This window comes from Prionailurus viverrinus, unplaced genomic scaffold (assembly GCF_022837055.1).
Source record: "Prionailurus viverrinus isolate Anna unplaced genomic scaffold, UM_Priviv_1.0 scaffold_33, whole genome shotgun sequence".
NCBI lineage: Eukaryota > Metazoa > Chordata > Mammalia > Carnivora > Felidae > Prionailurus > Prionailurus viverrinus.
In genome coordinates this window covers 7,349,939-7,421,451 of record NW_025927604.1, presented here as the reverse complement: position 1 = coordinate 7,421,451, position 71,513 = coordinate 7,349,939, and the positions used below count along the sequence as shown (strand labels likewise).

General features: G+C 48.8%; 1 protein-coding gene across 5 annotated transcripts; it reads right to left on the bottom strand.

The window, feature by feature from the left end:
* Nucleotides 1-13,965: 13,965 nt before the first annotated feature.
* Nucleotides 13,966-70,811, bottom strand: GRHL1 (grainyhead like transcription factor 1). 5 transcript variants are annotated; one of them, XM_047845236.1, is made up of 16 exons: nucleotides 70,389-70,811; nucleotides 66,455-66,641; nucleotides 63,771-63,841; nucleotides 61,232-61,622; nucleotides 60,118-60,194; nucleotides 58,539-58,695; nucleotides 57,993-58,104; nucleotides 56,890-56,984; nucleotides 34,024-34,182; nucleotides 25,472-25,559; nucleotides 23,866-24,005; nucleotides 22,756-22,793; nucleotides 20,730-20,821; nucleotides 20,308-20,393; nucleotides 16,822-16,886; nucleotides 13,966-15,684 (listed from the first exon to the last, which is right to left on the bottom strand). In XM_047845236.1, the coding sequence occupies exons 2-16, from the start codon at nucleotides 66,518-66,520 to the stop codon at nucleotides 15,570-15,572; spliced, it is 1,752 nt and encodes a 583-aa protein (XP_047701192.1). In that variant the 5' UTR covers nucleotides 66,521-66,641; nucleotides 70,389-70,811; the 3' UTR covers nucleotides 13,966-15,569. The 5 variants fall into 5 exon arrangements, with proteins under 5 accessions (XP_047701192.1, XP_047701190.1, XP_047701191.1 ...); XM_047845234.1 differs by lacking the exon at nucleotides 70,389-70,811 and adding an exon at nucleotides 69,910-70,062; XM_047845235.1 differs by lacking the exon at nucleotides 70,389-70,811 and adding an exon at nucleotides 69,910-70,062 and having other exon boundaries at nucleotides 25,508-25,559.
* Between the last annotated feature and the right edge of the window lie 702 nt (nucleotides 70,812-71,513).

Below are 71,513 nucleotides of genomic sequence, written 5' to 3'. Positions count from 1 at the left end.
ACTCTGTGGGACCCTGAGGGCTGTGCGCGCGGGACCCCCGGAAACCCCGGCAGGTCCCGGAGTCCCACAAGCGGGGGAGGCAGCTCCCGAGCTCAGGTGCAGAAGGCCACCGAGTTTGCACCCCCAGGCTGGCGGGCCAGGCCCGGGCTGGGTGGTCCCAGATTGCTCTTGGGGTGCGCACCGTCCTACAGCCAGGCCTTAGAACATTCTGGACACCACCTCATGCGCTTTGCTGCGGAGACGTTTCAGCGCCGGGCTCGGAGACCATTTAAGTTCCCAGCTCTCGGGCTGCCCGGCTCCAGTTCACAAAGCTCTGGGTGGGGGAGGAAGGGAGGGGACAAGGGTGTCACAGGCCCAGCGCATTCTTCTGGGTGGGGGCTGGTCAGAGGGGTGCTGGAAGCTCCCTGACCCACAGGGTCCTACTGCGGGCTTTGTCTGGTACTTGGGGAGCAGGAAACTCCCCACCCTGGGAAAATTCCTCCCAGCACAGGGGTGGGCCTGGCCACCACTTCCTCTGCAGAGGGACATATCCACGCTGATGGCCTCAGCAGCCAGTGGGCAGGAGGCCGGGAGCGGTCATGGGGAAGCGGGCTCCTCTCTGCCCCAGACTCGGTTTCCCCTTCTGGCCATCAGAGGACGTTGTTAGTACGGTGGCAAAGGGCTAGCAGAAGGTTGGATCAAACAGCCCACGTGGGCTTCAACCAGCCCCTCTGGATTCCAGCACATGTCTGGGCTCCAGGATCTGGGAGTGGGGTCGGGGAGCATTTGTCCTCAAGATCGCCCCATCCGTGTGTGCCCCTGCTCTTGACTGAGAGGGCGTGAACAGGTTAAACGACCCCCACCCCCATCCATGAATTCATCTCAGCTGATGGCCTGAGACAGCGAGCTTTGAGTACACGCACAGTCTGGGGGTGGGGGACTGTGGGGGACACACAGGTGACCAGGCATCAGGGACGGGACCAGAGGAAGTAAGCGAGGTAGGAGGGACCGGAGGCAGACAGGCACTTCATCCTAGGCTCAGAACACCGCCTCCCGGCCATGTTTGAGCTGAGCTTCAAAGAGGAAGGGGAGGGGCCTCTGGGTGGCTCAGTGGGTTGAGCATCTGACTCTTGCTTTCGGCTCAGGTTCATGAGTTCAAGCCCCGTGTCGGGCTCTGTGCTGACAGCGCAGAACCTGCTGGGGATTCTCTCTCTACTCTCTGACCCTCTCTTGTTTGCTCTCTCTTTCTCTCTCTCAAAATAAGTAAACTTTTAAAAAGGGGGGAAGAAAAGTGTGTGTGTGTGTGTGTGTGTGTGTGCATGTAGGGGAGGTTTGGGGTCACAGAGCAGGCTACCCTGTCCCCAGGGCTTCACACAGATGCATGCACATCTGTGTGCACAGATGCACGCACAGCCCGGGACTCAGGGGAAGGACTTCTGATCAGGCCCAGGGGCAGAGCTAACAGTGGGTTCTCAGACCCCTCTTTGCTGACCAGCCCCGGCACCCGGGCCTGACGAGCAATGCCTCGGTCTGCCCAGATGCGGGGAAGAAGCTCCGGTTCTCAAGCCCAGGGCCCTGCCTCTGCTACTTGAAAGGAAGAGAGTAGGAGACGGGCTGTGGTGCTTGACCCCAGAGCGCTTTCCACCCTAACAGCTGCCCTGAAGATAAGGCTGAGCCCGGAACTCTGCGTCCCCACGAGAAAAAAAATGTTTCTACCACACACGGTGCCCGCCCGGGGCTCCCTCCCTTATCTGAGCCGCCGATCGCCAGTCTCTGCAGGTTGTCACATGCTGCAGCCAGCTCGCACCGGCCCATGGCACCCATGTCCTCATTTCCATTTGCAGTGATGCTATCTTCGTAGCTTGAAATCAGCCACGATGGGAATATTTACACCGCAGAAATCAGCAAACACTGCAGATGAGCTCCCCGTGCTGTGGTTTAGAACGCCCCTGGGCTGCCCCGCCGGCGGAAAGCGGGAGCCGTCCCCAAGTTTACCCTCTCGAGGAACCACAGCCCCCCGCCGTGCCTCCCAGCGTTTCATAGAACCTGCCCCAGTTTTTCCTTATTTACAGCCGCAAGCTGGGTCCGATATCTGTTGCCCTCCGATGGCTGCAGGTGGAGTCGCAGGGAGTCCTGTGTAAATTCAGACCGTGGGCTCCTGTGTTCTTTCTCACCAGTGTAGCTACGTATATCCTGTTGCTGCATTAAAGATCCCCAGAATGTCCCACGCTTGTGTGCCCCTCCCCCGTGCCCCCAGCCAGAACACCGACCACCCCCCACAGCGCACACGCTCCTACTCGCCCTGTAAAACCTGTGTGTCTCCCGTTTGAGGGTCCGACCCCTGAGAGGTCGGTGAGGGCAGGTTCCACCGCCTTGGTCCCTGCTACATCCCACGCCCACGCCCCGGGCCTGGATGTGTGTTGAACAAAGGATAAAGCAGCACACGCGTGTGCACACACACGCATGCACGTGATTCATGCAGGCTTCAGAGAGGGCTCCGCATGCTCACGGATCTCGGGTACGTGGCAGCGTTTCGTGGCCTCTGGCCGGGAATCCCTGTGGCAGGTGCCTCCCCTGGGAAAGGAGGCTGGCAGCCTGGCTCCTGGGTCTCTGTGCCCTCGGACCCCCGTGCTCCGCCCCCCTTCCCTCTGCCCTCAGCAGCTGCGGGGGAAGGAGGTGAGTCCTGGCCAGGGGGCTGCTGTGTACACAGCCTTATCTCCCAGAGCGGGGGCCCGGGCGCTGTCGGAAGTACAGAGAAATGCCGTGTGTTTGCTGTTTTAGTTCTTCCAGGAAACCAGAGCCACCTTTCCAGAAGGCCACCTGGCTCTGAGCCTGCTGCCCAGGCCCCTGCTCTGGGGGAGGAGATGGCCAGAGGCGGGACCTGGGCGATGCCAGGCCAGGCCAGAGGGACAGCAGGTGAGGTGGGACGGAAATCGCGCTGCCTTCCCTCCGCGGGAAGGTTCGTTCAGGGAAAGCTGAGACTCCCCCTTCCCTCCACATCCAAACAGCCACCAAGTAGGGTCAGTACTTCCCTTCACCCCTGCTCACGGAGCCCCCTCTGTCTGTCCCCTCCCCCTGCCCCACCTCTTTTGTGTCTGGATTTCTACCACGGCCTTCTCAGTAGTCCCCTGCCTTCTGCTGTCTCCCGTCCCTTGTCCGGCTCTAGCCAGACTCCTCGGGTCTAGAACTTGCCCCTCGGGGCAAGGCCCCTCAGTGGCTCCACCCACTCTCTGGGAGTGAGAAATTCAGAGTCCCAGGCCTGGGGCTGCACCCACAGCTGTGTCCTGGCTGGGTAAGGCAGGCGTCCAGGGAAGGACCGGGGAGGGCACCCCAGGTCAGCTGGGACAGGCAATGGGAGGGGATCCTGCCCCTTTCCGGGGAAGGAGATCCTTGAAGACCCTTGAAGGAAGGAGGCAGATGGCTCTGATAGGACACTCTGTCTCCAGCCCGAGTCCCCGCTTTTGGTCCCTGCAGCAAAGCCGGGCCTACTTTGAAGCAGGCTCCCAGGCTTTCCATGTGTCCAGGGGGCTCCTGCCAGCCATCCTGACCAGTCACCTCCTCCAGGAAGGCTTCCGAGACCACAACCCCTCAGGCCTCTCTGTGCAGCCCCTGACACTCTGGATGCTGCCCACCTTTCCGGTGGTCCTGAGACACTGGGATGTGAGCATACGCGGCCCCCGGGCCCTTCTTGTCTCTGGGAAACCTGGTTAGAAACTCTTAGACGGAGGCAGGCTTGTGTCCTTCTGCAGAAGCCCTGGGTTAATCTTCCTCACCCTTCTGGGACCTCAGCCAAGCCTCCACCCTCAGAGATACCTACAGGGGGCCCAGGAGGCCTGGTGGGGAGCCCTGCATCCACCAGCGACAGGGTGGATGGAGGACATATCCTGGGCAGCCATGGGTGTGGCCCATTTCTGGGGCACGGCCTTGGCCACGGTTCCTGCCTGTTTTCTCATGTTGGTTTCCCAGCTCTCTGCCTCAGAGAGTTTTCTCTGCAACCAGGAGCCCCGCGAGCCGGCAGAATCCCCCACACCCACGGCGCCCAGATTTGAGCCCGGGGAAGGTTAGCTTCTGCCCTTCCTGTTTGCCCTGGGAAGGCAGCCCTCCGTCTCCAGGCCGATGCCCCCACCTGATGGCACATTTCCCGGGGGCAGAAACAGAAGGGAGGAACAGCGTCCCAGGAAGCAGGCTGACTGTGTATAACTTCCCAAGGACTCGGGGCCAGCCTCACACAGCCCCCTCCCCGTAGCCCCCTTCCCAGAAGCCCAGGCCACTGGAAACCCGCCGGGCTGAGCCACCCCCCGCCCCCCACCCCATGCGCACACCTGCACGTGTGTGCACAGTGCACACGCACCTGTCGCTGCCCTTCCTTATCTGGGCAAGGCCTTGGCTGCCAGGTGACAGCCTGCACTCCCCAGTGTCCCCCTCGAGCACTGCGATCTCAGAGGTGCTCCCTCGCTTGAACACCCCCTTTCAGGGCTCTCCAACTACACCGGAGCCGGATTTGTTTCCTGTCTTCCTGCCCAGCCCCTTCGGCTGCTTGGGGTCAAACACCTCCCTGTTCTCCAGAGGTCTTCATTGAGTCACGGTTCTGCCCTCTCTCCCCCCCCTGCCACCCCACCCCCCACCCCAGGCCCACCCCCCGCTCTCAGGCCAGAGTCTGGCAACGTCCATGGACAGGCGCTCCCCACGGACCCCTCTCCAGTGCCCTGGGCATTGTCTACACAGCAGACCTTCACTACGCTGGTGAGATGAACAAGTACCCCGGATGGAGAAGGCCCTGACTTTGGACGATGTTTTAGGAAAACTATCGGGCCAGAGAATTGTCTGAGGTATCCCTGGGGGTGGGGGAGGGGCCCACTCGGGGCATCCATCTGGGTTCCCCGGACTCTACTTCATAGTTAGAATTAGGCAGGGCACCTTTGGCAGGAACACCTCCTAAGGGACTCCGTGTTCTTCTCGGTGCAACCGTCTCCGCGTCCTGTATCAGTTTCTCCTGTTACGAATATTGTTCATTTTGATCACTCGACTAAGGTGACGTCTGCCTGGCTTCCCGCTGTAGACGCGTTGCTCTTTTATTCCGTAATTCGTAAATATTCTGAGGGATGACACTCTGAAAGTACGTGAATACCTGACTCTTTATTAAAAATTTGGTGTATTCTGTCAGTTTACATCTGTGTGTACGTAAGATTATGATCTTCTATTTTGTTCTGTGACAGTCACTTCTTCTGAAGCCCGAGCTGTCCTAGATTTGGCCGGCGGAGCCCCGTTGAGCTGACACTGGGGTCCTTCCGCCGTGTCCCCATCCTTGAGCACGTTCTTGCTTTCTGAACAACGAGGTGCCCCGGGCTCATCTTGTGCTCTGCCCCGCCCCCGTCCCCGGGACTGGCCATTTCTCCAAGGAGCTCGGACTCCTTCTGGTGGAGAAGGGCTCTGGGATGCCCAGGTTTGGGCCTCAAGTGTGCCCACTGTTGTAAGGGGGTCCCAGCTCCCAGGCCCTCTCAGCTGCCCTGGGAGAGCAGCTACACACACATGCACACACACACACACACACACACACACACACATACACGCACACATGCACACGGACATGCACACACGGACATGCATACACATTCGTGCACGTACACACAGGTACATGCATGCACACACTCATACGCGCACGCACACGTGTGTACACACATGCACGTTGATACTTCTGAATCTGTAAATATTGGAAACTTGGGTTCCCGGAGGAAGTGTCTCCCGTTCCAACCAACAACGTAGGTCCGCTCCAGTTCCCTCCTTTTCCGTGTTCTTCTAACCCTTCTCTGGCAGGGAGAAAGCCGGCTTCCATCATGTATTCACCTCTCGGACCAGCCCCTGGGTGCAGCACCCAGGCATCTGGCTCCCTGGACGTTTCCAGATGTCTGGGACACATCTAGACATACAATTAGATTCCCCTTTTCACCTGCCCCAGGCCCCCAAGCTCTGGGCCCTCCTCACCAGGTATGATGTCCTTTCAAGCTCTGGATAAGGGCTGTAGTCATCCCCCGGCCCCCACCCCACACAGCCTGTGAGCCCCCGGGAACCGTCCCTGAGGGGACAGGAAGGCAGGGAGCCCACCCAGGAGCTGGGCAGGTGCAGGTTTCCCGGCACTTGCCCAGGGCTGGGAGCCAGAGGAGGCTGGCCTGGGAAGGGCACAGCCCCTGGAGATCTGGAAGGAAGCCCCAGGGCTCTGTGGGTGGCCTGGGACACCACTGCCTGGCCTGCTTGCTGCTAAGTCCCCACTGCTTCCCCCAGACCACTGTCTTGACTCTGGTGCCTCTGTCCTACAATCCCCAAGCAGTCGGGACAGTTCTGTTGCCGGCTCTGATAAGACAGCAGGCTGGAGGCGCTTTACGGGAGGTGGGGGGAGGGCATCTGATGTCTGCCGGCTTCCATCTAGATGGGGCTCCCTGAGACGCTGGGGGAGGGGTAGCCAAGGCGGCCTCCCTACATCCCCTCTCTGATCAGGGAGCTATGGAGGCAGGATCGGGGCCTGGCCCCGTGTCCCTCTGGGGAAGTGGCTTTTCCTGCCCCTCAGGCAGGGGTGAGGAGGCTGGGAGCCCCCAGCCCCCTGCATCCCTGCCTCCCCAAAGCCAGCTCTTTGCTCCGGGGTCTGGGCAGGGCCTGAGGTTGGGGCTGGGGGTCGCCAGGGCCCAGTCTGTCTGGCCTCCGCTCGCCTCTGTGCCTCAGTTTCTCCATCCAGGCCTTGGGCTCAGGAGTGGGAAGACCGGGCGTATCGAGGTCGAGGGAATTAGAAGCAGACAACAGAGGCGGGGGATGCGGGGAGGGTCCCATGATGATGACTGAGAGAAAGTGGGTCACTGAGGCCCCACCCTCAGGACTAACGCCGACCAGCGACATGCGGGGGGCTGGGAAGGTCGCGGAGGTTGGCAGGGCGGGCGCTGTGCTGATCCGGGGCAGGCGCTGGGGGCCTCGGTGCACAGAGGGTGGTGGCCCCCCGTCCCGCTCCAGCCTGGTCCCAGCCCTGCAGGCCTGCGACGGACCTCCTCAGGGGGCCCCGGTTCCCTTCCCTGTTTGCCACTGTGGCCTTCAGGCCCAAGCAAGGGCGGGGGTGCTGGGAATCGACCGAGAAGCCCTGCGCCGGCAACATGTGACTCCTGGAAACTTTAGGGGCCTGGAATCATCTGGAGGCCCGGGCTGGAAGTGGGGGAAAGGTCTCAGCGTCGCGCCAGCCGTGGGCTGTGCGCCAGGGCCGGCGGGAGAAAGGCAGCCGGCGGCCAGCTGGGCCAGACACCCACAGGCCGGCCCCTGCCTGGCCCTCAGCCACCCGGGAAGGCTGCACAAACCTCACACGGACCTGGCCAGCATCTGGCCTCCCAGGCGGGCGGGCCGGGCGCGAGGAGGCCGCGGAAGGAGGCCTCCCTGCAGCCGCCTCCCCGGCTGCCTCCGACCCGGGGGTCCCCAGGCCGGGGCCTGGCTTCCAAACGGGAGGGGTCCTGCAGCCGGGGCCGGGGCCGGGAGCGGAGAGCCAGGCAGAGGGGCCTGGGCGCAGGGCGTCGGCGGGTGCGAGCCTCCTGGGGGGGCTTTCCGCCAACTGTCCGTCTTCCCACAGCTGTGGGCAGAGGCTGTCAGAGGAGAGACAGGGACAGAATGGCGACGGGACCTGCGGCACTCACCGTTCCAGAGTTTCCTCCCTCAGCTAGGCCTGTCCGCTCTAGGCCACAGAGCCGACGGCTTTGAGAATGCCGCTTTGAGATGCCATGGGAACAAAAATGCAAAAGGGAGCCAGCTATTGGGAGGGCACTGCTGCCTTCGGAGTGCCGAGGCCACGTGGCTCTGGGGGAGGCTGAGAGCCGGCCGGCTCTGCCCACTGCTGTGTGACACGGGACGGGCCGCTGAGCCTCTCGGAGCCCGCGTGCTTCTTTGCAAAGTGGCGCCGATGATCTCTGCCCTCCCGCCTCACGGCGTGGCCTTGAGTCGAACCGACGGCACTACCGACATGGGAACCAAGAGCCGCTCCCTCCTCCCGCTTGGTTTCCCCCTGGGGCCCTTCTGGGGCGGGGCCGCCGTCCCCCGGGCACCTTTGCCCTCTGGAGCCACAGCTCCCTGAGCCTGACTGCGTGGCCTGCAGGATGTTTGTTCACTCTTATCACAGCCAGCAGGCAAACAGAGACGAAGCGCTCCGTGCTGGTCCCTGGCAACCGGGCCATCCGTGCCGGCCACCGGGCTCACCTCGGGCTCCCTCTGCAGCCACGGGACGAGATGTCCCCCGCTCCGTCTGGTCCAGCGGGACGCGGACGTGGGAGCATCCAACTTGCTGAGCGCCGGGGGACTGCAGCAGAGCTGGCTGGCCCCGGTCCCGGGGGCCGGGGGGCCGTGCCCGTCCACAACCCCCCTCCCTGCGCGGCTGAGCCTAAGATCGGGTCACACAGGCTACCCACAGTGCCCGCCTCGGGCACAGGGTCACCCCTAGACCCTGCCCAGGGATGAGGAGCCGCGACAGGTGGCCTGCACACCTCCCACGGGAGCGCTCTTTGACCTTGGGTTTAGACACACAAGTCAGAAACGGAGGGCTTGCGGGTTCCCGTAGGCCCTCAGACCTGAAAGGGGGCAAGTCTGTGCACTTGTGTGGGAACAAACAATTTGTTAGCAGGGCTTTATTTTTTTAGAGTAGTTTTCGGGGCGCCTGGGCGGCTCGGTCGGTTGAGCGTCCGACTTGGGCTCAGGTCACGATCTCACGGTTCGTGAGTTCGAGCCCCGCGTCGGGCTCTGTGCTGACGGCTCGGAGCCCGGAGCCTGCTTCGGGCTCTGTGCCTCCCTCTCTCTCTGACCCTCCCTCACTTGCACTCTGTGTGGGTCTCTCTCAAAAATAAATAAACATCAAAAAAAATTAGAGCGGTTTTAGGTTCACGGCAACATTGGGGAGGTACAGAGGTTTCCCCTTACCCTCTTCCCTGCACATGCACAGCCTCCTCCACTATGCACACCCCCCACCAGAGGATGTATTTGCCACAACTGTTCAACCCACACGATACACTGTTATCACCCAAAGTCCACAGTTCACATTAGGGCTCGGTCTTGGTGTTGTGCCTTCTACGCGTTTGGCCAATTGTGTAATGACGCATGGACACGTATCCATCATTTTAATATTTTCACTGCTCTACGGGCCCCTGGATGGCTCAGCTGGTTAAGCCTCCGACTTCAGCTCAGGCCAGGATCTCCCGTTTCGCGAGATCGAGCCCCTCCGCGAGCGCAGAGCCCACATCGGATCCTCTGTCTCTCGCTGCCTCTCCCCCGGCCCCCCCCCCCCCCCCGCCTCAAACATAAACATTAACACGCCCCCCTCCCCCAAAAGCCAGAATTAAAAAAAACGTTTCCACTGCTCTGAAAATCCTCTGTGTTCTACCTATCCATCCGTTCCCCATAAACCCTGGCAACCCCCGATCTTTTCACTGTCTGCATCACTTCCCTTTTTCCCGGAAGTCCTATGGTTGGAATCACGCCACGTGGTCTTTTCCGATTGGCTTCGTTCACCTAGACACATGCATTTAGGCTGCCTGCACGTCGTTTCATGACTTGCGTAGCTCATTGCTTTTGAGCACTGAAAATGTTCCATTGTCTCATGGACCACGGTTTCCTTATCCGCTCGCCTACCGAAGGACACCTGGGTTGCTCCCAAGTTTTGGCAATTAGGAATAAAGCCATCACGAACATTTGTGTGCAGGCTGTTGTGTGGACCTAAGGCTTCAGCTCGCTGGGGGCAAACACCCAGGAGCACGACGGCTGGGTCACAGGGTAACGGTCTGGTTTTGTAAGGGGCCACCCGGCTGTCTCCCAGAGTGGCCGCTCCCCTCTGCACTCCCACCAGTGAGCGTTCCTGCTTCTCCTGGCCCTGGCCCAGCGGGCGGTGTCCTCGGGGCTCCGGGGTTTGGTCCTTCTGGTCAGCGTGCAGTGGGGTAACAGTCCTTTGCTAGATGATTCTTGGCAACTATTCTCTCCCAGGCTGGGGCTCGTCTTCTCGTTCTCCCCACCTTGCCTTTCACAAAGGAGACGTTTGTGATTTTAGTCAAATCCGACTTGTCAATTATTTCTCTCGTGGATTGTGCTTTGGTGTTGTTTCTAAAAAGCCCTTGGCATACCCAAAGGGATCTAGGTTTTCTCTTGTGCTATCTGCCAGGAGTTTTATAGCTTTGCACTTTACATCTAGGCTCGTGATCCACTGTGAGTTAATTTTTTGTGACAGTTAAAAGGTCTGTGTCTAGATTCATTTGGGCAGAAAACTCTGTATCCATTCCAAAGGGTAATATGTGAACCGCACTGGCACTTTCCTTTCCCACCCTCCTTTATGGCGGCCTAGGCAGAGCAGGCCTGCGTGATCAACTCCCTGGTGAGTTTTAAACTTCTGAGACCAGAAGGAATCATGGCCCCCTCCTGCAGATGGTTGTTTACAGAGTGAGGCCTGTCCTCCAGATGAGATAACAGGCCAGCTGGAATCCTTAAACATTTTTGCATCCCGTAATTTCCCTGGTCAGTGGTTGAGGTCTTGACATATACCGAGACAGAAAGGGAGAAAAGGAAAAGAAAAAGAAAAGAAAAAAAAGAAAAAGAGACAGAAAGAGAGAGAAAAAAAGAGAGAAAAAAGAAAAAGAGAAAGAAAAAGAACAAGAAAGAGAGAAAGAGAAGGAAAAGAAAAAAAGGAAAGTCCTCAATGGAAATAGGAAGTAAAAAATTATCTTGCACTTTTTTAGTTTGTATCACTTAAGATTTTCCTGAAAATTAAGCAAATTGTGCTTTTTCTCAGCAGGGCAAAGAAACCAGGTCACGCGAGAAATGGAGAGCTAACCGTGATGTGACTGGGTGTCCTCACAAGGTCCCTGCGCTCAGGCTGGTGTGCGCTCGTGTGTGAGGCGGTGTCCCTGGGCTGCGGGCTTAATTTTCTGTAAAGAATGACAGGGAAATCATGCACTGAAGGGAGTAGAGGTCAGAAGACAAACTCCACTCCCGATCACTGAAACGACCCTCCTTCGAGCACACGAAGGGCGCTTACACCTGAGCTCGGGTGCGCGCCTGGGAATGGGAACGCTGGAGGGAAAGAAAGTCCCATCTTCGCTCCCAATCACCGAAAGAAACCCCGCCCACCAGATTCCCTCCCCTTCCTCAGAATTCTAGAACTTGGGAAAGAGAGCGGTAGAGCTCCTCTTTCGCAGCAACATACGAGAGAACATTCCAGAAAGAACAAGTGATCTTCCAGGGGCTGACACTGGACTGCTCGAGTCTGTGAAAATCTATTGGTCATCGTTATCAACTAGCCCCTCAATGGGAATCAGATGGCATGCTCAAAACATCATAATTCAAGGAGGGAGTATTTGAGGGTTTTTTTTCTTTTTTAATGTTTATTTATTTTGAGAGAGAGAGAGTGTCAGGTCATCGGTGAGCTGGGAAAGGGAGTTTGCGAGGGAAAGGGCATGTGACAGTGGAGGGAAACGGTGGACGTCTATCTCGTTAGTGTCGCCTCCTGAACCTTGCAGCTGGGAGGGGGGCTCTATGCTCCTTTCATTAGATCCGGTGGGGATTCAAGGACCTTGTCAAGGGTCTGGTACAGTCAGATGAAGCGTATGGCAGGGACGGATGGTGGGGTGCACTGAAGGGCACAGGACGCGAGAAAGTGGGACAACGGACAGAGTATTTCAAGGACGTACGTACACAGTTCGCCAGTACAAAGGGCCGCCGAACACGAAGTTATGTTCGACTTCAACTCCAACGCAAGAAGCACCAATCCAGACGGGAAGATGTCGGGAAAGACTCTCAGACTCGGTGGGTAGGAATGCAAATCGGTTTCACTGAGGAGGGCAACGTGGCAGTGCCCACAACGTGTTTACGGACCGTGTCTGGTGACCCAGCACTCGTGTGCCGGGGGGGCGCAAGGGCAGACGTGTCGGCCTGTCTCCTTCTGTGATGGCGGAACCTGGCCTGGGCGCCCTCCAGTGGGCTCGGATCAGGTGACGATCCTGGCGTCAGACAGGACCGTGCAGTCAGGAGCCAGAGCACATCCAAAGGATGGCGATAAATGAAAACGTTTGCAGAAAAAAAAAAAAGGGGGGGGCGCCTGGGTGGCTCAGTCGGTCGAGCGTCCGACTTCAGCTCACGTCATGATCTCACGGTTCGTGAGTTCGAGCCCCGCGTCGGGCTCTGTGCTGATGGCTCAGAGCGTGGAGCCTGCCCACTCATATTCTGTCTCTCTCTCAAAAATAAACAAACATTAAAAAAAAGTTTAAAAAAAAATAAAACTAAAAAAAAAAAAAAGAAAGAAAAGGAAGGAAAAACTAGTCCACTATTTGTAAAACCGTCTCAGGAGTAGCCTCCGTTGCCTGAGGGAGTCATGTGTGGCCGTGGAGAGACCACCCACGCTTCTCTCTGGGGAGCGAGATAAGGGAGAGGTAGGAAATCTCTGAGAGAAATCTTCCATTGGAGCTCAACATTCACTCTAATGGCTTATGTTTTTCTTTTTCTTTTTTTAATGTTTATTTTTGAGACAGAGACAGAGTATGAATGGGGGAGGGTCAGAGAGAGGGAGACACAGAATCTGAAACAGGCTCCAGACTCCGAGCTGTCATCACAGAGCCCCACGCGGGGCTCGAACTCACGGACTGTGAGAGATCGTGATCGGAGCCGAAGTCGGATGCTTCACCGACCGAGCCACCCAGACGCCCCTATGTTTTTCTTTTTCTTAGCCTGTGTCACATTCACAGTAAGAGGACTGAGACAGAATTTGGCTGAAAGATTTGAAGGGCTAAACTTCTTTGGCTAAAGAAGTTCAGGGCCAAGTGCGTGTGAGACCGAAGAGACGTGAATGGGGAGGAACCACCCGTGTGCCTGCTGTTACCCTACACCTGCTGGGCCAGCCCTCGGGCGTGGGTTTAAGGTCTGACTACATCTCGTGCTGACTGGGTGGCCTGGATCTGCCACACATCGGTGACCAAATTTGCAGGCGAGAGGCCAGTATCGCCAACACTGGATGACGCTGCTCACCGCTTCCCCCAGAGTAGCCGGAGGGACGGAAACCAGGTGCAGAGTGCTCTCTGCGGGGTCCCACCAAGACGCAGTCCCACATCTGCCTTCTCCTGGGACTTCCTCCCTGCCGACTCTTGTCCGCCTCACGGAACCCCCTTCTGGGCGCTCTCTCAGGGACTTCTGCTTCACTGACGGTCGCCTCGTTAAACAGACCACGCCGACTCCGTGGCCTGCTGCTCCGGGTCCAGCCCGGACTGCCTTGTGAGCTTCTGACTTATAAACAGCCTCTCTGCTAACTGACAAAGGGAGAAAGAGACGCAGCTGCGTGCGGGAAGGTCAGGGAGCAGAAGGGAACCCGGGGAGCTCCCTGGAGCCTTGGTAAACGTGGAGTCCGGCGAAAGGCTCGGAGTCCGGCTCTGGGGCCGCTGAGTGACAGGGGCGGAGTCTGCCCCTAGATTCTCCACTTGCGGCCCAAGGACTAACGTGAACAACGAATAGGTATCACGGGAGATCCAGCAGGCAGTTCGCGTCATTAATCCGATCATGTATTCGTTAGAAATGTATTTTAGTGTCCCTCACATTCAGGCCCTGGATTCCCTGAATAAACTCCTGACAGCTGTTTGATTCAGAGCGTCTGACGAACTGAAACATTATCGGCAGATTTTTTTAAACCAAACATGCTCTGTTAAGCTTTTAAAAAACTAAGAACCCTTGGGATTTTGGGTCTCGAAGCGTCTACCTTCGGCTTTAGTGGTTACGTTTTGGTAACAGTGGCAATCGTTCGGGGCTCCCTTATTTAACAGTTACTTGGGTCATTTCAGACACCTGTACGGAAAAATTAAGCCGAAGGGAAAAGAGGACTCTCCGTTTGAGAAACGAGGAGAGAAGGCTAGGGAGGTTCTTCTCAGCCCCACGAGGTTACGATCTCACACCGCGCGTTAGCGAGTAACGGAAGGGTAAAGGGAAATGGAGTTGACAGGAAGTGACATCTTACGAAATAGATATACAAAATTTAATCCCTTTGGTTTAAAATGCATCTTCGGTGATACAGTGAAAAACAACAAACAAGACAAAAATTAATTTCATAACACAAAATATAAAATAGTCATGACCCGTGTCCCATGGTATCTTATCTTAGAAAACCAGCAATTTAATTTAGTTCACATACTTCATTAGGACAGTTTAACGTAAAAATGCAACTACAAGCCCTACTTACACAAATGACCTACTCTAGCTCCCTGAACCTGGATACCCGTGATTGTACTCGTTATAAAATTACACTCTTTAGTACATTTATATATTTCAACACGTGTACAAATTGTTCCCCTGCCAGAGTAATACAGTCTCATGCACTCATGAGTGCTTTCCAGAATGGTCTGCAGCACACAAGGTGCTCGAAGCCCGAAGGCGCTGGAACACGATGAACTAGGAATCACTTCGCGTAACAGGAAGATGAGGAAGGACTCCATTTGGGGTCGTATCACCGAGGCCACGATAATCGCAGCATGTGTTAGGATTGCTGCGTGTTCACTCGCGCGGGGACACACGATTGAGAACGGCATACGCAACAGACGGGAAATGCGCTGGCGTTCTTCCTTTGCTTCGTTCGTTAGGGCAGAAATCCGAATAACCAACCGCATTCTCAAAGAGCAAACAGAATCTCTGCCGTTTGGGCAGGTTTTGCCGTGCTCTGGGATGACTGCTGTTGGCGAGGACGCAGACGAGGCGTTTTGGTGAGTTCCACCAAGCACAGGACTCGGTCTGCTTGGTAGACGTTACCAAAAATAACTTAACCTTTCGTTTAGGGAAAGTCTGCAAGGTAGACCTTGTTGCATCTCTTTGCTGTATGTACAGACACCGTATTTATATATTATCCATTTGTATAAGACACGTATATACACATTTACAGACACAGGCCTTCAAAAACGTATTGCACTTATATACAATGCAGGGTTAGCTTAACCGATTCACACTGTCACCCATTTAGGTTCTTCATGAGAAAGGCAGGTGATATGTTCAAGAAAGTTGCACGGGGAGATTTCAGGAACATGCCCTACTCGAGTAAACATTTTCTGGAGGCGGAGAGGCTGAGGGAGAAAGGGCGCACCCCCCCCCCCCTTGGGGCGCCGCTCCCCCTACCCTGAGGCAGTCGGTCACGCTGAGCTCGGGCAAGGGCACAGCACCCTGAAAGCCAAGCCCGCTGCCTTTTCTGACTTGCACTGGTGAGCAGGCCCACTAACATTGAAGAGACAAATATTCCAGTATTTTTATATAAATAACGTAGCAGATATTCTAAAGGTTCCCAGAGAGTCTATTAAATCTTGGAATAAAGGTTTCACTTTTAATCCTAAGTATCTATATCAGAAAATTCAAACACGATGGCATATGGATTCCTCGGCTGCCTGAAAAACGCCAGTGCGGCGTGTTGAACGCTATCTACCAGCCAAACGCAACGCCGTCTCCAACTCGAAAGGAGTCCCTTCCACCGGCATCCGCCCACGCCTGCGATGCACCTGCTTCCGGTGGGTAAGACCTACGTGAGACCTTCATGAACTCGCTGGGGGGGGGGGGGGGGGGGGGGGGGCGGTGTGCCCTTAGATCTCAGTGAGGGTGAGTTTGTACGACCCCCCCACTTCCTCGATCTGCAGCTGGAAGGTGTCTTCATTGGAGTAATGCTTCACGATGTTGTCGTCCATGTTCACCAGAATCCTGGAAGACGAGCGAGACCCTTGTGCTCATCCCTGCCCGACTGCGAGCCAGACCCGGTTTCCCAGTCAGCGCTGCCGCTTACTGGCTGCAGCACAGGAGGTGCGTCATTTACAAAAGCTCCCCAAGCCTCGATCCCCTCATCTGTGGAACGGGGGTAACCACGGTGCCTACCTTGAGGGGCTCAAGTAAAGCGCTTATAACAGTGCGGGGCCCGGGGGAAAACAAACCGCGCCGGCCTCTTCCCTGTTACCACTTCAGCACGTGGTCACGACTCGATACGCAGGAGCCCTCGCAACACACGAACCACGTCTGCGGGAGCAGCACCGCGCCGGGCCGGCTTCCCAAGGCCCATCTGGTAAAATTAACCTACGGGATCTGGAGCCACGGCTCCCTGACAAGTCATCTTCCCTGGCAACAGATCCCCAAAGTTTAACGGAACTGCTAGTAAGTCCAACGCTCCCTGGTAGGCCCATCGAGAAAGTTCCAATTAGGACCTGCCTTAGAATTAAGCCACACTCGGCTTACCCGTGTCAAACGGCACAGACGCTCAAGTGAAACGGGACTAAAAACGTTCATTTCTGGACGAGGCAGCAACGTCCCGTGACTGAAAACACGATCCAGGACAGGAGAATACAGAAGGAGCAGAGACTGAGCCGGGACCAGGGCCTTGGCACTGACCTCTGCCCGACTGTGGCCGCGGCTCAGGCTCTCTGCCCCTCAGCTGCCTTGCGTGTGAACTCCTGACTTACTGAACATCACACCAGCTCAGAGGGCAGTGTGGGAACTTAGCGTGCGAGGTGCCCGATCGGGTGCCTGCCTCACGATGAGGGCTCAGTTAGCGGGGGTAGCGACCGTGGTTACCCTTCCTAAATCTCGACCTGGGCTCTGGGATCCGGAGCCATTTCACTGCTGCCAAGCAAGGCAAGAGCACACAAAAATTTTGCTTGGAAAAAAAGATCCACAAAGTTGTCTCAGAAAGGTAGATCAATTTCGTGTGGATAACTTAAGAAAAAACACATCCTCGCATTCACGTCTGTACAACTCTTTCTAGGCTGGGCACAAACGCACGTGAATAGCGTCCATGTGACGTGAGACTGATGTTATATACAGGGAGGAGAAATGCCAGTTAATGCTTACCCTTTTTTACATTTCTTGAATATTTTCCCAATCTTGTCATGGGGCACATCATACTTGTCTGAGATCTAAAAGAACCAAGAAAAATAATTACAAAATGCTAATCTCATGGCTTTAAAACACAAACTATAAATACTGTGCCCAGTCACTCAGCTTTCTGTCTTTCAAAAATGCACGTGCAAAGACATACACGAAACCACGCATATCCCCGGGGGGTGGGGGCGGGGGCGTCACCTGCCTTTGGAGGGGCTGCAATCAGGTGCCTGTCACTTCCCCCCAGTTTGCTGAAGTCCCCAAGTGTCCCGTATGGTCATCCTTTTGGAAAACGAACACTTTGTAGAGAGCTTTAGGTTTATAAACAATTGAGCAGAAAGCACACAGCTGCACACCCACCAGACCCTGGGTGCCACCATCTCACGTCCCTGCGGGGCTTTCGTCGTCCGTGAGGAGCCAACATCGCTCCAGCATCATAACTAGCATCCGCAGTTCCCATTAGGTTCACACTCTACGGCTTTTGAGAAGCGTGTAAGGGCACGCAGCCACACCGTCACGAGTATTCTGATCGAGTGTAGAAATCAACACAAGTGACTGTCCTCATCAGCAGAGACCCTCCCTTCGAGTACCACGGGACGCGGTGACGACTGACGAGCGTCCGGCACAAAGCAGGAGTTCGCTTCCAGAAGGAAACAAACATTTCAATGTCCCACAGCCCACAGGAAACGTCCGAGTCCCTGATCACAAGCCAGGAAGGGCGCCTCGGCCAGATCTACCCGAGGCCTCTCCAGGGAGAACACAGACTTTCACAAAACCATCAGGGCTCCGGCCACTGTGGCTGCAGCCGCTGGGGTGGGGCCCTCCGCCCCTCCCGGGCCCCAGCTCCCCCACCCCCCTTGCTACCATCGGCGAGGGTCCACACGCAGCAGGGAAATCAGTACAGGGTCAAGTCTGCAGGCTTCCTACGAGCGCCCAGAGGCTATCTTGAGAGAGAGAGGATGAATTAATCCAAGGATGAGCTGACTCCGTCTGGGCCAAATGCTTTATTCAGAATTGTGCAGACCACCCCTAAACTGGGGCCACAGCTGACCTTCCATACGAAGAGCAGAACTCAAGGCGGCACGAAGAAAGGCCAGGAGGCCAGCCTTCGGACCGCTGTCGGGCTCACAAAACACCCCTTTCGGCCCACTCGTACAAACAGATCCACTTCCCTTTGTTTTAAAAGAATGATCAATGTTTATCTTTCAATTTTTTTAATGATTTTTTTAGAGTTTATTTATTTTGAGAGAGCGAGAGAGCGAATCCACGAGCAAGGGAGGGGCGGAGAGAGAGGGAGGGAAAGAGGGAGAGAGAGAGAATCCCAAGCAGGCTCCGCGCTGCGGACGCAGAGCCTAATGCAGGCCTCGGACTCGCAAGCCGTGAGATGGTGACCTGAGCCGAAGTTGGACGCTTAACCGACTGAGCCACCCAGGCGCCCCAAACAAATCCACCGCTTTTCTGTATCACTGGCTAGTAATTCCTCGGGTGTTTGTGGAACATCCATTAGGAAACCCCAGCCCCAAGAGGCACGTGACACTGACACATTCTCTACGGGCTACAAGCAAGTTGTATCTACACCGTAAAGTCTCAACCCTTCTCATTTCTTCTCTCTCCATAATTAGGAGTTTGCGTGGTTCTAAATGAGGAAGGGTTACCAGAAGACAAGGTAAGAAAGGGTAACCGAGGAGAAATCGCAGGAAGCTGAAAAACAACACAGAGCAGAGGCTAACGGTGGCACTGGCTGTGGTGGGGGAAGGCAATATGCTGAGAGATGCCTCTGAGCTCAGGGACCCCGAGAGACCGTGGTTCCCCCAGTCCTCGTCCCTGTACCCCGCCACTTTCTTTTTCTTCACTGCATTTATCAGTGCCTGGAAAATTACTTATTAGTTTCTTTGCCCATTTAAAAAATTTTTCTTTTTATTTTAGAGAGAGAGAGGGCACATGTGAACCAGGGAGAGGGGCAGAGGGAGGGAGAGAGAATCTTCAGCAGGCTCCACACTAAGGGCTCAATCCCATGATCCTGGGGTGATGACCTGGGCCGAAATCAAGAGTCAGACGTTCAACCTGCCAAGCCACCCAGGCGTTCCTTCTTTGCCTATTTTATTGTCCCCACCTTCCTAACTAGCACCCAAACTCCATTTGGCAATGTGTCACTTAACTCTTGTAACTCGAGAAGCCAGAACACTATCTGGCATAAAGCAGATGCTTAACAAATATTGTTCATTGAATTGAGCGCACCGCAGCTGTCCGGAGAACCAGAGGAAACAGGTTTCTAGCCCAGTTACGCACATGCTCTGAGCTCAAAGATGCCTATGACCTACAGGGGGCTGATAAATATCAGGATACAGTGTAGATTCCTTGGATTTTGTCCTGGAGCAAAAAGCCAAAATGGGCTCCTTCTCAGGCCATCTCTTGCTGAAGTCCCAGAAGGCCCGGCTGGGGTAACTTTATTCACTGCTGAGGTCTTGTGAGAAAGACTTATGGTCATCACCGGCTACATGTCTAGATTTTCAAAAATAGGCTTTGGGTGAGGACTTGACATAAGCTCCGTCGTTCCCCAGGATCGGGCGTTTCAAAGGTCGACCAAGGAGCCACTGTTTTTATGTATGAAATTTTCCAAGATCTCTATTTGATTAGAAATAATTTTTGTCAGTGTCTAAATGGTTTGTTAAATGGCAATCTGCTTTTAACCAAGTATATAACAAACTACGACACGGATCAGGGTGCCCGGGTGGCTCAGTCGGTTAAGAGTCCGTCTTTGGCTCAGGTCACGATCTCACAGTTAGTGTGAGTCCCCCATCAGGCTCCATGCTGACGGTGTGGAGGCTGCTTCGAATTCTCTCTCTTCCCCGCCCTCTCCCTACTCCTTCCCCCGCTTGCACTCTCTCAAAATAACTAAACCCAAAAAAAGAGTAGAATGGTTAAGAAAACAAACAAACAAGCAAAAACCACTGCACCGACCATCGCAAAAGCACTCGATTCAGGGGGCGCCTGGGTAGCTCGGTCGGTTGAGCATCCGACTTCAGCTCAGGTCACGACCTCACGGTGCGTGAGTTCGAGCCCTTGCATCAGGCTTGCCGCTGACAGTGCAGAGCCTGCTTGGGGTCCTCTGTCCCCCTCTCTCTCTGCCCCGCCCCCAAATATATAAAACATTAAAAAAAAAAAAAACCCCAAAAACAAAAGCACTCAATTCAGTTCAGTAGACATCACTCAGAGGTTACCGTCTGCCAACTAGTCTGCTGGGTGAGACCCTGTGAGACCCAGCGGGGATGGCCCGGCAGATGACTCAGGGCCATGCGTGGCTGGATGAAATGTGGGCTGTGCCACACAGCACAGGCTGCAGAGATTTCAGCATAACAGAGAATCTGGAAGGTCTGATAAAATTTGTTTCAGAGAAAACTTCTACTTAAGCGGGTTTTACTTTTGAAAGAGGGTTTCCAAGTTTCCACTACTTACGGCCTCCATCAAGCCTTTCAAAGACGGAGTCTTAAGCATCAGGGCATCAAAGACTTCCTCTGACTCCTTCCGCACATACAGCAGCACTAATTCCCAGCCAGGAGTACAGCAGGGGGGAGAGAGAAAGGACACGGTTATTCATACGAGCAAAATAAGAGACTCTGGAGAGCGGCTGAAATAAAAAGAGGCCTCTGCATCAGGAACAGTAAACATGAACCAAAGTCAACTCCATCTTGAGGAATGTGGCTCTCAGCTTCTTGGAACTCTGCTAGAAGCCCAAGCTTCAAGCCAAGGGCTGGCCTGATGGAAGAATGCTCGAGAAAGTCAAGCCAGACAGGGTTGGTTTGAGCAATTCATGCTTTTGACGGAGTCAGAATTCACTTCTAACTGAAAGCTCCCACAAGAAACGTGCACCAACGCACCTCTCTTTGGTTCTTCCACCCGAGTCAGCTTAGCAGGAGTTGGAATGGCAAAGTCATCCTCTGATCCGTACGGACCCCTTTTCAAGTTAGACCTGCAGGCAATCCAAACGAGGCAATCAGTGATGCCGACTGAAAACATCGCTTTCGGGAACAAAAGAGAGATTTAGGGTACGTCACCGAAGTTTAGATTTAACATGACCTTGGTTCTTTACCTGGCCCAGCTTCCTCAGTCTGTGGATGAAAACCTGAGGCCCAAGGGAAGACAGTGACTGAACCAGCTCACACAACTTAATGGCAGAGCTGGGACTATACTCAGGTCGCCTGCCAGACACCCTCCATCGCTCTCACACTAGATCGAGCTGCCTTCACAGGAACGCAGGGCTTCTTTTCAGGAAACATTTTATAGAGGGGGTAGGACCTGAGATACGTACATCAAGGTGCTAACAGAGGAGAGAACACGTCAACCAAGGGGGGAAGTGTAGCCACAGAGCCGGGCTGGCTAAGATACGATGCTCTGCAGGAAGACAAATCCAGAAGGCTGGACTCTACTATGGAATACCTTGATCATCTGGCTATAAGGAACTTCCGACTTAATGCTGCAGGCATTTAGGAAACCTTTCAAAGGTTCGAGAGACGAGAATGCTGCACTCAAAGCGTGTGTGTGGTGGAGACTGGAGGGGACTCCAGGACCCGCAGCAGAACCTGGGACAGGACCCTGGAGACCATCGCAGCATAAAATCCCAAAGGGTCAGAATACAGTAGTGTCTGTGCAAAGAAAGAGGGGAAGGAGACACCGCTGAGGAGGGGGGTCTGGGGGCGCGGGCAGTCAGGGCCCGAGCGGACCAAGGAGGGCGCCCGTGTGCCGGGGGAGGCGGGTGACAGCAACGGCGCGAGAGTCAGGAGCACACCCAGGGCCGGGCTCCCTCTGGAGAAGGAGCAGGTTCTCAAGCTGCGAAGGGAAAACACAAGCACCTGGAAGACATCGTGCCTGAAGGCGAGGAAGGCGCTCCAGGAGCTGGGGGGAGGGTCACGGCAGGGGACCCAGGGGCGGCTTGAAGGGGTCCGCCGACCTACTGCGACAGTGTGAGCAAGTAAATGACGTGCGACTTGTTGAATAAAGTTGGAAACCAGGAGCCCGTACCGATATAAGGAAAAAAATGAATACATTCGAAGTCTGATGAGGAATGAGATCTTTAAAAGCCACAGAGCACCTCCCCACAAACCACTGATTACAAAATAGCTTCGTGGGTCAGGGGGGAAGCCTGGCAGACGCGGCCTTGATCCAGTGATCCGAGTGAACAGCACGAGCAGGGGGTAACACGGAAACTATGCCACCTGACAGGACGCACAGAGGACGCACCATTATGTCTGGGAAATTCCTGCCGAGGTGCAGAGTCATCTGAATCTAATCATGAGAAAACAACGAACAAACCCAAACTGAAGGACATTCTAAGCAACGGGTTTCTAATCTTCAGAAGTAGTGGGTCAGGAAAGTCAAGGAGAGACTGGACTGTCTGAGGCTGAAGGAGACAACTGAATACACGGGGTCGGAATCGGATCCTTTTTTGCTATAAAGGACATTATTGGAACAACCGGCAAAACTCGAATGAGGAACGAGGACTGGCTGGGACTAAGGTCTCGTTAATATCCCGACTCTGTTATGTGGGAGACTGTCCTCGTTTGCAAGAAATACACACGTATTTAGGAATGGTGGGTCACCGAGTTTGCAAAGGACTCAGGAAAAAATTAGTTCTTTGTAGTATACTTGCAATTTTTCTGTAAGTTTGAGATTGTTTACAGATAAAAAGAACCTGTTAAACAAAACAGGGGCGCCTGGCTGGCTCAGTGGGTTAAGCATCCAACTTTGGCTCAGGTCATGATCTCGACGTTTGTGAGTTTGAGCCCCGCAGCGCAGAGCCCGCTTTGGATCCCCGCCCCCTACCCTCTGTCCCTCCCCTGCTCATGCTCTCTCTCCCTCTCTCAAAAATAAACATTTAAACAAAATAAAACAAAACAGAAGCCTTACCCTTCACCCTCCAGTTCTTCTGAGGCCAGAGGAAGGACCTAAAACCAAAAAAATAGACAGCTTTTCGAGTATATGCTCAAACTATTTCAGGCCATTAAGTGACTTATTCCTAAATGAAAATAATTTTGAATTTGACCAACCTCGTACACCATCCTTTAGCCTTATTTTTCAATTACCAGATTCTTACAGGTATCCGGAACTCCTCTAAGCCAGCGGCTGGGAAACTATGGCCCACGAGCCGAGTCTGGCCCGATGCCTGTTTATGTAAATAAAGTACGTAGTGGCAAACAGCCACACTCAGTCACTGGCACGTTGTTTATGGCTGTCTTGGCACTGCAACGGCAGAGCTGAACAGTCACATCAGACACTGTGTAACCCCAAAAGCCTGCAATATTTACTATTTGAGCCTTTACAGAGAAAGTTGGCTGACCCCCTGCTCACCAGAAGCTTCTCATTAGAAACTGGATACACCGGCAACGCCCCCCACCCCCACCCCAGAACTCTAAATAAAGTCATGAGCCCAGAGAAATCTGGGCACCAAGCGCACGGCAGGGTCTCTTCTGCCTACTTTTTTGAGCTCTGCACAGAAAGCGGGCTCCACTCTATGCAAGCTGTTATCTCTACGAAGCTTCTGCTCAAAGCAGGGTGTGGCTAGTTTCACATTAGTTGCCAAGATCCGGCGATCCATTTGCCAACTGCGATTCAGTAAACCAAAACCACGAAAAGAGCCTTTGGGCGTTCTTTCTGGCCTTAGGGCCTCTACCCTGGGGACTCCTCTGGCTTTTCCTTCCTGCCCAGAACCACACGAGTTAAATCCACAAGATCACAGACTCAGGCTTCAAATTATGTTACTATTCCAGCATCTTTAAATGAACAAAGATACAAATACGCAGGTACAGAGTGAAGTTGACGCTGACGGGCTTGGTCCTGCATTTCTGTCAACAGTGCTTACACACACTTCCCAACTGAATGTTCCAGACAGCTGACCCGAAACACTGGTCAAACCTCGCTAAATTTTGGCCTCCGTTTACAACGAACGCCAAAGACCTTCTCTGTGTCGAGTCTCAGTTCCTCACAACCGCCCCGGGATCCGGGATCCTGGTTACTTACGTGAGTTCCCCGCTGAAGGTTGGCAAAGTGCACATCGGGAATGAAAAGGACAGGCTGAGTGTCCAGATCAACAAAGGGTTTGAAAACCGTGATATCCATTCGTTTGTGAGAGGGAAGCAGCGGCACTTTGACGTCGGAAACTGAAAAAGAAAAAAAAAAAAAAACGCGGACACCCTGGTCAACAGCTTATATACACAGACTAGATACAGGCCACAGAGCACTTTGCTCAGATTTAAGAAACTTAAACTGCAGCACTATATAAGGTACGGGTCACGTCGCCTAAACAAAGAAGAAAAGCACGGTTTACGTGAAGAAATATGTTGCTTGTATTTATACTACAATCAACTGAACGTCTTACCAAAATCAGAGAAAAGCCTATTTTTAAATATAGACAGACACATAAAGAAAATTTGAAGCAGCATGTTTAATTTCTGTCTGAAAGGCTAAAGCTTAAAACTGCATACACATAACTCAGAAGTAATTTCACCTTAGCTATCCTGATTAAACAGCTGACATTCTAACAGCAATGCACTCTGGTCTTTCAGAGCCTACCACACCTTTAGACCTCCAACTTGACCTCAGAACTTAACCTTAGAGAAGCTCAAAATAAGTATGACTGTCTAGGTTTTTTATTTATTAAATTGTAGACTCCGTTTTCCCCTGTCATCTGCTCTGCAGTGCTCGGTGATGAGCTCTCCTGGGTGTCTGTACGTGGATGCCGGTCGGGGGGGCCTGACCAATGTGCTACGGGGCAAATGTCTGCTGAGCCAGACAGACTGTTCAGAGACCAGGTGCTAGCGGCCCACATACTGCCGATGGAACACTACTGCCACAGAGCAGCATTTTCTTCCCCTTGTAGTTGAGGGATACAGGATTTTGTGAATATGAACACTGGTTACAACATGGAAGGAAGGAAGGAAGGAAGGAAGGAAGGAAGGAAGAGAGGGAGGAAGGGAGGGAGGGAGGAGGAAGGGAGGGAGGAAGGAAGGGAAGGAAGGAAGGAAGGAAGGAAGGAAGGAAGGAAGAAAGGGAGGGAGGGAGGAAGGAAGGAAGGAAGGAAGGAAGGAAGGGAAGGAGGAAGGAAGGGAGGGAAAAGGAAGGGAGGGAGGGAGGGAGGGAGACAGAAAGACAGAAAGACAGAAAGACTGAAAGCAAGCAAGCCTTTCCAGTGAAATGTCCAAACAGGAGCCCTACAGATTCTAAAATGTTAGAATACTGTATATAGGAAAACGACACTCATTCAGGAGTAAGACGTCCTGAATTCTCAAGGGCATTAGCGTTATTCTTCAAAATCTAGACAAGTCCCAATTTTATCATCAGCTATTCAGATAGAATATGTGTTATTTTTCAGGACTGGAATCAGCAACCCGAACTAAAACTAACAGCCAAAATAGTCTGAACTCTGGAAAAACTCAAGAATCCTCTCCCGTGGTTCCGCAAGAAAATCCCTTAGTTCGGCCATTCGGCTGGTTTTGTAACTGGTAAAGGAAGCAATGCTACCACTTCCCAGTACTACGTATCCATGATTATATGTTCTGCTTGAAAACACAGTGGCCATTCTGAATGCAAAAGGTCTGAAACACTTGGCGGAAACGTTTCTACTTACAGGCATTCAACTGGGAGCTGGGGTCAGTACACTTGCCTTTTCTTTTGCTTTGCTTTCGTTCTTCATCCCTGATTTTCCTTTCAGCTCCCTATAGGTCAAGAGAAGACAAGGCACGATTCTTTATCTGATCCTCTTTAAAATACTGAACCCTAACCTGACTAATGGGGGGAAAAAAAAATCTCTGGAGATGAGCGCTATTACTTATTATATTCATGGAGCTTATAGCGGTTTCCTCTAAAAAGCCTGTTCTTAAAACTATGCGTAACTATGTGAAACCATGGGGAAACATTTACTTCAAAACCCAATAAACAAAGCCAAATCCCCTCCATAATGCATGTGGTCAGGTTAAATGAAAAGCTGAGAAAATCTGCTAATGTACCACATTGCCTTCAAGAACATCAGAGACTGTTCCCATTGTCTGGCACACAAGCTGACCCCTGCTTCGAGTGTACGTCCCTACGCGGGCAATGACATCACTGGAAGCTGGGATCCTGTCCAAGGACCTGGCGTCAACCGAACGACAGATCTGACCGCTCTAACTCACAAGCGCAAGGATTTAACCAGAAATCTGCATCATCACTTCAAAGAGAAAAAGCGGACTCCTCGTCCGATAGAGGGAGCATATGTACACGACGCGTATCGATTATACGAACGGCGGTGCCATGCAGTTGAACCCGCAAAAATAAAAACCCGTGTTACTAACAAACATGACCTGAAATTAAGCAGGTCAGTATAATAAAAAACATAACTACTAATTAATCATTTGACTTCATCTGGTAGCATTTATTTCTGGGTGGCATAGGTTTCTTTACCGAGTCACCCAGTTAAATATGAACAAGTAGCTTATTTTTCTGAAAATAAATTCCCTGACAGCAAAGAGAGCCAATAAAAATCATCCCACGGATCTTGGCGCTATTATATAATAAAACCACGTTTAAAAAACCAAACACAAACCCCCTCCTGACTCTTCTAGAAGGTGTTAATATACTAACATATTGGTAAACACACAACCTGCTTTTCGAAACATTGCCATGTGACGCCGATCCTTCGAGAAACACCACCTTCTCGACATGGACACACAGGTAAATAAGTCTGCTCTCCCCGCACCGTTGTACAGAGTTGGTCTGTGTCGTTCTCGGTCCCTTCCAACAGTTTAACAATAGCTCCATTCTGATGATAAATTACACTTCCCAAAAGGTGGTTTTAAAACAATAGGACGGCTCCTCCCATAGTCATCAGATACCTCCATAAAGAATACGGGACTTCTGGGGCGCCTGGGTGGCTCAGTCGGTTGAGTGTCCGACTTCAGCTTGGGTCATGATCTCACAGTCTGTGGGTTCGAGCCCCACGTCAGGCCCTGTGCTGACAGCTCAGAGCCCAGAGCCTGTTTCGGATTCTGTGTCTCCCTCTCTCTCTCAGCCTGCTCGTGCTCTGTCTCTATCTCTCAAAAATAAACAAACATAAAGAAAAAACTAAAAAAAAAAAAAAAAAAAAAGAATACGGGACTTCCCCTTCCACTCAAGGTGGGTGCCTCACAGATCATCTACCCTCCACCCTGAACAGAAAAAGGATGGCTGCACACAGCAAGGATTTTCAAGGCCCGGGCTACCAGGCAACAAAGAACAGGGCTTCCTGAAACAGGAAACCAGCAAGACGAGCCCTCCAGGTTCGGACTGCCTTCACAACTCCCGGGCTGCAGCACAGGGAGGGGCGTCCACAGGTGGGCCCTGTCTAGGTTCCCTGGGTCGAGACAGAGTTGAAAATCCAGACAGATCAAGGAAGCAGGACAAAGTAGCAAAGGGGAAAGAGTTACCCCAGGAAGGACCCCAGAGATCTGTGGAGGGTCCCCTCAAGTAGTCAGCAGAGTACTGAGATAAACGGGTGTAATTATGAAAGTTACCCAAGGGTGGGGGGAAAGCCCTCAGTAAAGACGAGAAAACAGTGCCCGAAACTCACTGAAAACAGTGCCTGTTCCCACCAGTCAGACTGGAGAAACTTAAAATTCACAGGGTAGTGGGTAGAACAGTCAGCAAATAATTAGCTGACAGTGAGCACTGTTCCTGACCCACCTATCAAATGGTAACGGTGAGACCTGCAGGGGATCAAAATGTTCCCAAGTAACTTTACCTGCTCTCAGGACAAAGCTTGAGAAGATTCAGAGGATTACAAAACCATGCAGCCCCTGACAAGATAAAACTCACAACGTCTAGTGTCCCGGGAGATGGCCAGGCACGTAAAGAAGCAGGGAAACGTGACCGTCTGAGGAGGACAGCAAACCACTGAAAGCACCCAAAATGGACACAGAATTCGGGCAAGGACATTAACACGGGTACTATAACTGCATTCCATATGTCCAAAAAGTCAGTGAAAAAACAACATATTGAGATATGAAAGATCTAAAACGGATCCAAACTGATCTTCCAGAGACGATAACTACAACGTCTTGAGATGAAAAACACACTGGATGGGATTAGGAGCAGGTCAGACAAGGCAAAGGCAAAGAGTGATGAACTTTACTTAGGACATTAGCACAGAAACTATCCAAAACGAATCAGAGACAGAAAGTCATCCTAGAAAATGAAAAGAGCACGAGTGAGCTGTGGGACTTTAAGCAGCCGTACACGTACGTGTGCAACTGGCATTCTCAAAGAAGGACACAAGAACAAACATATCTGAAGAAACAATGGCTGGAAATTTTTTCAACTAGGATGAAGACTCTACACACACAGATCCAAGAAGCTCAACAAACTCAAAGTACAAGAAATGTAAAGAAACACATCAAATTGTTCAAAACCAGTAAGAAGAGGAAAATCTAAAAAGGGTCACAGAAAAATAGACACACTGAACAAAGAGACCGATGAGAGCAGATTTCTCATTAGAAATGTAAGCCTGACAACAACAGAGTCATGTCTTTCAAGCACCGAAGGAAAAAGCAGGCAACCAGAATTTTATACCCAGCAAAAGGAGCTTTCAAGATCAGAGGTGAGGGGCGCCCGCATGGCTCAGTTGGTTAAGCACCTGACTTCAGTTCAGGTCACAGTCTCACAATTTGTGAGCTCAAGCCCCACTTCAGGCTTTGCGCTGACAGTGTGGAGCCTGCGTGGGATTCTCTCTCTCTGCCCCTCGCTCACTCATGCCCTCTGTCTCTCTCAAAAAATAAAAACCAGAGGTGAAACACTTCTCATGCGTACGAAAGCTGGAAGGTTCATCACAGACTCTGCAAGAAATGTTAAAGGAAGTCCTATGGCATTACAGAAAACCATTTAAGTTCACGCTGTTTCACTCTCTCACACAACAACTGAAGAGACTGATCTTGGGCAATCACCACAGGCCATGACCTAAAAAGTTGATGTATGACATCTGTTCCTGGTTACAGCTACGGTGGGTATCACTCTGATGAAGAAAACTATCTATAAGAAATAAATGTCAATGATGTTTTCCTCTATACGGATAAACTACAGATACACACACACACACACAAGCTTGTAGAAAGAGGAGCTGCCAAATTTTCAAGGGTTAGAGATCCAATTCCTGTTCCTGTTTTGTCCGAAAAGCTGCTAAATCACTGCTGCTTCTGAAATAAGAGAAAATTCCATTCATCAAACCAGTTGAGCAATTCATAATAAAGTACTAAGAAAACCTTCTTCTTAGGACAGAAAAACAACGCAAGTCCCTCTGCAGGATATGAAAAGAGGTCTTATTTCCAGTTTCTTACTGCAGATGTTCACCAGATTCATAGAAGGTGAGAGTTTTAAGAACCAGCAGAGAAAAATGAATTCACAGGCACCAAATAATAGGTGAGGAAAATCTTAGAAAGGCGGGAATCAAGGAGGCAGGTGGGATATTCCACGGAGAAGAGGCAGCACGAGACAATGCAGAACAGCACACGCGGGTGCCTGGGTGGCTCAGTCAGTTGAGGGTCTGACTCTAGCTCAGGTTGTGATCTCACGGTTCACGAGCTTGAGCCCCGCACTGGGCTCTCTGCTGTCCGCTCGGAGCCTGCTTTGGATCCTCTGTCCCCCCCCCCCCCCCCCCGCCCCTCCCTGTTTGTGCTCTCTCAAAAATAAATAAAACATGCAAAAGAAAAAACAGCAGAAGCAATTACGACCATAAGGGGCAACAGCAGTTACAACAAGAATCAAGGTGTGAGGTCACAGAGGAGTTTCACGTGGTTGAAAGATTCAAGGACTTCAAGAATCAACACACAGCAATGCATGTTTTCTTCCCAGGCAGGATTTTATTGCAACCCTGGGCTCTGAGGTAGAATCTGGGGATGAAAACCGTGTGTACATCGCCTCCCACGTCCCTCAGATACCTTGCAATTAGATGACGCTTCCTGCCGCTGCCGTGTGCCATAAGGGAGGCAAAGGGGAAAGGAGACCAACAGTTTTCATCCCCGTGGAGATCTCTGCTCCAGCAAGAGGGAAAAACTGGTCGTTTTAGGGGCCTTGCAAGGACAGCATATGCAGGAAGGCCGAAGGTTTCCGGGCATTCGGACAGGCCACGCAAAGCACTGCCAGGTACGGACGCCCACCTTCTAACCGCAGCTCCGTGTGATCCCCTTTTCCCAAACGGTACGGAGCTTACACACAAGCAATGGGAAGAAGAGAAAGTAGTGACCGGCCTACACGGTGGCCATGCCACCCAAGACCTTGGATAATATGCTCCTACCCCACGTGATCTAAATGAACCGGTGAGTAGGCAAGCAGCAACTCCAGAAGATGAAACCGCGCGTTGCCCCAAACCACACTCAATGTCGCAACTCTGAAGAAAAGTCGTACGTCGGCACACGTGTACACAGCAAAAGAACCGGTTTCTAATCTGTGTACAACCACCGATTAACAAAATCTCTTTGTAGGGGCGCCTGAGCAGCTGAGTCATTCAAGCATCCAACTCTTGATTTCGGCTCAGGTCACGATCTCACAGTTTGTGAGATGGAGCCCCTTCACGCTTAGCTTAGAGCCTGCTTAAGATTCTCTCTCTCTCCCTCTGCCCCTCTCCCCTGCTCACGCTCTCTCAAGAAAGAAAGAAAGAAAGAAAGAAAGAAAGAAAGAAAGAAAGGAAAACCTGCACATCAAAGGAAATAATCCACAAAACTAAAAATTTAGCGACCTATGGAATGGGAGAAGATATTTGCAAATGACACCTCTGATAAAGGGCTAGTATCCAAAATCTATAAAGAACTTCTCAAACTCAACATCCCCCAAATAAATCATCCACTTAAGAAATGGGCAGAAGACATGAAGATATTTTTCCAAAGAAGACAACAAATGGCTAACAGACACATGACAAAATGCTCGATATCACACATCATTAGAGATATACAAATCAAACCCACAATGAGATACCACGTCACACCCGTCAGAATGCCTGAAGTTAACAATTCAGGAAACAACAGAAGTTGGCAAGGATGCGGAGGAAGGGGAACCCTCTTACACTGTTGGTGGGAATGCAAACTGGTGCAGCCACTCTGGAAAACGGTGTGGAGGTTCCTCAGAAAGTTAAAGACAGAACTATCCTATCACCCAACAATTGCACTAGTAGGTATTCACCCACAGGATACAGAAATACAGATTTAAAGGGGCACATGCACCCCGATATTTACAACAGCATTATCAACAGCCAAACTATGGAATGAGTTCAAATGTCCATCGACTGATGAACGGAAAATGTAGCAGGTGCGCATGCATGCGTGCGCGCGCGCGCACACACACACACACACACACACAGACACTGGAATATTACTCAGCCATCAAAAAGAATGAAATCTGTCGGGGCGCCTGGGTGGCTCAGTCGGTTGAGTGTCTGACTTCGGCTCAGGTCATGATCTCACGGTCTGTGGGGTTGAGCCCCGCGTCGGGCTCAGTGCTGACAGCTCAGAGCCTGGAGCCTGCTTCCGATCCTGTGTCTCCCTCTCTCTCTGCCCCTCCCCCGCTCTCACTTTGTCTCACTCTCTCAAAAATAAATAAATGTAAAAAAAATTTTTTTTCAAAAAGAATGAAATGCTGCCATTTCCAACGATATGGATAGAACTAGAGTGTATTATGCTAAGCAAAGTAAATAGTGGAATTTAGGAAACAAAACAGATGAACATAGGGGAAGGGAAGGAAAAAGAAAAGAAAAGAAAAGAAAAGAAAAGAAAAGAAAAGAAAAACAGAGAGGGACAAGGTGCCTTGGTGGCTCAGTTGGTTAAGCATCCAGCCCTTGATTTCAGCTCAGGTCACGATCTCATGACTGGTGGGACAGAGCCCCACGTTGGGCTCCGCACCGACAGCATGGAGCCTGCTCCGGATTCTCTCTCTCCCTCTCTCTGCCCTTCCCCTGCTCACTTTCTCTCTCTCAAAATAAGTAAATAAACTTAAAAGAAAAGAGAGAGAGGCAAACCATAAGAGACTCTTAACCATAGAGAACAAACTGAGGGCTGCTGGAGAGAAGAGGGTTGGGGGATGAGCTAGATGGGTGATGGGCGTTAAGGAGGCCACTTGCTGTGATGAGCAGAATCACTAAATTCTACTCCTGAGACCAATGCTACACTAGATGTTAACTAACTTGAGTTTCATTTTTTTTTCAAGTAGACTTCACACCCAGCGCAGAGCCCAACGTGGGGCTTGAACTCATGACTGTGAGATCAAGACCTGAGGTGAGATCCAGTCGGACACTTAACTGACTGGGCCACCCAGGTGCCTCCGACTTGAATTTAAATAAAATCTTGGAAAGAAAAAACAAAACAAAAACAAAACAAAACAAACCCAAATTCGTTTAAGATCATGAATCGATACTGTTCCTTCTCTGAGAAACTGCTTGTATTTTCACCATCTGACACGGAAAACTCCAGTTCATTCTAACTCAAGCTGACATGCTCTAATACAGATATTCTAAGGGTGATCCATGGACCAGGATAAGTCCACAAACTGTACGGTCCCAGAATGATACATCAGAAACAGAGTAAGCACTTGGGAACCAACTAGAATAGTTTTAAGTCTGTTGAATCAAATAATAAAAAATTGGGGCTTACAGTTTGTAGGCTTTGGACACCTCTTAAGGTTTTCTTTTGCCTGATAAAAGGAATGCAGGATGAAGGAAAGAAATGTGCCTCGGGGTCAGAAATCCCGGCTCCACACTTGATGTGACTCATCATTTGTAAAACGGAGCATACATCGAAGTCCTGTGGTGGGCAGACTAACAGCTCCTCAAAGACGTAAACACCCAAATCCTCAGAACCTATGAATATGTCAGCTTGCACAGCAAAGGAGACATTAGGCTGCTAATCAGCTGACGCTGAGAGAAGGGTGAGTGTCCGAGATGGTCTGTGTCAGCCCAGTATAATCACAGGGTCCTTAAAAACAGAAGAACCAGACAAGGAGATGCGACGACGGAAGCAGTGTCAGAGGGATGTGACGTGAGTCTCCCGGCTTCGAAGGGGGAAGGGACCACCAGCCAAGGAATGCGGGTGCCTCTAGAAGACAGAAAGGCAAGGAAACAGATTCTCCCGTAGAGACTCCGGAAAGAGATACAACCTTCTAACAGCTCGATCTGTGCCCGGCGGGATCTGCGTCCGACTTCTGGCCTATAGAACCGTGAAATCACCAATGTGTGCTGGGGGCGCCTGGGTGGCTCAGCTGGTTAAGTGTCCGACTCTTGGCGCCCACAACCCTGGGATCATGTCCTGAGCCAAATCAAGAGTCGGACGCTCAACTGACCGAGCCACCCAGGGGGGCCCGCCTTCTAAGAATCTTAACAATAAAGAGGGTCGGTTGGTTGGTTTACAGGCTAAAAAGAGGGGATGGCAAAGAATGCGGCCCACGATTTTCTGAGAGGGAAAAGTCACAGCCGTCTTCAGTCTTAGTTCAACGGAGCGCTCACTTCTCTGTGGCCAACACGCAGGTCCCGAGCAGAGCGCGGTCTGCAATCTTCAACGCCCAGCGGGCCTCCCCGCGGCTCCCTGGATCTCATCCAGCCCAGCCCGCGGCTCCGCACCTGACCAAAGTGATCGTTTCCTCTCCAGAGAAAAGAAATGATGCCGCGATCATTTGGGCCTACACTTTCTCTTTTTGCCTCTTTGCTGCTGTGCAGAAGAACCTGAATCTCACCTTCTCCTGCTTCAGCCCGCTGGCTGGCGACTTACCAAAGGGCCGGGAGCGGGGGTGAGCCAGTTAAAGGACAGCCCTTTCCGGTTATCCGCACGGAGTCCACAGACACCAAGTTCAAGAACTCCAGCACGGCAGCCGCTGTCCACAAGTCCAGTAAGCTGGGCGCCACCTACGACCGAGCTCATGGCTCCTACGCGCACCGCCTGACTCTACCGACACGCCCAACGAAACGTACTCACTGGACCTTCTACTGTTAAAATGAGATTTTTTTCCCTCCCCGATATCATGTGTCTTTGCATGGCTACCACAATACTTTCTCATTTAAAATAGGCTACTTAGTATTGTTAGCGATAACGTTTACGTCAGCCTTAAATATTACGAGGACCTTGGTCATCTTCTGGGAGAAAGACTAAAACTCACACGCTTCATTCTAAGGGTCCCTACCCAATCTGACAATCTTACCTTGTCACAGAAGACTTTTATCTGGCAGTACGCCCGGTGCACAGGCTTGTTGCTACGGTTGTTATAACTATAGGTGTCAATTTGGATGTTAAGAGGCAACCCCTTCACGCCTTTCTGAGAAGAGAAATCTGTGCTTAAGCAGTTGACAGAGATGAAAACCTGCAGAGGGAAAAAACAGCATTGTAAGTAACAGGCACCAATAGTCAACCTTGGCAGAGCTTGTAAAAATACTAACATCACTGAAATCACTTAAATATGTTCTAAATGAGAGCTCAGCTGCTCACTTAAAAGAAACTTTTTAAAATAAAGGGTCTATTTTAAAGCTTCTTTTGGTCAGAGGAATGGCAGACCTTAAGGGAAAAAAACAGACAGCAGCTTTGAACCCCTGTCAATTTTCCCTTCCAGGATATTTGCTTAGCATCATACTGTGGAAGAGGCTGGACGTCTTTCTTGATGTCATTTTTAAATATGACCGATAGCCCACGTTCTCTAGGCAGCTGGTCTGGAGCTCAGTACCAACTGAGAACCTGCCCGTGTCCTGCCTACACCACCTCTGATGGCCTGTAGTTCCCTATGCATGTCCTAATATTTGGGAATTTATGAGATCAGTGAATCACACTATCAAAGCGGCACTGGAGGTTGTTGCTTAGGAGAGACTCAAGTGAATCTTGGTACACCGAAAGAACATGCTCCATTTCTCTCTTTTTGTGTGCGATACGGGTTTTAACCTCTCATAGGCGGTCACGATGCATTCGAGCTCCCTTTCAACCATCCAGTTTTAGAATTTGTATCTGGTGCGTGAGCACCACACAGTGGATACTACTGGAATTACAGTTTTAAAAATCGGCGCCTTTCAAAGACCCGAGACCCTTAGGCTGGACTCCTTCCAGTCCAGGGGCCAACAACTCCCCAGCCCTAACACCACGAACAGATCTGCCACAACAGCGCAGGGTGCCACTGGCTGAACCAAGACCCGGACAGGGAGAAGTTTAAGCCAGAAGAGTGGCGGGGGGGGGGGGGGGGGGGGAACGACTCTGAGAATGCAGATAAAAGAGAAGGGGGTGGGAAGGGTAAGGAGAAAAAAGATTGTAACCGTAACGATGAAGATCTCACCGCTCTCTAGAAGGTTTGCAAATGCCGAAACAGGAGTTTTATTCTTGTTCTCGTCTATACGTTATTTTCAAGAAGGAAAAGACCAAAACGCCCGAAAAAGACTGAGCACTTGTCCACATTAACAGACTGAAAAGTCGTCTCTCATTGTGTCCCTCAGACCAGGCTATTTACCGTCCCCAAAACACACCTCGAACGTCCATTCCTGCCTCACATCTCTGTCCTTGTCCCTCCTCCTCCTGTGTCCCTCTGTCCCAGTCCGAGCCACCTCCACAGCTCCTCCCCGTGTCTCCCTCCACCTCTGCAGGCACGTGGGCTCCGGTGACACCTCCAGAGACGGCCGCCACTCACCCCACCCGTGTCGTGAAGCCCACAGCGGTGAGCACCTAACGCTTCCAGACCTGCACGGGGCACTCGCTTTATACACACGCTCTCATTCACAACCCTGAGCGACAGTTAATCCTTCTTTTCCAGGTGAGGCTCAGAGAGTTGTTTTTGTTTTTGTTTTTTTTTAAACTGTCCCCAGGGTAGAAAGCAAAGGGCTGGAATTCATATCCGGGGCTCCCCCCTTTACACCTTGTGACCTCGCTTTCCCAAATCGACTTTGTACCCGAATCACCTGGCTTTTCTTCACTACCTGGAACGGTCTGCCGTTTTTACACGCAGCGCCAAGACGCAGCAGGCAAGCCCCTTGCTCTCTACACGGCAGCTTCCTCGATACATAGGAGCACGGTGCCCGGCCTAGGGTTGCCTTTCCCAGCCTGCTACCATTTTACTTCCCACTTAACTCATTTTCACTAAATAAACAGAATGCTTTCATTTTGAAAAACACCGCAATCCAGATATACGGGCCAAAAGCGGTACATAGGAATTTCAAATCCATTACGGAAACCTAGTGCTTTGACTTGGTCTCTTTTCCTGTACCGCTGACCCTTGGGCCACGCAGGGGTTAGGGGTACCAACTGCCCCCCACTAGCAACAGTTGAAAATCCACGTGCAACTTCCGACTCCCCCCAGACTTAACTACATAAGAGCCTACTGTTGACCAGAAGCCTTCCCAATAACATAGTCAATTAACGCATATTTTGTCTATGTGCTCATATGCTAGAGCCTCACAGTACCTTTCTCTTAATTTTTTCAGTTATTTCTAGGCTATGCAGTTCATCTGCAAGTTTTTTCAAATTGTTGCAAATTAAAAAAAAAAATGTTTCCCATATATTTATTGGAAAAAACTGACACGTTAAGTGGGCCCGCGCAGTTCAAATCTGTGTCGTTCAATGGCCAATTGTATGCTGTTAAAAAACACTTCACGTATGATGTATAAATCTGAGTTAAGGAGACAGGCTATGGAAAGACAAAATAGGAAGGCAGACAACAAGACAGACAGAAAGACAGTAGTCCCTGTGAACATCTGAGCCCATCAGGTAACCGAATCACCGTTATTTCTTCATTTTATAACCAAATGGAAAATCTAAATTTCTCTGTCATACGAGGCCACATGGCTCCATTTATGACTCAAAAACAGCAGCCTGGGAAAGTTACACTTAACCCTCAACAATTCCAGGAAGGCTCTGACCCAAAGTGATGTTCCATTTACAAGAGGATTTCACAGTAATCCAACCTAAAACCTAACCTCCCCTTGCTTCCCAGTGTCGAGTTTCTATTCAAAGCAAAACTAAGCAGGAACCAAATCCTAGGATCAGCTTGAACACGGAGCCTTCAGAGGGACATTACCCTTTTACTGAGGATTACTGGCAACGGCTCTCTTATGCACATTCTTCGATGTTGAAAATCAGTTCTTTCCAAACTTGGCGGTATTTCTAAATGCAACAAAGAAAAGCTCACAGCATTCCTAACTCAACGTTAAAAACCACCGCCTCGTCTAGAGAAATACGTAAGCACGGCCGCGAACAGCCAACAAGATGGGCAGCGTAAGCATTCCGGGCCAGGGACGTGAGGCACGAGAAAGACGATGGGCCGAAGACCTTCAAGAAACGGGGGGCGGGGCTCCTTGAAGCCTCTGGCTTCACGGCAAGAATCGGCAGGGCAGTCCCGGGTCCACGCTGCCACCACTGAAGGGGACACATCTGCCATGTGTAAGCCTCGACCGAAAACCGGCAGGAGTGCAAAGATGCCTCGCGTGTGTGCTCTAGCAAGGGGTAACGTGGTCAACGGGAAGGGAAAGCCTTTGGTCTGAAAATGAAAACGCTGGAGTTTCAGCTCCGTGACCATGGGCGAGGTCCTTACCTGTCAAATGCAGGTTGTATTGGATGACGTTTGGATCACTTTTTTTTCCTTTTAAAGTTTATTTTGAAAGAGAGAGAGAGAGAAAGAAAGAGAGCAGGGGAGGGGCAGAGAGGGAGGGAGAGAGGAGAATCCCAAGCAGGCACGGCGCGGTCAGCACAGAGCTGGAGGCAGGGCTCCAACTCCTGAACGGCGAGGTCAGGACCCGAGCGGAAATCGAGTCGGACGCTTAACCGACTGAGCCACCCAGGTGCCCCGTGTCTAGATCAGTTCTCTTGAGTCCTAGGATTATACTTACGTTAAAAGATTGTGAATGCTTTTTTCTCTACTATGTATTTATTAGGGACAGTAATTTTGTGTAATACATTTAGCAATTTTTTTTTACCAATCATGTAATTTTAAAAGTGCCGTGTAAAGTTGCCACTTCGAGTAATTATATGAACTACTTGTACGGAATTAAGAATCTTATAAAGCGGAGGTTCATAAAGCATGGCGCCAGGAACATCAGCACTGCCTGGGAACTTGGATGCTTCAGGTCCCTGACTCAATCAGAATCACCCGGAGGACGTGAGCCCGTCCTGGAGACAGTAAAGCCACATCTAGAGGTTGTGCTGTCATTGGCCTGGGGTGGGTTCCAGACGCAAGGCCTTCTTCAGGTGCTCCCCAAGTAATTCCAGCAATCAGTCAGGATAAAAGCCACGGCCGTCAGGTGATTAATCTTCTGTACACTTACCGCTTTGATCCACCAAAGGCCTCCTCTGACTCCAAAACTCTGAGGTGATTAAAACAAGCCCCAACATATGGTTTCCTTTCTTTAAAGAGTTCAGATATTCCTACATGTATTTATAGTATCCCATCAAGCTTTCTTTTTGATTGAATTTTTTTTTTTTTTACAGAGGTATAACCCTATCGAATAATAATATTCATTCAACCAATGGAAGGATAAAGATTAAAGCATCTGCTCAAACTTACTATTCAGTAAGGTCATACAAATCGTCAGAAACCCACAGTTCATGAAATAGTGACCAGACAAAAACCTATTAAAACTCTATCAAATTTGGGGTGCCTGGGTGGCTCAGTCGGTTAAGTGTCTGACTCTTGATTTCGGCTCAGGTCATGATCTCACGGTTGGTGCGTTCGAGCCCCACGTCTGGCTGGGCGCCGACAGCGTGGAGCCCGCTTGGGATTCGCTCTCTCTCGAGACCCACCTCCTCCGTGTGCCCCTCCCTGACTCGCGCTCTCGCTCTCTCTCTCAAAATAAATACAGTTAAAAAAATATTTCAAACAATACTTCTGTTTATCCCTCACGTGACGTGCGATTTTCGCAGGGGCTGATGTGTGCGGGTGAACTGTGCGTTCGGGTGACCTGTGGGGTCACCCCCACCGAGCTGCCAAGCCCTGGAGACAGAGACAATGCTGGGCCAGCCCTGTTTCTGGTGCCTGGTGAGCAGCACATGTTTTTAACCAAAGAAGGACGATGCAGAGGGAGCAGTGAATAAATGGGGCTAAGGCGGCATACAACGCAGCCACAGAAGACAGCTGTCGCCTGTCGGTGTAAACCAGGAGGCGGCTGGATTTTGTGTGTGAAAGGGCCCAACGGTGTTTCGGCCTTCGTGGATGCAACCTGGCAACCCCTCAGTAACAAGGCAGAGCAGCCGCAGGTGGATGTCGTGGTGCTGTTTTCAATAAAACTTTATTTACATAAACAGCAGCTGGCTGGCCAGGGTTTGCAGAGAGCTGCGGTTTGCTGAGCCCTGATCTAAATAAACCATGCTCTAAGGTGCTCGAACACTAATTTACCGTTATATCACATCACAGCGTAGTTAGGAGCGAGGAAGGATTAGTTCCCTTTTTGTAATTCAGTATTTCCACTTTCTATACAAGTGACTTCCTAAGAAGGAGCTCCCGCTGACGTCTCACTCTTCCCACGAACCACACATTTTATCAATACAACCCACACCCACAGAAGGGACTAGGGTAATTTTAAGGGAGAAGTTGTTTCTAGGGAATCTTATTTAGGAAGGTGACAAATCTTTAATCAGCAGCACCCAAAGCAGGTCGGAGGCCCAGTGTAGAAACGAAAGGCAGAGCTCGCGTCCAGGTCCAGGGGGAGGGGGGGGGCAACAAGGTGGCTACGGTCTGCTCCTCGCAGCGCTAACACCGGGATGGGTTCCACCTAATGGGCGACACCCCAAATAAGCAGGACAACAGGCCAAGTCACCCAAATCTGGATAAAACGAATGTTCAGGCCATTGTCACTGTGCAGAGAAAAATACTTCCTAAGACGTGATCACAGAAAAGCCGCCAATATCTTCCCCAGAGGGTGGGAAAGAGGTTCAAAGAAAGAGAATTATTACAGGTTCACCTCCTCCGTGGAATACACGCATGTGATAACCTCTTCTCTGTTCACACTTCCTTGTCACTGATTTTGAGGAAAAGTCTGATTTTATTCAAACAAATGAAACATAAATCTTTGAAGACGAGCATCCAATGCTCCCAACCAAAATCGCTAGGAGAAAAAACAAACAACCAACCAACCAACCACAGAATAAACTGCTAAACAAGTCGAAGATGCTCTGCAAGATTCCTTTTCAAACGTCCAGCCCGTTTTTCTAATGTAGTTCCTCATTCTTGGCTGAGAATTCACGCACTTAAAACTTTTCAGAAGATTAAATTTTGTTTTCAAACCTCAGCTGAAAATGTGAGGAAAACAACAAAATAAAGATTGATATTATCAAAGGCTTAACTTGTACTGATTTTTTTATTCCAGATGCTTGCAAGTGCAGAACCAACAAGAAATCAGATCTTGAACTAATCTCTGATGCTTTTTCCAGGAAGCTTATGGCCGCCGCACACTATTGTTCCCAGAGCTGGGGGCCGCTGTCCCCGCTGTTACTTCTCAAAAGGGAAGAAGGGAGGGGGACAAAGACACTCGGACACAGTAAGCTCAAAACACAGGCTGCCCTCAGAGGTTCATTTCCCAGCCAGTGAAGTGAGGGCAACAGAGAACATATTTTATAAACCCCCAACTCACTTTGGGGGCTTCATTAACACAATAAACCAAGGCGCAATGCTGGTAAAACATGCTGACCGTCCAGTCCGAAGAGAGCACTCAGATCTGTGAGCTTTCACAAGTGAATGTGTGGGGAGAAACTACAGAAATATAATTTCACAGAAAGTGTTAACAAAGCACTTGAAATTTATCAGTCCAAAGTTACAAAAATTGTAAGCACTGAATCAGAAGCCAAATAATGAAACTGGCCGACTTAAGTACACTATATTAGGATATTTTTCATGAACAAAAAGCCTGTTCGTTTTAAAAAGTTTCCCACAACTCTAATACTCATTCTCTATTATTATTCGTGTACAAGAACCTGACATCCAAATAATATAGTCTTAATTTTTTTCCCCACTAAGAGATTTGGGTAGGGGCGCCTGGATGGCTCAGATAGTTGAGCGTCCGACTTTGGCTCAAGCCATGATCTCAGTTCGTGGGTTCGAGCCCCACGTCGGACTCTGTGCTGACAGCTCGGAGCCTGGAGCCTGCTTTGGATTCTGTGTCTCCCCCTCTCTGTCTCTGCCCCCCACCCCCACTCATACTCTGTCTCTCCCTCTCTCAAAAATAAATAAACATTAAAAAAAAATTTTTTAAATGAGGTCTGGGTAGAATTTTGCATATTTTTATAACATTGTTGCTAGAATGGTGAAAATGATTTTCTTTTAATTTTATAATTTAGTTTATTCAATGAGTGGAACAAAAAAGTAAACCTTTAGATTTGCTAAGACATGAACCACCCTCATAACAGCTGGGATAAAGTTTTCTTCTTAAGAGGTCTGATTTTTATTACTTTTTAAAACAAATTTTTTAAATATTTGTTTTGGAGAGAGAGAGAGACAGAGCACGAGCAGGGGAGGGGCACAGAGAGAAAGGGAGACACAGAATCTGGAACAGGCTCCAGGCTCCGAGCTGTCAGCAGAGCCCGATGCGGGGCTCGAACCCATGAACCGTGAGATCACGACCCGAGCCGAAGTCGGACACTTAACCGACTGAGCCACCCAGGCGCCCCCAAGAGATCTGATTTTTAAACTAAAACAATGTAACACAGTGTTAGGCTCATTACATGAGGGATCACGGGAACTCGTCCATGTAACATCACCTCGATGGCCCAGAAAGTGAAAGAGGATAGATAAATCATCATCACCGTCAGTGGTTCACTTCCCTCTGACGGAAGGGATCCAAATAATCAAGGCCGTCCAAACCCAACTCCCACCCCAGCTCATACCTCATTGTCTACTGACATCGCCCATGGATAAAGACCAAGGTCAATTGACTGAACTGCTCCGAGAAGCATTCCCTAATGACCCAAATAGAATGACAGCCGTTTCACTACTTAGCAAGTTGTACTTAAGAAGCTTGCCTCCTCTCCCCCGAGACCAGACTCGGAGCTTCGGTTTGGGGCAAAGAGCCACATCTCTATACCCTTGTCACCTAGGCCAGAGAGAGGAACAAACAGGGGTGCTGAACGTGCCACCTCTCTATGTAACACTTCAGGGACTCTGCCACACTGTAAATGTAAGTGCTCTAAGGCCCTCGATGACAGAGGTTGTTACACGGTTTTCAAATGTTTTCCGGTGTTTGGGGCGCCTGCGGGGCTCAGTCGGTTGAGCAGGGACTCTTGGTTTCGGCCCAGATCATAGCCTCAGGGTTCGTGAGTTTGAGCCCCGTGTTTGGCTCTGCATTGGCAGCACGGGGCCTGCTTGGGATGGATTCTCTGTCTCTCTCTTTCTGCTCGCCCCCCTGCTCCCCGCCCCTCTCCCTCTCCCTCCCTATCTCTCTCTCTCTCAAAAATAAACAAACTTTTAAAATGTTTTCCAGTGTTTAGCACATTTTTTGTATTTCTCCCAATGCCTCTTACACTTCGGTACTGAATTAAAGGCTGGTAATGACAGAAAAACCACGGGTCTGCAAACAGCTACACAGGATCTCTAAATCGTAATTTAGCAACTGTCAAATCCTCACAGAACTTAAAATACACACAATACTGCCCCTCAAAAACAAAATACTCAATAAAAAAGAGCTAATCTCAATTTACACAAACTAACCCTTCTTTCTCCCACCCCCAAGTAGAGAGCCCTCTGGACAATGAAATGGCTGCCAATCAGGTGACAAAATGAAACAAGAGACTGCTTCGGTGACATTAGGCGATCGCCAAGCACAGTTATCACTACGAACCTTACTCATTTTTTCTTACTAAAAACTTTTCTATAGCTCACCACTGGCTACATAATAGCAACTAGATTCCTCAGCATTCAAGATGCTATAGGTGATGCTGATGGACCTTTCCAGTCACGTTTTCTACTGCCTACTGCGCTATTTCTCCAATGTCAATAATAGATGTATCCTTTTTTCCCCCAAATGTTTGACTTCTTTTGGAGACAGCGTAAGTGGGGGAAGGGCAAAGAGAGAGAGACAGACAGAGGAGCTGAAGCAGGTTCTGTGCTGATAATAGAAAGCTCGAAGTGGGGCTTGAACTCATGAACCGTGAGATCGTGACCTGAGCTGAAGTCGGACACTCGACCGACTGACTGAGCCACCCAGGAGCCCCTACATGTATCCTTTTTATTTTATTTTATTTTATTTTTTCAACGTTTATTTATTTTTTGGGGGGACAGAGAGAGACAGAGCATGAACGGGGGAGGGGCAGAGAGAGAGGGAGACACAGAATTGGAAACAGGCTCCAGGCTCTGAGCCATCAGCCCAGAGCCTGACGCGGGGCTCGAACTCACGGACCGCAAGATCGTGACCTGGCTGAAGTCGGACGCTTAACTGACTGTGCCACCCAGGTGCCCCCATGTATCCTTTTTAAAAGAGAAAAAAAAGTTCCCTAACCCCTAAACAAATATCCAGATCTTGGTTTGAGAAATACTGCTCTATCCAAACAGCTGCAAAATGCTTGATCACAGGGCACCCCGAGAGCTCATCTGGTCTTTATCTGGACCAAACCTGACACCCAAGCACAAACACTGGCACGGACACTTCCTGGCAGCAGGTATATGCTCTGTGATTTTCAACATACTTATGATTTTAAAAAATCTTACATGATCTTTTATGATTTTGAAGAAGCTTACAGTATTCGAAATCTCAAAGAAACTGAGCATTGGCCAGTACACTTGGCCAACAGACCCTAAGGTTTTGAGACACTCATCTACAGGGTGTAGTCCCGGGCCTTGCTGGGGCGTGTCAGGGCCTTCAGGATCTGGCCCCCACGCCCCTCACCCCCCACCCCCACCCGCTGCAGACCTCAGGCAAGGTCCAGTGGTCTCGGTTCCGCACTCCTACCTCCCAAGGCCATCGGCCCATCCCCGGCTCTGAACGCCTGGCCAGTTCCTACTATCCTTTCGTGGGTGGTAGCGTCCCCAACGGTCTCCTCTGACCCCCCCCACCCCCCATTCTGAGGGACGCTCTAGTGCTTTCTGTTTTCTTCTGTCGATGGACCCATGGGTGGCAATCTCCTCCACTAAATTTTGAGTTTTCTGAGAGCTGGACCAGATCTGACTCATCTTTACGTTCCCAGAACATCCTGGCAGTACTTGGCCGATAAGAACCACACGTTCACTAAATAAATGACCCCAGCCTCTTCAACTCCAGCCAAATCGAACCACGTGCTGCTATGATATTTGAGCTGTATTTATTGCCTTCTTACAACGTACCAGACTCTGGTCCTCAAAATAACACAGGAAATTGGTACTATTCTGACCCCATTTCACAGATAAGGAAATGGAGGCTTAGAGGTCGGAAACATGTTGCCCAAGTTCACAGGTTATTTATGTTCATAACTCTCCTCCAAGATGACCTGAACACCTAGGTCACCTTGGCAGACAGCAGATTTTTACACATTCTGGACGTAAAATAAATATTTGTTGAGTGGATAATTAAATCGACTATACACACACCCTCAATTAATTCGGGAAAGATTACGATATTTCGAGGCTCACTGACATATATCTACATCTATATCTATAGAGAGAGAGCCGGAAAGAGAGAGAGAGAGAGAGAGAGAAAGAGAGAGAGAGAGAGAGAGAGAAAAGTTCTAGGGTCGAGATGAAGCCGCATAATGAGCCATGAGGTGATTTTCTATTGCGTCTATCCACTCTTGTACTTGATAACATTATCTACGGTGACCAGCTTTCCATTATGGAAAGTGCAGGTATCTAACAATTTTGCTTTTGATAAACAAATCTGTGACCCTTCACCCGCAGCTGCATGCTATACTGATGGGTGTGGTACGGTCTACATTTTCTTCGATTCAAGTGTCATAGAAGACAGGTCCCAAATGCCGTTTTCTACACTACACAATGTCTGGGCCTCGATATGTCAAAGCACCTCTGTAGGCTAAACCATTCTAGCTGCCTCTTTTCCACTGAAATTCGCAACAGCTAATCCGTGCGGGGGAAAAGACAATAAGGAAAAAGAAAAAAAGCCCAATCAAATAGACTGCAAAAATATTCTGCAGGTGCAAGCTCTCAAAGTCACATCAAGAGCACTCCCCTTAGCGGAAAGTACTCTTTTGCCCTAGAAACCGTCAGAGTTTTTCTAACCTCACTTATGACCTGTGTCATTACATAGACGGTGTAATCTCTTTTGAGGACAGGCTTTATGCTTCAATCATTTCTTTATTTCCTCACAGTTCTTGCACAGAAAAGCATAAGAATTTGCTGAACGAATGAATGTATAGTTCGTAAAGACAACCCTCTGCAACATGACTTCAGAGGCCAGTTCTTCCACACCGTAGCAAGAGATTAATTACCTTGCACAGACTTCCTAGAAGGAAATAAACTGGTCGAGAATAACTGAAGTTAAAAAAAAGCCTGGAGCACTTGGGTGACTCAGTTGGTTAAGCGTCTGACTCTTGATTTCGGCTCAGGTCATGATCTCGCGGTTCAGGAGATAGAGCCCTGAAAACAGAGTCCTCTGACAGCGCAAAGCCTCCTTGGGATTCCTTCTCTCTCTTTCTCTCTCTCTCTTCCCCTCTCCCACTTGTGCACGCGTGCACGGACTCTTTCCCTCTCAAAAGAAAGAAAGAACACATTACGAAAAAAATCCTTCAAGTCAGAATGGTGCTTTGCTCTTGCAAACAAGATTACACACAGCAAACTTTTGGAAAAGTATCAGCATATGGATAACCTGACTACCTATGTCAATATTTTATACCGTCAGTTACGATGCACAGTTCGAGTGAGTGTCAACGGTCTGGTAATCGTAAGCAAGAAAAGACCCGACAGAAGGAAGAAAAGAAAAAAGAAAAGTCGGTTGATTTACCTATGGAAGACGCATCAAAAAACTGATAACTGAAAAATGTTTTCCATTTCAAAAATGTACTTATAGATCTGTCATATACCCTAAAAACATCTACCTTTAGCGTGAGCGTTACACGCTTCAGAGTCTGGCTACTCAATGCCATTTAACTCAAGAGAGACAGTGTTCAGTTGCGGCCGAGGCTCAGGCTCTGAAGACAGATAATAAAAGACACAGGAGAGAGAGGGCAGAGACGAGGCCGGGACCAAACTCCGCGCTCTTGAAAGCACACTGGCACAATGATGCACAGAAAGCTGAACAAGAATCTAATGGGAAAACTGTCCAGGGAAGAAGAAAAACAGGGAAAAAGTGACCCCCAAGTGGCTGTGAGCACAGGTTGTTTTTGGATCACGAGGTGTGAAATTAAAGGTCCCTGTATTAATCAAAGGGAAGTCTCCGTGCCAACTTCCTACTGACTTCATATTAAGTCACGAGACTTAGTTGGTGACGTGGTCCCCTCAGAGACAGCCACAGCCACCCTGGATACAGTTCCAGTTGCCTCTGGGAGTTTTTATCACTTTAACCCAGTCTAGTATTAAAATTCAACTTCGTCAAGTATGGATATGATGTTTGTAATTTTATTCCTAGACCATAACTGATCTACTAAATTGAAAGTAGAAAACTCAGGACAAATTTTAGTTTCACTCTCTTCCACATCAGTCAAGGTAGCCACTCGAAAACATACCTAAAAGCAACTCTTCTTAGTCAGAAATCTCTACTGACATATGAAATTACAACGTGAAGTCAAAAGCGAAGTTTATTCCCGGTGCTCTTGGCTGGCTCAAGTCAGAAGAGCATGTGTGTGACTCTTCATCTTGGGGTTGTGAGTTTGAGCCCCATGCTGGGTGTAGAGATCACTTAAATAAAAACTTAAAAAAAAGTTTTTAAAAAAAAGACCTTTTTCCTTTTTAACGTTTTTATTCATTTTTTTTTTAGAGACACAGAGAGACAAGGTGTGAGTGGCGAGACACAGAATCCGAAGCAGGCTCCAGGCTCCGAGCTGTCAGCCCAGAGCCCGATGTGGGGCTCAAACCCAGGAACCGTGGGATCGTGACCTGAGCCGAAGTCGAATGCTCACACGACTGAGACACCCAGGTGCCCCATAAAAACAAAGTTTATTCTCACCCTAAATCCAACAACACTGATTCATGAGAATAAAATCACCATTTTCCCAGTAGGCTGGTAGGAAGTTCTGTCAACTGAAGCCAACGGGAGTGGGAAACGGTGTAAACTAAGAAATCAAGATCCAATTCGTGGCTAAAGTCTGTGTCGACGCGAACATTTACTGAGCCCTGCACAGCAGACACTGAATCCAGATCAGTATTCTTTTGCCCAACCCAAACCAAACAAACAAAACCAAACAAGCCCTGACTGTCTTACTTCTGCCTTGTAGCTCCTCGACTGACTCCGTGTGCCCGCCTGATTAATGAAGCCCCAGCAGGTATCAAAGGCTGAGTCATAAACTCAGAAGTAGAATCCAGTTCCGCTACTGACTCATCGGATCGGCCTCGGAGAGTCCTACCTCCCCACTACTCTGATGATATGAGGTGATTAAGAAATCCTACTACATGGAACTAAAAGCTTCCAAGTGTGCAATTAGTGTTTGTGTTGTTTCTCAGACTACCGAACGAACGACCATCAAGAGATAAGAAAAAGAATTGGAGGGCTGAGGGCGGGGAGGAGAGGGATCTGGGAAGAACGAGGCACGAACCTGGAACCTTCTCGCCTCTACGTGGGGTGTTTTCGTGAAGAAAAAGCGAGGCCCCAGCAGTCATCACCCTTTCGGTGGCCTCAGTGCTGCCTTCCCACACCACCCATATGGCAGCTTCTGTTTCTGCAGACAGCAGAGAGAGCCAGGGAGAAAGTCACAAAGACAAGGAGAAAAGGAAGGGACAGAGACGGAGAAACAGAGGCAGAGAAACCAGAGAAGGAGATGGGAAGAGAGACACATAGAGACATTCCAGAGGCACCCACGTATTAACCTCCCTCTGTTATATCCTTTAAGCAGGACCTGGTGAACTTAAGGACACTTGGCAGGTACAGTGTTTTGGCACCTGTTGTCCCAAACAAGTAGGACGTTCGTTGTGAAATGTGCAGAACTGGACGCAGGTGTGACACAGGCAAACACAGACCACATTCCGGCATCTCCAGGTTCAGAATAGGGCAGCTAAGCATATGGGTCATGAGGGCAGACCCGGCAGGCAAGCAGACTTCCAATCAAAATCCTGATTATATTTTCCATTTTAAAAGAAGCTAAAGAAAAAATCCCCAAGTGAGTAACGAATGTAGACAGCTCACTGAGATTTACTAAAGGATCTGGAGTCTCGCGTAGAGATCTGCCGTATGAAAGAAACCCGAAGTCCGGGGCCCCCTGCTGCCTTGGAATCGGTTCCAGGTAAATCCGGTTGCTACTACGAACGTCAGGCCAGAGTCGAAGCTCTCTGATTTAGTTACGAGTAGCAAAACTGGTGGAAATGACAGATTTCTAAAACCACCTTAGATGGAATTGCCAGGAAGGATGTAGAAAAGGAGGGTTGAGGTGACAAGCTGCCAAAGAAGAAAAGTTCTGTAGAGGAGCTCAGTGTCTCTTGACAGCGGTAGGGTGGTGGGAGGGGCGAAATTGGACCAAAAAAAAAAAAAAAGAGAGAGAAGAGAGAGAGAGCATGAAAAACAAATTCAAGTGGCAGCACAAACGGTGTCTAAATAGACATGACGCCCCAAACCTGTTTCACGAGATACGGGTTTCACTACTGAACTAAAGCTTTCTGCAGCTGCCAAGTGTCTCCCTTGTCCAAGCAAAAACATCATGCACTTGGCTCTTACCCTCAGGCATGTGCTACAATAAATGTGTGCTATTGTTACCTGCGGATTCTGAATTTCCACCAGGATTCAGTGCATTTTACGTTCCATCTGGACGAACCCCTTGCTCAGGCGACAAGAGTGTATGCCACGTGAAATACTTTGAGGCCAGAATCCGGCAAAAAGAAACGAAAGCTTCAAAGAGCAGCCTTCCTCACAGTCAGACCCGGGAGAGTTTCTTCGAAGCAAACCTTCCAGTTGCTAAGAATTTAATCCGTATCAGCTAATTAAAGGCACTCTCCACAATTTCCAACCAGGAAAAACTTCTCGCCATTGCCAAACCCGATCAAATGAAAACCCTTAGGACTATTCATTCCCTACAGAGGAATAGGACTATCTTTCTGGCACCAAAAAAAGTTTATTTTTCACTTTGATAAATACGTACTGTCAACCTGCACAAAAGGAAACCCGTGGAGTCAAACGCAGGACACTTCCGAAGCCTGCGTGGCCGCCTTACGTGGCTCTTTATTTCTTGTCCGTTTCCCCAGAGCTCGAAGGACAGGACACAGGGATAAGCCCGTTCAGTGCAGTCAGCCCAGCATCCGCCTGAACACTAAAAGCCTCTTATCCTTCGTTTTAAAAGTAGCAACGCCTCCTGACTCCTCTCTAGGCCAGGGAGGATACGCTTTTGTTTTAAATCACCTGCCTGCGTTTGATTGCAATTGCAAGTAAGGTATTTGACTCCCTTCTCTCCCTCCTCCCTCCCATTCACACTGGAAATTTAAAGCGGTGAAACAAACCAAACCTGTCCCTGCTTAAACGCAACCAAACATGGCAACACCTTTCTTTAATAGAGCATTTAATTGATGCTTCACTAGAATGGAATCCCTGTAAATGCACGCAATATGCTCAGTCCAAACAAATTAAAAATTACTCTCACAATGAATTCCAAATATTACGCTTAGACAAAACAACAAACGGTTATTAAACCATAAACCTGTATCCCACAAGCACCTACAGAAAGCCTTAAGTTCGAGTTACCGGGATGGTTACGCCCCTCTGACAGAATGAACTCTGCCAGCCCCAATAATCCCTCCCCAGGAACGCCACACATTTCTGCCGAGACAAGAAGACAAAAGGGAAAGATAGCCAGGGCTGCGTCCAAGCACAGGCCCCTCGCGGTAAAGCTGCTCAGGGCTCCAGTCCCCTAGGGGGGCTATGCATTCTATTTTAATCCTCTTTCCCTTGTAACATGAGCCTCTCTCCATGACGCATAAAACATTTGGCTCAGAGTGACGATCCTTCAGAACGCCTTGGCGCTCCTTCTTAGAGCCGACAGATTAAACGTAAAAGCACAAAGTGCTCTCGAGGATGGGTGTTTTCCCACAGGACGGGGTGCTCTGGTTCTGCCCTATCTCTGACGGCTCCCTCGTTCCCTCCTCAAGGACCGTGGGGAGACAAAACGTATGTGGAAACTGATTTTGTCACCCCCCCGCGACAAGATCATGCCACCAAGGAAAAGGCATAGTTCCATCTATCCGCGGAAAGCCCGATCACAGACCGAAATGCAGCGCTGCCTCCTGAGAGTCTAACGAAGATGTGAAACAGCAACCCGGCTCCACGACGGCCCTGCAGGAAAAAGGGCCGCACCTCCGGGCTGTCGCAAGCCACGGACGCGCAAGACAGCAACACGCGATCAGACCCCACGTCTGACTTCTTCTCGACATGGCTTCCTCTAGCAGGAGCCTGATGCCTGTCTGACAGCAAGTGCTTTGCTGTCAATAGTTTCAAAATGAAACCTGTGAACGGGAGCTGCGCCACAATGCACCTTCTGGCGTAAAAATTCAGAAGTCACCACCGGAAAAGAAATCTGTGAGATATTTTGTGTCCCTGGGGCCCACTCCATCGTTAAAAGGTCTGCTTAGTATTCGTGAAGCTCACAGCTACATCTCAATGATCAAAGAAATCTTGAGCTTTGCTTTGAACTGTAGCTATTTTCTTGTTTGCCATATTGTCTAGGTTAACTGTAATTCCGTATGTTCCTATACCATCAACACGGATCCGTCCCAATTAGCTCCTTAAAGGCATTCTCCACATTAAAGATGCCACATTAAAGGCATCTCCCTCTGGATCTCAGGGTCCCCTCCGAGTGGGCTGGCCCAATTTTCACTTCATTCCGACACAGCTGTCGTATCTCTTTCTCTGTGGTTAAACATCACTTACCCAACAATCAACATAAATTACTTCCCGTTAGCAAAGTGTTCTTCTACTACAGGAATTTATACTAGTGAATCCATAACGCTCCTCTATTAACGAGAATTATTACCCTTTCAAAGATTTTACTGTTTTAATGTACTCTCCACCCCCAACGTGGGGCTCAAACCCACGACTCCAAGATCAAGAGTCGCACGTTCCATCGACTGAGCCAGCCGGGTGCCCCTATGGTTTTATTTTACTTTACTTTATTTTATTTTATTTTTAAAAAAATATTTTATTTATTTTTGAGAGAGAGAGAGAGAGAAGAATGCAAGCAGGGGAGGGGCAGAGAGAGGGGGAGACACAGAATCCGAAGCAGGCTCCGAGCTGTCAGCACAGAGCCCGACGCAGGGCTCGAACCCACAAACCGCAAGATCATGACCTGAGCCTAAGTCAGACGCTCAACCGACTGAGCCACCCAGGCGCCCCGGGTGCCCCTACTGTTTTAAACAGTCTTCCTGTCAAAAACACTTTTTGTCCATTTCAAGGTCTAGACTCTTGCCTGCTCGAAAGCCGCCTGTGATGACCAAGTAGCAAACGTGCTCATCTACAGGACCACGTCATTTTTTCGGTACTGAGCAGCTGGCACTGCCTCGTTAAGTGCGATCGTAAGGCACCCCGGCAGCGTTCAGCATAAAACAGACATTCAAAGAAGTTAATTCTCTCTCCCTAACTTCTTTTTCCTCTATTTATTTTAGATCTTCAGGCTTTGAGAGGCCCTTACTTCATATCACTAACCAAATCCCAATGCTCTTATGAACTCTTAGATTTACAATCCAAGCAAGATGTAAAACTCGAGGCCAAGATGTGCAGCCTACCCAGAACTAAGTATTGAGTGTTGGAAATACTGTAACTGAGGAATAAAACCGTCCCAATTTATAACTTATTTGGGTCTCCCAAGTCCATTTATAAAGTAGTATGAACGGCACACAACACCCTTCTGACTATAACATTAGTCAGAAGGGTTATATATAGTCTTCTGACTATAGTCAGAATCAGGATCTCAGGCTACCCTGCAAAAGCCGATTTAACCCACAGTATCCCTGATACCTGAATTGCAATACTGGCATCGTCAGCCTCCATCTCGTGCAGTGCCCTGGTCGTAGCGGGCACCGGATCCTTGCTAACATCATGAGTCCCTGGGATGGGGGAGGAGCACAGCCGGCTGCGGGTAAAATCTTTGTACAGCCCAAGAAGGGGCCTGTCTTATGCCACCTTCCTCATGCGCCCTCCTCACGTCCTAGTCCTCTCTTCCCCATGTGACCCGTGCCCTCAGAACTCACAAATTCTAAACTTCCGCACCTCACCAGAGATCCACCTTTCAATGTTTCAAAGGCAAATGCTTCTCCCTGCCAAAAGTACCTCAAGCAGCTGATCTCAGCTGTAGTCTGAAGGGGAAGAAATCTGATAAAAGTTATTCCACAGGGGAGTATGAGTGGCCGATGAAGTTTAACTTACCCAGAGACTCCTGCCTCTTTAAAAGATACCGGACTACCCAGACAGATCCAAGTCTGTGTGGAGGGCAGGCAAATGAATGAAATAGGTCTGCACAGCACAGAGGGTAGGGCCACCTGGGGGACTGCTCCTATGCTATTTCTGCTTTTCAAAGCAGCTTCCTCCTACCTGCCGCTTTGAAAACTCATGATTTTTGACAAGTTTCCTAATATCTTCAAGTTCCTACAGTAATAGGTATATGATAACACTGATGGATGGAGTATATACAGGGACGATGTAAGATGAGTCCAGTTTGGGCAGTGTTTTTCCCAAAGTGGAACATAAGCCAAGGTGTTCAAGATTCAACCTGATATGGGATCAAAATAGAGTCACCTCCAAAGCAAGCTTCAGAAACTACAGGGAAGATTCAGATGTCAACACTGGGACAGAATTCTGATTTTATTCATCCTGGCATGGCCAAAAGGATGTATTAGATTCTTTTTTTTTAATTTAAAAAAAAAAATTTTTTTAATGTTTATTTATTTTTGAGACAGAGAGAGACAGAGCATGAATGAGGGAGGGTCAGAGAGAGAGGGAGACACGGAATCGGAAGCAGGTTCCAGGCTTTGAGCTGTCAGCACAGAGCCCGACGCGGGGCTCGAACTCACGGACCGTGAGATCATGACCTGAGCCAAAGTTGGACTCTTAACCGACTGAGCCACCCAGGCGCCCCAGATTTTTTTTTTTAAGATGTGTCAGGGACAAAAGGAATGCCATATATATATATGTAGTATATAGTGTATACACTATATATATATACTACTATATATAATATATAATATAATATATAATATATAATATATAGTAGTATATATATAGCGTATACACTATATATACTATATAGTGTATACACTATATATAGTATAGTATATATATATATACTATATATAACTATATACTATATAATAGTATATATAACTATATACTATATAATAGTATATATAACTATATACTATATAATAGTATATATAACTATATACTATATAATAGTATATATAACTATATACTATATAATAGTATATATAACTATATACTATATAATAGTATATATAACTATATACTATATAATAGTATATATTATTATATACTATATAATAGTATATATTATTATATACTATATAATAGTATATATAATATACTATACATACACTATATAGTATAACATATAGTATATAGTGTATATATAGTAGTATATATAGTATATATATACTACATATATGTTATATCATATATATAATATATATATTTATACATTTATACATATATACATATATATTATATACATATACGTGTATATAATATATATACTACATATATATATTTATACATTTATACATATATATATACATATATATAATATATATATGTAATATATATACTACATATATATGTAACATAATATATATGTAGTATATATATTATATATAATATATACAATACATATAGTATACATATAGTATGTGTATACTATATGTAGTATACATATATATGTATACATACACATATATGTACATATACACATATATATATGTATACAGTATACACACACACACACACAATAAACCCTTACGTGTATGGGGGAGAATGCACTGGAATTAAGAATCAACAACTGTATTCCAACTTTGAACAAGTCAGTGGGCAAAGAAAGTGGATACTTTTTTTTTTTTTTTCAACGTTTATTTATTTTTTGGGGGACAGAGAGAGACAGAGCATGAACGGGGGAGGGGCAGAGAGAGAGGGAGACACAGAATCGGAAACTGGCTCCAGGCTCTGAGCCATCAGCCCAGAGCCTGACGCGGGGCTCGAACTCACGGACCGCGAGATCGTGACCTGGCTGAAGTCGGACGCTTAACCGACTGCGCCACCCAGGCGCCCCAAGAAAGTGGATACTTTTGAAAAAGAAGCAAAAAAAAAAACCAAAAAACCCTACACAAGATTCCGCACGTTTACTTGTTCACTCTAGCTGCCCTGGGGCATCAATTACTTTAAGTGTAAAAACAGAAAACATCCACTTGGCCAGGGAAGGCAAAAAATCTAGATACCGAATTCCAACACACGCTTGAAGCAGATGCCTGCCATCAGCATCAAAAGGTAACGGCCTCTTTAAGAAATGGCACCAACTCTTCCCGGCAGCAGGCAAAAGCTTAAAGATCAAGTCAGCGCTGGGGGGTCTGAAGGGGGAAATGAAACTGAACTTACCTACACCAATTAACAGGTAGCTATTAAGACTACTTAAGACACACCTCCAGCAATATTTCTCTTTAATACAAATATGCTGAAGGTCTTCCAGAATGAAAGCAGCCGTTATCCCACCCGTCATCTTGGCTTCACTCCCATCCTGGAGAGTGACACATCAAACAAACAAAGCACCCTGCCCATATGCAGGGCTTTCCGCCCAGCTCTCCTCGCACTCTGACAAGTGCTTGTTAACTTGATGACGTGCCAACAGAAAAGAGAGTTGGCCACCCTAGGCTTTTTGTTTTCCTAGGGGGATAGAGGGGAGTAAACTGAGGGACTAAACCCAAGGTCACAGGTAAGTCAGCAAAGTGGGCTCAGGACTTAGATGTTCTCAATCACCTCTTCCACAATTTCTCAATTAGTCCCTAATGGCAAACAGGAAACCTATCCCTGGTTTGCTTTTGTAACAGAAGCACCCAGAGGGCACAGAGCCAACCGTTCTTGCAGGCTGCTGGGTCTTACTACGATATTTAATTTCAAAATAGCCGTAACAACCATGATATAAAGTGAAAAGTTTACTTTTCCTCCTAACAGCTCTTCTGTAGTGAATCTGTGGTTTAATCAAGCACCGAACTCTGGACTAAGCAACCTGAGGACACTTGTGTAGGATCAAGGTGGTCAGGAGGAACACCTCAGCGCAACTACAATAACCCGCACTTCCTTACAGACCGGCAGACCCACCCACCACATCCTCCACTGAGGACACGTCTTTGCCTTGGACGCGGTGCCCACGGTAAGAAAGGAAAGCAATCCTACTACAAAGTTAACATGGTCCTCAAGAACCCGCTCGTAGGATTTTTTTAAAAGCAACCCTAGGCAGTAAAAAATTAAATGATGTAATAATTAGTACCTGAGGCAGACTTACTCCATAATGGCTATAATTCTTGTTGAATAAATTAAACAAACAAACAAAAAACAAAAAGAGGTTGAGAAGGACAGGAAGGTTATCCTCAGTTCATACCGGGACCTTGATGTCGAAAAGTGCAAGGAAGAGTAAAGAGCAGATTTACACTAACTGCCCCCAAATTTTATGTTTCTCGTGTGTTGCCTCAGCTCCCAATTTTTAAACTGATCCAAAGAAAAAAAATAAATACCCAAACTCTAATAATTTAGTGAGAGAGGGATTATTCTAAAAGGAATCTGTGGGAAGGGGCAGAAATGCCTTGAGAATATGTTTCATTTTTCTTAAAAGGGCCCCAAACTCCAATTAGAATGATCCAGGGGTGCCTGGGCGGCACAGCCGGTTAAGCGTCCAACTTCGGCTCAGGTCACGATCTCGCGGTTCGCGGGTTCGGGCCCTGTGCTGACAGCTCAGAGCCCGGAGCCCGTTTCGGATTCTGTGTCTCCCTCCCTGCCCCTCCCTGGCTCGCGCTCCGTCTCCCAAAAATGAATGAACGTTAAAAAAAAAAAAAAAAAAAAAAGAATGATCCAAATGACCATGTGAATTGGAGGTAATTCTTCACTTTAAAACCCCGAGAGAGGAGAACCTTCCACGAGCTGTATTTGAGAGCAACAATACGAGAGCACTGCCACCAACAACTTGTACTTGAGGGCCTTTCTGAAGAAGCTCCGACAGAGGCACCGTTTGAATAAGCCCACGACGCCCGAAGGAGAGAGGAGGCAGGAGTGAGCTCTGCAAATGAGCAACGGAGCACAGAGAACGAGGCGTCAGGCTCCGCGCCGCACAGCGTGCAGTGACAGGCTCCCACCCACCCCGCGGGCTCGCGTGCTGCGCCACGTGTGGTTCTTTTCAGAGGACGGAGAGGGGTCAAGGGCAGTTTCAGAGCATCTGGCAAGAAGCTGTACTTCAGAAAATGTAAAATGCTGAAGAGAGAGGAAGTCAACCACCCAGCTGACACCGACCCAGCGGAAGAGAGGGCACCGCTGATGACACAGTGGCTATTTCTTCTCCCAAAGTCTTGCCTCCTTTCCACGCACGGCACGACTTAAGGGCTAGAACCCATCTTCTTAGCCGAGCCTATTCTCCTATCCCTGAGCAAAAGAATGAAAACACGAAGGGGCTCTGGGTGGCTCGGTCGGTTAAGCATCTGACTCTTGATTTCATCTTAGGTCATGATTTCACGGTTCATGAGATCGGGAGTCCCGCGCCGGACTCCACGCTGACAGCTCGGAACCTGCTTGGGAGTCTGTTTCTCCCTCTCTCTCTGCCCCGCGCGTCCACACGCACATATGCTGGCTGTCTCTCTCAAAATAAATAAATAAACTTAAAAAAAAAAAAAAGAATGAAAACGTGTAAAACCATAAAAAAAAAAGAGAGACAAAGATCAGTTGTCAAATCATTAAACTCCTCCCACTTTCCCTCACGAAGCTGGAAACAGAAAAGGCCCTGAACTCCGTTCGTTACCTACCTTTGCTTCGTCGTTTATGTCCCAAGTGAAGGAAATGGCGTTATACGCAATCTCCTCAATGTTACTGATGGTATTGAAGCTTTCTTTATAGTCGGCTGTATGAGTGACGAAAGAGAGAAATTTGTGATTTCTGGTTCCAACACGAGATTATAGCAGTTCAAAGCACGATTTGTTTTTTCATATCATCACCTCTGAAAAACTTCATTTAACATTTTGTTGGGTTGAAAAGCGTTCAAAAAATGAAGAAAAAAAAATCACAGCGCTCTTAAAATAGAGGCAAGCTTATGTACTATTTAATTTTTTCCCCTTATGTCAAAATTAAGATACTCAGGATTAAAAAGTTTCAGTAACTGTCCCAAGGTCACGAAACTGGCCCCGAGAGCCAAGATCAGAACTCAGTTCTTTTCATTGTTCTGAAAAGAGACCACGAAAGTTAAAAAAGACAACAAAAAAAAAAAAAAAAAAAAAAAAAAGAAAAAGAAGAAGCAACACTCAGGTTAAGAGCCATCTTGCGATACAGATAATGGTTTTATACGAAACTTATATACACAGCAAGAGACCAGGCATTCGTTCTCATAAAGCCACTTCATTAAACATGGATTTGCACAGGTCCGCTGTTACACCCCGAGTGACGCATCTCTGGGTCTCTTTGAAGACAGAAGGGGCTAGCGGTGCACTTCAACATGCAACCGGGGGACACTGTCAGGTAAGTGCACGCTAGCCGTTTTTCCTTTTACTTGTTTCTTTAGGGTTTTTGTCCGCCTTACCATCATTTACAAATGATCGGGAATCTCTTCGAGAACACATTTCACCCAAAAACTCTGCAGACCAAAGAGCAGGGCACGCTTGCGTGAGCAGGCTACACAGCCCCCGCTCCCAGTGTCATATGGAAAGCCACTGCACGGGCCACATGTCCTCATGAAGGAAGTAAGGTTAAGAGCACTGATTCCAGGAGGCCGAGGACAGGGTTTGGAACAGATCAGTAGCTGGCATAAAAATTCAAATGCTTTCGGCAGGAAGCTGGTCACTGCCAAAAATAACTGGAATCAGAAAACTGGATGCGTGCACCTCTGGGAATAAAAGCAGGCTCCGGAGCTACTTACCGATATCAATGCATCTTTGTTTAGCTGTGTGCTGTCGGGAGTGCCAGTATTTCCAATGCCTTAACTGATCTTCTCGGCTTTTGTCTTCTGCAAAAACCACCATGATCACACTCTATGAAAGAGAAGGCATTATAACATGAAGACACTGAAGGGGGAGGCGAGGATCTTTCGGAAAACTTAGTGTTAACATTTTATAGGTAAGGCTTAAAACCGCAATTTTATTTTATTTTACTTTTTAATTTTTTTGTAAATGTTTATTTAGTTTTGAGAGAGAGAGAGAGGAGAATGCATGCAGAGGAGGGACAGAGAGAGAGAGACACACACACAGAATGGGAAGCGGGCTCCGGGCTCCGAGCTGTCGGCACAGAGCCCGACGCAGGGCTCGAACCCACGGACCGCGAGATGGTGACCTGAGCTGAAGCCGGACGCTCAACCGACTGAGCCACCGAGACGCCCCTGAAACCGCAATTTTAGATCTTCACTTTGATGTTCTTCAGACTGGGGAATGCTAAGCTCTGACTAGCTTTCCTAGAGAACAGAACTTACTCGGACTTTGCTGATGGGCCGCTGGATGCCCTCGCTGCTGTTCACCTCCTTCAAGGTGACAGGGTAGAACTGGCCTTTGTTTAGGTATGTCATGGTGCTATCTCCTGGCTTCTGTCGAAGCGATTTTGAGGCTTCCAGGGTATATTCAAAGTTGTTCCTAAAGAATGAAACAAAAGTCACAGATCTCTAATCCACTCTTTGGGAAGCTTCCTTTATGCTTGAGCTCAATCCTGAAACGCTTCAGTGTGGATGTATGCCAACAGGCGACTACCAGGAAACATCCAACTGACTACGTCACATCGTGAATGGCACTGGTACTTCCTCCACAAGAAAGGTTGTCTTTAGCGACACGGAAATCCTTCAATCTCTCATATGTGGGGCTACAAAATGCCTCCTAGAGGTTCTATGAAGTAACGTTAAAAATTTGAAGTTGGGAAGCAAAGGATACTAAAGATACCCATGACTAAAAAAGGATTTTGGAAGGAAATCTCCCAAGACATGTTGCCAATCTGGTTGCAACCAGAAGACATTGCAAAGGTTGCAAACAGGTGTGGTCTGCACCGCACTCTTTTTGTTGGTTTTGCTTGCAATTTAATGTCTAGATGGGCATTCCACGATTCCCTACATTTCCTACCGCCTTAAAGTAACACGCATAAATCTCCCTAAAGGTGTTAAATAGCCTTCCTAGGCCAGATGTCGAAAATCACACCCATTTTTATAAATCAAGTTTTATGGACCACAACCACACCCTTTATTTACATGTTATCGGCAGCTGCTTTTGTGTCGGAGCGGCAGAGCTGGGCAGTTGCGACAGAGGCTGGGACGCCCACAAAGCCTCAATATATACTATCTGACTCTTTACAGAAAAAGGGTGGTGACCCCTATCTGAGATCCTAAAGGCATTCGAGTCTGTGACTCCCGCTCCTTGAGGCAGGTCTCTAAGGGAAGTCTCAATTCCCACAAAATCCTAGGCTTTCAAATAAACGGGGTTCGCTTCAAAATACAACATACCCAAAACTGCAAAGAACGAAATTATAAAATGAAATCCTAAGCTCTTTTAAAAACCCTCTGGAGGTGTTTTTACATTTCCACAATTCATTTGGAAGATATTCATATTCCCAGCGTGTGACACAATCTCGTGAGGTTTTAAAAGAAGAGGCTGCCAGGTCAGAAAAAAGCTGACCTCATTTATTTTACCGCTAGCGAGCCTAATCACGAATAAAAGCCTTTATCCACCTGATGTTATTCCTAAATTCTCACGGAAGTACACACTCTTGCAAACAGAAGGGAGCTCGGGGATCTAGCTGAATCCCCTCACCTCTTCTTTTCGATTCCATTCTGCAGCCATCACATAAAGAAACCGAAGGAAAGGAAAAGCACCAACACCAAGAATTAAGGAAACGGGAAACACAGTACAGATTCCAAGGTTAAACGGACTCGAGCAAAGACGACACCACAGTAACTGTAGCTGAGATACAGGTGAGAGCACACCAAAGCCACCTCTGATTTTCCAGTATCAAATTAACAAAAAAGTCGTAAGAGCTGAAAGTTAAAAATCAAATTAAAAGACAACGATTACCCAGAAACACTGTCAAAAACATAGTCCTCTGAATTCATGCCAGGCATCCGCAGACTGAGATCCGAGGGGAAGAAAACCTGAAATATCAATGCAATAAGCCACAACTATTTAACTGGTTATCAGGCTTACTAAAGACCAATTATCTGGTACAGCACAGGAGTATGTGGCTTACAGCAACCCACTGCTCATTCAACATTCGCTTTAAAATAAAAATTTTCACTCTACCAAAGATGTAAAGAGAAAACCAAAAAGAAAGAAAAATACCCACCCATGTCACATGCCACTCAATCCGACGGGGACAATCTCCGCGGGTACTCCCACAGAGTGCTACGTTATTCCCTTTTCCCGTCTTTCCCACACATCTCACTTCTGTTCAAACTCTAGAATCTGCAACCAAAATCTCGTGACTTTTAGCAACCATCGTACCAAGCGAAGATACAGTATCAGGTCTGTACCGTGGCTGGATGGATCGGTGCGTTGGCTCGGAAAAGGCTACCCTTCTAGTCCTTAACTCCATAAGCAGACAGATGCTCCTGTCCCCCGTGAGACGTTAAAGATGGCTTCGAGCATCTTCAGTCCCTAATTTTTACCTGACAGGTGTTCATCGCCACAAAACCCCCCAGAAGCCTTGGCGGTGAGCTTGTAAATTTCACACACCGCGTTTGTCATCAAGACCTACTGCCTCCCTGACTACACTACCAACCGAGAGAGACCAAGCAAGTCCATGATAAATCATTTTATGCTAAGAGCAATTGCAGGAATCTTGTTTTGGTCTCGGACAAAAGCTGAGAAGAGACTTATGTGGAGATCTCTGTTGTCGATGGAAGATTATGCACGGGGCTCCCTTTCTCCAACAAATCACTTAGCTGAAATCATAATTGTTAACTCAAATGCTGGTAAGATTAGCCATGTGCCCTTGATAATCATTTCTGGTTTTGTAGGTTTAGTTTACAAATTATACCCATGGGCCTTTTCTCTTAGAAAAAAAAAAATCTTTTGTTCCTAATCCATTCATTTCAGGCTGAGTTTCAAGCTTACGTAACAAGGAAGAGGTGGAACTCAGTACTTATACAAACACACAAATGTCTTAGGAAGATGCTTTCATTTCCTGTACCTCCTGAACGCCTTCCTTGAAGGTCTCTGAGAAGGTAGAGTCTGGAGTTCGCCTCTGAGCATTTGGGGGTTGAGCACCAGAGCTGAACTGGTCAGCATTAAGGTTCCGGTCGAAAACCACCACCCGCTCAGGGGGCTCAGGATGATACACTGCTGGAGAGATTCCCACAGCGAAGCCATGGGGCTGGGTTTCTGTCTTGATGGAGTGGGTAGGCATCGTTGCTATGGAGACCGTGACTGTTGTATCGGGAGCTGTTAGATGGCCTCTCTTATCAACGCCCAGTTGGTTGCCATGGGGAAGGACGATGTTAAATGGCACATTTTTCAGTACTTGCACTCTGTTTTCTCCAGCAGAAACGAGGGACTGCTCAGTCACATTTGGTATGCTGTTTCTTTAAGAAAAGAAAAGAAAACTGTGTTTTCAAATTCAATGCCGATACAGTTCTTTGACAATTTTTAAATGTTCCTAATGGCAGTGGGCTGCTGGGTCCTGTGCAGCAATAATAATAATAATAATAATAATAATAATAATAATAACAACAATACTACAATACTGGGGAAGAACCAAATATAGAAAATGCCAATGACATTCCATTACTAGAGAAAGAAAAAAAGACTTCATAGTCATCAGTCAAGTAAAATCCAAAAGTATTAAGTAAAATTTCATTTGAAACACAGAGACCTTGCAGTTCTCTTTATTCTCAATAATCCTGATAAAATTATCCTATTTCATTAGAAGCTCAAAGATATAAACCTAATGGCCGGAGCAGAAGACAGTTCAAGTACAGGTTCCAGAGTCAGACCGCCTTGGTTCAAACTCTACGACCTTTAGCAAGCTATCTCATCTCTTTGTAACTGCGTGCTCCTCTCTAGAGCGGGGATAACAGTGGTATCTATGCTCACAAGGTCGTGGCGAGATCAAATGAGACGGCACACCAGATCGTGTATAATAATGCCTGGTGCACAAGGGTTCGCCAAGCATGAACTGTCCCTACTCGGCCACCACTCTCCCTAGTACCTACACTTACGCGGCTCTCTCTACCATCACAAGAAAACCTACGGTTACACTGTACAGGTAGATAAATTTGCAGAAAATTATTTTCTGGTTTAATTACTATCCTGGGCAACAGAAGATGATTTCCCGTCCAGGGCACAGTTCGTGAATTTTCAAAGCCCCCTCAAACAATACAGGCTGACCTTTACAGAAAAGAGCATGATCAATGAAATGTTCGAACCTCGAACCATAAATTCACTCCCAAGAATTTATCCTCAAGAAAGAAAAAAGGAAAAAGCGATCTAGAAAGTGGGTCAGTAAGCCTTCGTGGTAGTAAAAAAATTAGACAGGGACTTAATGTTAGGACACGAAGTTTTGCTTTAAAATACTACAGCAAAAAACAAATAAAATACAAAGTGAGGGGCGCCTGGGTGGCTCAGTCGGTTGGGCGTCCGACTTCGGCTCAGGTCACGATCTCGCCGTCCGTGGGTTGGAGCCCCGCGTCGGGCTCTGGGCTGATGGCTCAGAGCCTGGAACCTGCTTCCGATTCTGTGTCTCCCTCTCTCTCTGCCCCTCCCCCGTTCATGCTCTGTCTCTCTCTGTCTCAAAAATAAATAAACGTTAAAAAAAAAATTTTTTTTTAAATAAAAAAATAAATAAAATAAAATACAAAGTGAATTTAACAGTTGGAGAACAGGGAAGAGTAGATCAAACAGGAGGAATCACGTCAGTAACTGCTGAAGCTAGGGATGACGTATGTGGGTTTATATTATTTCTCTACTTCTGTTGTTTGAAAATGCCCATGATAAAGAGTAACATAATAAAAGCCATCAGCCCTTCTCCAGAGGGTAATTATGACGATTAAAACAGCAACGTGGAAAACACTCACAGAAGGGATTAGGCAGAACCCAAACTATCAAATCCGATCTGTGAATACAACCACAACCGCATAAAATGTGCACACACACCCAAAGAGTAAATAAAGAAATCGTCAAGACAGTGGGATTCTGAGTGGTCATTCTTTCTTTAAAAATGTTTTACTCCTCTATTACTAATAGAACACAGGGAAATTTAAAAGGTGTATTTAATTTTTTTTCCTGGCCAAAGCGAAGCCTTAACTTTCTAGAAGTTTTAACCTAAAACATTTTCAAAATAACTTCAACACGAATTGGGAACACGAGCTACTTCATTAAGTTTTGCTTAGGCAATTATTCAAGATTGCTGGCTACTTAATTTCTTTAAAAGGACCCCTACCATTGCATTAAGCCACACCTCTTTTGAGAGAACCTCAAAGAGGATAAACAAACGCGTCCCTTCCCCTTCCGTTCTCACTAAAAACATCCCTCTGCAGGAAAAGAGAGTTAATGCTTTGTTTTCCAGAAAAGGCAACTATGTCTAAAGAACCTGGTAACTTTTCAGAGCAACAGAATCATAATTATCACCTATCTCTTCCACCAGAGCTTTTTTGTTTAAACAAACTCCCAGTCTTACTTTCGCAGAAACCTGGCATTTTTCAAGAGTAGGATTTTGTGCTATTAGACGTTACCTCTTGCTGTGATCTGGTTCTGGGTGCTCAACGTCTGGCTTTGCTGTTGACGATCTCCTCTCTCTTGGGACCTTAGATATGAACACACGAGACGACAATTCAGTTCTCACTTAGCGGAGTATAGACCCAGCCTTTTATTTTTCAGTTAAGCCCAACCATTCGCAGGTTTACCAGACTGCCCACCCAATGCCAGGCTGCGGGGACAACGCGATGAAGGCAGCGTCTGCCCTCAAGAGCTTCCGTTCCGGTCGCCAGGTTAATAAGCAAAAGCCAACGATTCTTTAGTTGCCAAATAAACCCAGGGCATCACAAATTTAATTTGTCATTGAGTTTGGGCTCATCTCTTAAACAAAAACCACTGGCCTGGTTTTACCCACTTATCCACGTGATGGAACAAACAAGAAGCTACTGAAAACACAACTGGCCTCTTTCGGTGTTCTCGCTGCTCCTTTCCATTGCCCTACCTTTCAGATCAAATGCAAAAAAAAAAAAAAAAAAAAACCCTCAAACTCATCAGTTCATTTAGAAAAGAAAATCACCCTACACCGATCATAAGAAGTCTGACATAGAGACATAAGATTGTCACCTTTAAAGTACAGACGTGATGATTTATCTCCCCCTAAGATGTAAGATACTTCTAGGACCCTATATCTAAAACATACATATATACAAGCACTACAATCAGTATTATTACATCAGTCTTTCTGCCACTACACTTGTTGGTGTTTTCCCATTCTCAAAATTTCAGTTAAAAACATGAAACTTCTTGGGGCGCCTGGGTAGCTCAGTCAGTTAAGCCTCCGATTCTTGGTTTCAGCTCAGGTCGTGACCTCACAGTTTGTGAGATCGAGCCCCGCATCGGGCTCTGTGTCGACAGTACAGAGACTGCTCAGAATTCTCTTTCTCTCCCTCTCTACACCTTCCCCGCTTGTGTGTGCATTCCCTCTCTCTCCCTCTCCAAATAAATACAAAAAAAAAAAAACAAAAAAAAAAAACCTTAAAAAAATATGTAACCTCAAACTTCATAATACTTAGGAACTTATGATTTTTATACGGATTGAGTCAATAAAACAAGCCGTAAGGAGAACAGATATATCATAAGCTCCACTTTATTTAAAAAAAAATTTTTTTTTTTCAACGTTTATTTATTTTTGGGACAGAGAGAGACAGAGCATGAACAGGGGAGGGGCAGAGAGAGAGGGAGACACAGAATCGGAAACTGGCTCCAGGCTCTGAGCCATCAGCCCAGAGCCCGATGCGGGGCTCGAACTCACGGACCGCGAGATCGGGACCTGGCCGAAGTCGGACGCTTAACCGACTGCGCCACCCAGGCGCCCCTAAGCTCCACTTTAAAGGAATCCTTCGGCTACACTTCCCAGGCAAAGATTTCTTCCAGCATCCTGAGTCACAGGTTTCCCTTCATATTCAAGGGAAACAAAACAAAACAAATCTTACCTCAGCCTCTCAAACACAACTAGCCGGATACACAGCCTCACATAAGAAAATAATTAAATCTTGCGTTTAGGTCCCACTCTATTTGGTGACCATAATCGAACTATCTTCTTTGCTTTTGTCCCCTCTGCATTTCTTGTATTCCGGAAAGAATACAGTACCAGAAGGGAACAGAAGGCAAGCAACTGGTGAATCTAGGTGACGTATCTGGCGGTTAATTTTCCAGTCAAATTTAAGTTTCCTATGGCTTTGGAAGTTTTAAAAACGAAAAAACAGGGCAAAACCAAACTGTGACGTATGGCCATCTCCACACACTATCGTTGGACAGAGAGAAAAATGCCAAAGTAAATACAGGAAGCAAAGTGTGTCCCAGAGGAGACGGCATGGCATACTGAAGAGGGTGACTCTGGCACAATCCAGACCGGGACTGAGACCCTGGCCGCTACGCATCCTGGCTGTGTGACCTGAGGACTTAATTTTCTCGCATCTGCAAAATAGCGATAATAGCACATATTTTGCAGGCCTTCTGGAGGGATCAAAAAGAACACACGTGCTGGTAACACGTCTAGCGTGATACAGACCATCAGTAAGCGCTGGCTAGTATTATGAGGACGACGACGAGGACACAAACCTCCAGGTAGGAACACCACGTAAAACTTCAGGCAGAGAATAAATGACATAAATGATTTCAGGCAGAGATATAAATGATTAGGACTGACCTATAGAAATAGGCAACGAGATATACCCTGAGCGTAGAACAAGCAAGTCCAAGACTAGAAAATCGCTTTTTTTCCCTTCACGACTCCTACAACCAAATCAAAAGCTCTGTCATGTCACGTAAGGAAAAGGAAGTCACTCTGACTGCGTCAGAATGTCGGCTGGAGCACAGGTAAATGAACCACGGTCTCTTCTTGAGGGCACTAAGAAGTACCTTTGGTAAAACGTTCAATCTCGATGCGACACCTCTTACCATTTTCTTCTGCGGTAGCTTCGCCTCTCAGATAGAGCTAGCACAGCGGGCTACTGCACACACTGCAAAAACAACCCTTTGATTCTATGATCGTCCCTTTTCAGCTTTGAACCACAGTAAGCCAAAGTACTCATTAGACTATTTATAGTCACCAGAGAAGCAACTTGCATTACACTCTGCCAGCAAATTACTGTTTTATATGCTGTTGAATCAATTGCATCTCGGACTGTTGTTAGGTTTGTAAAAGAGGAGGCGAATCCACCTTGTAATAGTCATAGAGCAAGCCCAGGGCGGCCGCGCTGTCTTCGTCCCCATTGATGCTCATCATTGCTTTGGTTGCTGCGGTGAGAGGGTTTTCCAGGAAGGACTTCCAGGCTTCATCCTCGCTAGTGTAGGAGCGCCGCTGTGGATAAAGTGCTTCGTTCTGAAGAACCAACACCGGCCGTTTGCTTCGGAGAAATCAGAAACACGCGTATGTATATTGCACTTTTTACCGCAAGGCACCATAAGCTCATTTTTCAAGACCCAAACAACCAATTCCTTGACGTTCCAATCAAATAGCTTTGTTCTTTATTGTTTCATCAGTGACCCGCCCTGGCAAAGAAAAGGAAGACAAGACCAGGAGACAACCCGCTTACATGCACGCCGAGGGGTCACCCAGTAAGACGCAAGGTATTTAGGCAGCCAGGGAACCTAAACCTTGCGCGGTTTACCTGTACCTGTCACCCAGGATCTAGTATTGGGCAAAACGAAACAAAACAAAAAAATGCTCTAAGAAAATGTCGGGCTATTCAACCACTTAAGTAAACAAACACAAGGACAAAGTCAGGCAAAACAGGACATTCACTCCCTTCAGACCTCTCCGATCAGGACTGTACCCTCCTCAAGAAGAGTTTACATGGTTCGATCATCATGCTGCTACATGTTATTTCCTTCCTTCTCCTGTTGATATCATGCCTTAAAAACCTTCCTACCCACAAAGGAGGGGGAGAGGAGGAGGGGGCGGAAAGAAAAAGGGAAACTTCGCTTAATCCTCCGGGGTATATGAGAAAGTTAGAATATTCTACTGATTCCCAGCAGATTGAGCATGGAATGTGGCCAAAGGGGACTGTAAATCAATAAGGAGGCATAAGTTTCTGGCATGGGAGTTAACTGTTTATCTCAGAGATAAAAACACTTGAGAATCTACGACAATAAATAAAGCCACTGAACGAAAGGAGCTTTTTCAAAAAAAAAAAAATAGGTGGGAAATCTTGTTTTTAAAAATCTTTTCTAGTTTCTCACACCGGGCAAGAACGGTTTCGTTTCAACACTGTCGTTTGGTGGGACAAATCCAGAAAAATCAACGGAGATCTTAGTAGAGTCTTACAGAAGACTTAATTTTAAAGATTAAAACAAACATGACTGATTCCAAAACCCTGAAATGTAAACAGTCTCAACAACTGTTCGGTTGGCGCTATTTAATAAGTCAATAAAGAGAAAAAATGGAACACTCACTCCAGCAAAATGAAGTTGAAGGGGCAAAAAAAAAAAAACAAAAAAACAAAAAAAAAAAAAACCCACCAAAAACCTGTTAATGTTCAAAACGGCTCTGAATTATCACTATTCTAACAAGCAAATTTAAGGATCAGGCCTCATTGCAACACACAAATGAAATATGTTAAATGGCCTAAAGGTGACCTGCCTACTCTAAAAGTGAATGTATAAAGACTGATTATCTTTTCAAGTAATCAACACAGGTTAGGGTTTGGCAGTCACCCAGGCCCTTTAAAAGCAGATGCGGATTTTGAGAAAGGAGAACATCTTTGAAAAGGGGTGGGGACACGGGCCGACCACGTAACCTCAAAATCAGGTCTTCTTTCAAAGCCAATGGCTTAAACTCATGTCTAGGCATAAAATCCAAGGAGCTTACATTTCGCAGGAAAAGAAGACTCGAGGTGGTGCATGTACTATTTTAACACAAAACAAACTCAACGAGGCAGTTTGCTTAGAAACGCAGGAGCGGATTTAAATCTCACACGCACAAGAAATAAATACGTCACATACAAAAGGGCACTGCCTACACCATTCCGAGCCGAGTATTAACAACCACTGAATCAGTGTTATCTTGAGGTGATTTACTGGGGCACGGCTAAGCTATTATTAATAGTGTAATAGCTACTTCCAGAAGATTATGACAGCACTTGGCTCATTCAATTCCCGTAATGCTAGTTTTTCAGCTTCCCTTCTTCTCCCACCCCCATCCCAAATTTGTCCAGGCAACAGAAAATATTTTTTGCAAATGGCTTTGTTTGGGATCACCCTGAAGGTAGGTGCCTTACATTTCCAAAGCGTGCCAGAGGCCAAAATTTGAGCTTTGGAAATTTGCCTTATCTAAACCCTAAGTCAAGAAGCAAACAGTCCCCAGTTGCCTGTCTTAGTCTACTTCCTCCTAGGACAGCCGGGCACTGGCAGGTGCTAGTCCCGAAAGGCCCCTCACCGCCTTGGGTAAGTCTTAAACCCTTCACCAATGAGCTCTCCAAGATTTCTGACATATATTTCAAGTGATCACTTAATGGACAACACCAGGTTAATCCATTTAAGATATCCCATGCACTATCTAACCCCCTCAATCAGAAAAAGAGCACACGTAAGTTACAACCTGGAAGGAATACGCCTGATCTGGATTTACTCATCTGAAATATACCCATTCGTTTGGTGCGATTCACTTTTTTCTTAAAACTTTTTTATTTCGGAACAATTTTATATTTACAGAAAAGCTGCAAAGAAAATACAGGAATATCCCTCACCCTGTGTCCCTTAATGTTAACATCTTACATTACCACCTTGCACGGGCCAAAAATATTTCTTTGATCACAAACTCCAAAAGACATATTAGCCCAGTACTTTTCTGTTTATCACCCTGATTTCGACGATTTCATCCTCCTGATCTTTTCTGAGGATTTTTAATTACAGTAATCTGTAATTACCATCAATGATGCAAGTGGCAAAATAACTCCTACAACAATTTTCTCACTCACACAGCCAGCCAAGGGGAAGAAAAAAATGCCAGGACACCGGAGCACTTCAACTTTTCCCTAAATCTCTCCTTTCGGAAGTTCTAGCAGGCTGACTGCAGGCAGGAGACCGCTGGGCGACAGGGGACTGATTACCCGAGACATCTACCTTTCAGCGGGGGAGCGAGTCCCCCCCCCCCCCCCGAGCAAACGCGACCCCACTCGGGGGGGGCGTGGGGGGTGGCACAGGGGGGTCCACGCGTCGCGGCCACAGCCCGACAGGCGCGGCACCACGAATCTCCCTCCCCGCACCCGGGCCACCAGCCGAGCGGAGATGGGGGCGCGCCCGCGGGGTGGTGCCGCCGAGGCGGAGGGGGGCTGAGCAGGGAGCTGTCCTCTCCGGAATGGAGTCCCCAAGGCAAGGGTCTCCCCGGGGGCTTCGGAGGAACAAAGGCGCGGGGGAGGGGGTGCTGAAGGGCAGCGGCTGCGGCGGCGAAGAAAGTGGTCGGCGAGACGCGCCCCCAGCCCGGCCGGCCGGCTTCGCACCCCGCCCGCCGGGCCTCGCCCCGCGCCCGGCCTCACACCCCCGTCCGTCCGTCCGTCCGCCCGGCCGCCCGGCCTCGCCTCGCCTCGCCGGGCCTCGCGGCAGGTGCGGCCGGCCGGGCGCGCAGCGGCGGCCTGAAGCCGCACGGCCGGACTCGCGCGCCGGCGCTTCACTTACTTATCGTACTCCTGTGTCATCGCGCTTGCTCGCCGCTGCCGGGCCGCAGAACTGGACTTTCGGGTTGGGACAGTACACCCGATCCGGGGGGGAGGAGGCGGCGGCGGCGGCGGCGGCGGGTCCGGAGCGGCGGCCCCGACGGGTTGGGTTCGCTTTTCTCGCTCTGAGCCGGCTCGGCGCGGGCTGCGCGCTCTGGGCGCCCGGGCTCGACCGCCCATTGGCTGGCAGCGCGCCCGCCCGGGGCGGGGCCTCGGGGGCCGGGAGGCCGGCGGCGCCGCCTGATTGGCCAGCGCGCGGGCCGCCGGGGCGGGGACCGCCGCTCCGCGTGGCCGCGTAGGTGCGGCGCGCCCCGCGCTCTCGGCCTGCCTCGGGCCGGGGACTGGCGTGGCCGCGCGGCTGCAGGCGCGCACCTCCCGCCCCTCCGCCGCCCTCCGCGCGCCCACCGCCCGGCGCCGAGGTCGCAGCCCTCGGCGGCTCACCTGAGGGACCGGCCAAGCTTTGGGGGTCCTTCTCGGGCCTTGGGGGTCCTTCCTTCCCCGCTAGCCCACCGAAGCCCTCCGCGGCTCCAGTGATGGAGCCACCCCGGCCGCGGTCCGCAGCTCGGCTGCCTCGGGCACCTTTCCCTCTCCGGGTCTGTGCAGCGCCCCGCCTTCGTGCCGCCTCTCAGTCCGCGTCCATTTATTTATGAGGCCTCTGGCTGTGGCCTGAGAAAGCTCAGATGTCTCCGGCCTCGCCGTGCCCACCGCAGCTGTCGGGCTTTCGAACCTTCTGCGCGTCCATCTTCTAGTGTCCGCTATGTGACAGTCACTGGGCAACTGCCCGTCTCCTAACCGTTGTTTCCCCTCGTGAGGCCTGGGTGAGGACCTGCCGAGTGGCGGCATCAGCCTCGTCCTAGCCTCCTGGTCCCAAGTGCCTGCCCCTCCCCCTCTCCTGCGCCCCCACCTCACTGCTGGCCCCCCATCCCCTCTAGTCCCTGCGCACCCCTTAGCCCTCTCGGAGTCCCCATCTGGGCTTCAACCCCTTCACCCCTCACTCCCCTCCCCCGCCCCCCAAGAGCTCCTTCCTGGGGCTCCATCCCTAACCCACTGCTGAACCTTCCAGCATTTCCGCCATTTCCACCCCTACTCCGGCCGGCCTGCCGAATGGTCCTTCTGAGCGGAAGTTCCCTGCTCCAGGGTCAGCTGGCTCGTTCAACAAGTATAGGGAGAACTCCTGTACGCCAGGCATTGTTCTAGACGTGGAGGTAGTGAGCAGATTTCCCTGCCTGCCTTCAGCATCCTAGGGGGTAACCCACAATAAGCAGTAGGAGTAAGGTGTGTTGGGGGCGCCTGGGTGGCGCAGTCGGTTAAGCGTCCGACTTCAGCCAGGTCACGATCTCGCGGTCCGTGAGTTCGAGCCCCGCGTCACGCTCTGGGCTGATGGCTCAGAGCCTGGAGCCTGTTTCCAATTCTGTGTCTCCCTCTCTCTCTGCCCCTCCCCCGTTCATGCTCTGTCTCTCTCTGTCCCAAAAATAAATAAAAAAAAAAACGTTGGAAAAAAAAGGAGTAAGGTGTGTTGGAAACCGCGCTCAGGAGACGGGCAAGTTCTGCGGGAGAAAACGCAGG

Excerpts from the sequence above, each read along its gene's own strand:
- GRHL1 (XM_047845234.1), bottom strand. The coding sequence starts at position 69,929 with ATGACACAGGAGTACGATAA. Across the intron at positions 58,696-60,117 it reads GTTTTTGACAGTGTTTCTGG|GAACAACTTTGAATATACCC; the intron begins GTAATCGTTGTC and ends TTCATTCTTTAG. Across the intron at positions 16,887-20,307 it reads TGAAAGGCTTGATGGAGGCC|ATCTCAGACAAGTATGATGT; the intron begins GTAAGTAGTGGA and ends TGGTTCTTTTAG.